We start from the raw sequence: 70,626 nt of genomic DNA, 5'->3' as shown, positions 1-70,626 counted from the left end.
ATGTGTGATTTACGTTCTGATCAAAGATCAGGGTGAGGTAGGAAATCAATTGCAATAGACAAAATCTATCAAACCTCAAAAATCCAGTCTTATGATTCCCGAAGAGTAGCCTAGACTATTGTTCATCTCACAAGTCGAAACTTGTGAAATCAAAAAGTCTGAGACGAAGAAACTTTGTGATTTCTATATATCTTATTTGAGTGACTAGCTCAACAATCAATAAAAGATCAATTTACACAAACTATTAAGATAACGATAGATGGACCTGGCTTCATGAATCCCCAGGTGAAGTCTTTTTTGTCACTAAACCCTAGAAGGGTTTTAAAGAGAGGACGACTCTAGTTTACAACTAGGACACACAAGAGTAGTGTCAGGGATTCAAAAATTCAGTTGTTAGAGTTACTCCTTTTATAAACTTCTAAGTTCAAAGTTGCTTTAGGTTTAATCTTAGATAGCTTTGGAACCAAGCAATCAATAATCGCCGCTAGATGAAAAACTTGACTTTGACATTAACATAGTATAATATACACTCTGGTTAGGATGAACCGTAACCAAACCGTGTACAATGACATGTTCGTGAAGGTTAATTAGCCGAAACTAGACAATTGGACAATAAACTTAACCATTTTCATATAACACTTTAAGATTTTTCTTGAATCACACATATGATAAAAAAAAATGTCTAGATAGTGTTTTTAGAGAGTTGTTCAAATGTAGATTATCTCATTGAAATAATTCTAATGCATCTGAAAATATTCGACAGGGTAAGTACGTCTGGTACGTGTACTATACCCGTTCGTGAAAGTTCTTGTCATAGTACGTGTACCGGGTATGGATACCCTTAAGACAAAAACGAGTTCAGGAACTCACAGATCTTTTATGGTATGCGTACTTGATTTGGTTTTGAAACCAACATATCTTTTCCGGTTTTCATATTAAGTATGCGTACATTTCCTGGTTCACGGTCAACAGACTTTTTATGGTATGAATACCGAGTATGTGTACCATAAGTCGTTGCCGAACTATAGCTACACCGGTACGTGTACTGGGTACATTTACTGCGGCTCTGGACTTATAATAGTTCTCCCAGTATGTAAACTTGTATGCATACTGTCCTGTATCCAGATTAACAGCAGTTATATATCTCTATAATAATCAATTCGAAACATTCCCGAATAACATCAATGACACATATCACTGTTCCAGGATATTTTCAAATGATTAAATCTTGAATCATAATTAGGTTATAAACAATAAACTGTTCTGAACCAAATTCATCAAGTATGAACAAATGTTCTTAAGCTTAATGTCATATTTTGAGAAGATAACTCGAAATTTCTATTATGCATGTACTGTCTAATTTAGTCATGCGACAATGTCTCAAAGATAGAAAGGTGAAAACTTGAGATATAGGTGGTTAAGTATTCACTTACCTTTTGATGTTGAAGTTCTCGAAATCTCATGTTGATCTTTGCCTTCAAAAGATAGAACGCAGTGATATCTGATCTCAACTACACACTTTTATCCTAATCCGAGACTGACTAAGTGTAGAATAAAACTCAAGATATAGTTTTGATAATTAAATTTGACAAAAAGCTTGAGATAGCAACACTTGTGAGTGACCAAGCAATGCTCTAACAATCTCCCCCTTTGTCAATTTTAATGACAAAACTATCAATACATATGGATTAAAAAATAAAGCTTCAAAACTTCAGAATCCACCATGCTTGATTTCCTTGAATTCTTCGTTACTTCAAGTTGCAATGATTCTGAACGTGTTCTACTCGCATCGTTGTTGTTGAAGATCCGTAATGATAAAAACTTTGAAAAGAAATCCAATCGTCGTTATACAGAATCATAGTATTATATATTCTCCAAAGTTCAATTGTATCACAACTTCGAAGTAATACTACGGTGATATGTTTGTCCCCCTTAATTAATACTTACATGTTTTGCATAATAGGTGAAACCTATATATTTTGATTCACTCCCCCTTACATAATGATCCGTAAACCATATGTATGTAGTGCAAAACTACTAATTAATTCTCCCACTTTTTGTCAATAAAAATTGGCAAAGGTAGGGATCGTAATGAATTCAATTAAAAGATACTTCAATACTTACATATCAACTTTTATTTAGATGATATCACAAAGTATAAAATACTTAGCGCTCATCTGGGAGATTTAAGATATAAGCATCCCCTGTAAATTTCATATCCACTCTCCCCACAAAGATATAGCAATTAAGCACAAGTTCAATTAAGAACTCTCCCCAATTTGGTGTCATTCCCAAGAGAACAACATGAGTGACCTTACTTTAATACAAAAGAATGATTTTGTTGGACATTAACAAATCACATGGATTTGTATCCTGAACATCGACATAAATTAATCTCAACGCCAGTTACGAATAAAGAGATAATTTTAATCAGTATGACTCAACATAAGAAAACCTTACGGAGTAGTAGTGTAGTAATTACACAGAAGTGTGACCACGAGTAAATCAATACTGCGAAAAAGTCCCACAAAGTTTGTTCTATTTTTAGTTTATAAAACATAATAGATTTAACTTTTGAGCATATATGAGATATCAATCAAATTCACATAAAGTAAAGGACACATATATCTCATAAGACTTTGCAAGACATTAAACCAATAATGATTAAATTGATACATGTGTATCTTTCTCTCTCCGGGAACTAGTGATCCTCAAGCCGGATTGAGGAAAGATTTGTACTTTGGGAAGGAATACTGATTTTTAGGCAGTATTCTAAGATAAGGAAATATTCTTAGACAAGGTAATATTCCTAGATAAGGAATTATACCTAGAAAATGAATATTTCCTAGATAAGGTAATATTCCTAGATAAGGAACACATACCTAGACATGGAATTATTTCTAGAAAAGGAATTATTTCTAGATAAAAAAATATACCTAGACAGGGAATTCTTTCTAGAAAAGGAATTATTCCTAGATAAAGAAATATACCTAGAAAAGGAATTAGTCCTAAAAAGGGAAATAGTTCCTAGAAGGTTTGAGAAACCAAACAAAAAGGTATAAATAGAAATGTTTAGCTCATAGCTAAGACAATCTAGAGTGTGGTTTGTGATACATAAACACTTAAATCAAAGAGAAGTTTGTGAGGCAATATTAATTATTGTAAAAGCAAGCTTAGCAAAACAGTTTAAGGTTAATCCACTGTTTAGAGAGGTTGTGAGCGTAACAAACAGAGAATTGTAATCGTTTTCTTGTTCATAATCTAGAGAAGATATTTTCTTCGAATTACTACTTGTGTTCTTGTTTTCTAAGTTTCTCGTCTATTATTATTCTGAATTCCGCCTTTATAGTAATAGCTACCAAGGTACAGAGATCATACATATCAAGTTGGTATCAGAGCAAGTTTGTTCTTTTAGGGAAGATTTCTGTGGTTTATGGTCTTCACTAGAACTCTCTACAAACAGCTTGGTGAGTTACTTGAGAAGCAAGAAAACGTTTAAAGAACAAGAGAATCAAAGATGGGAAAGTCAGTTGATGATCCTAAGCATAGCGAACCACAAACTATGGAAGAAAAGGTGGTTGAGATACAAACAAATACGCAGTCGGTTCAAGTTACCCTTAAGGAATCGACTGAAGGTATTCATTCTCATACACCCAAGCGGAAGGCGAAGCAAAAGACTACGTCTCCATCTGGTGTTTTTGAAGAAAAAGAAAAAGAACCGCTGAAAGAATATTGCATCATGGAATAAAGACTGACTAAGACAAGACGCGGAGATATGGATGCTTTTCAAATTAGACGTCAAGGTCAAGTTTCCAGCAAAGAGAAATGGTTCAGCAGGGTGAAAGGAACTCTCGGGTTCCCTAATTTCCAAATATAACTTTCACAGGAGTTCAAGTTCTTGAGTGGGGCCGCATGATACATGTGTATCTTTATCTCTCCGGGAACTAGTGATCCTCAAGCCGGATTGAGGAAAGATTTCTACTTTGGGAAGGAATACTGATTTTTAGGCAGTATTCTTAGATAAGGAAATATTCTTAGATAAGGAAATATTCTTAGACAAGGTAATATTCCTAGATAAGGAATTATACCTAGAAAATGAATATTTCCTAGATAAGCTAATATTCCTAGATAAGAAAATATACCTAGACAGGGAATTCTTTCTAGAAAAGGAATTATTCCTAGATAAAGAAATATACCTAGAAAAGGAATTAGTCCTAAAAAGGGAAATAGTTCCTAGAAAGTTTGAGAAACCAAACAAAAAGCTATAATAGAAATGTTTAGCTCATTGCTAAGACATATCTAGAGAGTGTAGTTTGACACCTAGAAAAGGAGTTTTAACACACATACCTAGAGAGAAGTTTGTGAGGCAATTGATTATTGCAAAAGCAAGCTTAACAAACAGTTTAAGGTTGATCCACTGTTTAGAGAGATTGTGAGCATAACAAAGAGAGAATTGTAATAGTTTTCTTGTTCATAATCTAGAGAAGATATTTTTCTTCGAATTACTTTCTTGTGTCTCTGTTTTTCTAAGTCTTTTCGTCTATTATTATTCTGAATTCCGCCTCTATAATAATAGTCGTCAAGGTACATAGATCAATACGTATCATAAATACTGCAAGTTCATCTTCCAAAAACTCGAGAATTTAATAAATAAATCTAAAAACATGCAAGATGAAAATTGTTGGAAATAGCTTGTTTGATCACAATATTTTCTATACCAAACCCTAGTTATCCTTCTTGAATATAAAAATAAATTCTCATAAGAAATTTCCTAGTACATAAACGAAAACAAGATAAGTTAGATTTTTCATACTCTTCATTGCTATTGATACCTTTGAATTTGTCATCAATTGTATCAACGAGCTCTTCTGAGAAAATAATATCCAAAGATCAATATCCAAGAATCAATCAAGTCGTATCCAACAAACAAGGATGGATGTATCTACTTTGATTGATTAACTACAACCTGTGATGTTTCGATTATAAAGATAAACAATATAATGCGGAAAAGAAATAACATAGACACCATAAATTTTGTTAACGAGGAAACCACAAATGTAGAAAAACCCCGGGACCTAGTCCAGACTTGAACGTCAAACCGTATTAAGTCGCTACAAACACTATCATACTATCAGAACTTCAGACTGGAATGTACTTGAGACCGAACCACAACAATTCAATTACAATCGCGCTCCTTACGCCTCTTGAATTCCAACGGGACTCTGGGCAAATGATTCCCTTAGATGACGTCCTTTACAACCTAAGAGTTGCTTCAACTCAATTGAAGACTTTAAACCAATCTGCCTCCCACATATAAGCCTGTATGTGTGATTTCCATTTGAATCAAAGATCAAGGTGAGGTAGGAAATTGATTGCAATAGACAAAGTCGGTCAAACCTCAAAATCCAGTCTTATGACTCTCGAAGAGCATCCTAGATTATTATTTACCTTACAAGTCAAAACTTGTGGAATCACAAAGTCTGAAACGAATTTTTTTTTTGTGATTACTATCTATCTTGTTTGAGTGAGTATCTCAACAATCAAAATAAGATCAGGATACACAAACTATCAAGATAACGGTAGACCTGGCTTCATAAATCCCCGGTGAAGTCTTTTTTTTGTCTCTAAACCCTAGAAGGGTTTTAAGAAGAGGACGACTCTAGTTTATAACTAGGACACACAAGAAAATTTTGAGGGATTCAAAAATCCCAGACGTTAGAGGTTCTCCATTTATAGAATTTCAAGGTCAAGGTTGCTTTAGGTTTAAGATAAGATAGCTTTGGAACAAAAAAATCCATAATTACCGTTAGATAAAAAACTTGACTTTAAGATTAACATGGTTGGAATATACACTATGGTTAGGATGAACCATAACCGAACCGTATACACTGACATGTTCGCGAAGGTTAGCCGAAACTAGCCAATTTGACGATAAACTTAACCATTTTTGTATAACACTTTAAGACTTTTCTTGAATCACACGTATGATCAAAAATATCTAGCTGATGTTTTTAGATAGTTGTTCAAATGCCGATTATCTAATAGAAATAATTCAGATGCATCTAAATATATTCAACAGGGTAAGTACATGTACCGGGTACATGTCTTATACTTGTTCGTGAATTTTTTTTCCATAGTACGTGTACCGGGTATGGATACCCTTAAGACAAAAACGAGTTCAGGAACTCACAGATCTTTTATGGTATGCGTACTTGATTTGGCTTTGAAACCAACAGATCTTTCCGGTCTGCATACTAACTCCTATAAGGAGTTATTTCTGGCAATTACGGGGTTCGAACCCCTACCTCCGCAGTGTGAGGGAGCATACCAACCATCAGACCACTTGATGGTTGGCGAAATAATTTTGTGAATAATTTGAAGTAGTTATTTGAAATAATTTTGAGAATAAATCAGTCAAAATGGATGACGGATTAGATACGAATGACATAGACGGATTGAATGCCGATGAGACCAAACCTAATCACATCCGCGACTCACCCAAAATTCTATGGGCCGCACGAAATGGATGGTTATGACTTATAATGTGCTTTTGCTAATGCCCGCCCAAAATTATGGCTACATTACAGATGTATTATGTATCTACAAAACAGAATGGGTTTTTGAGCTTAGACGGTCGGATAACATTTTGAGAGACAAACGTTGCATCCGACATCTCAGTCTCATCCCAGCGAAAGACATCCGACGGTCGTCGTTTCTGTAACCCCTCCCATTATGAATCAAAATTTATTAATCTTTAATTATTGCACCACCTCATAACTCAAGATATTCAAAGAAACATTAAATAAAATCATAATATATCATACATGCATTAATTGGATTTAGTGGTGGCATGATGAACCTAATGGGAAACGAGATTTATTTGTTTATTTTTATTCATAACTCATAAATGAAATATGCATACACATTATTATTTAAATGATTTTGTGTTCGTTTTTGGGTAATGTATATGAATAATTTACAATGTACTTATAGACATTATTTTCGTTTAAAACAAGATAGATAACTATCTTGCAAAGGAACACGATTTAATTTAAAGTCCGGAAAAAAAAAAGAAAAATTACACCAGTCAGATATCATATTAAAGCAGTGTTGTTACGGCACGAGCTATCTCTAGATATTTATTAGAACTCTTTGTTAACCTCATGCCGTGCCGTTACGGCACGGGTTATTTCTAGTATGGTACATAACCTGATGAACGAACCGAACCGTGATCCAAATTCTCGAACAAGTCCTAATAAACAAACACAAAAGAGAATCAAATCGTCACAATTTGGATTTGGAACATCGCAATCCGGTTGGTGGCACATTGCATTTGATGATATAGACTTCTGCTAGTATCACAATTTCTCGATCACCTAAACAAATCAGTCTCAACTCACATTATGAATATTGAATTACACTCTTTGGTAGTCAATCAATCCTATTTATACTTCCAGCAATTGCTTCAAATTAACAGGGTAAACATACTTCTCTGTGCCCATAAAGAATTCATTCATAATTATTTTAGTAGCAGCTTCAGTTGGATGGTATAGATCCCAGAATACATGGTCTCTCCTATTCTTACAGTACACTGCAATAGGTAGGCATGGGACTTTTGCTCTGAATTTCCCCGCCCCGCAGCAAGCGGATTTTATCTCACTGAATCCTGTCATGGATTAAAAACATTTCCAAGTATTAGGATTTGTGCTCCATATATAAGTTTGACTTGACGAAAAATGAAATAAATTTGCATTACCATAAAGTGCTGGTTGTTGCAAGAAATTGGCCATGATATCGTAAGTGTTTATTAAGGAATAGTGAATGTCCGTAAGCTCTTCTTTGAGTTCTTGCAAGAGCGATGTAACGGCTTTGTTGTACTTAACAGACCAGTAATTTGCTTGCTCATTGCATTCACCCGTAGGATTTTTTCTTCTCAGTTTCGGACAACACCCTATCATACCGAGTCCAACCACGGCAAATTTGCGTGCACCAAGATTGTAAATAGTCTGATACGTCGCGATGAAAACAAAAATCAAGACTTCGAATTTCATGCAAATAAATGAGAACTAAGTAAGTAAAGATAGAACTTAGAAGTTTTATATACGTACCTTTAACTTGCTTTTCAGTATAACCATCAGAGAGTTTATGAACTGGTCACCTGAAGATTCAGTTTGCAGACTCGAACTCACACCTTTAAATTTGTCAAGAATGTCGTTGCTGCCAATTGCAATAAGAAACACAGATTTTTCCATGTGCGTTTGTGCTTGAACGGTTCCTAACTGTTGATTGAGCACTCCATGCACTGTTGCAAAATATGTTATCTGCTCGCTGAGTGAGATGGCTTGTTTCTGCTCCAAGAATGTATGCAAAAATCTGAAATTAGTACTAGCGCACGGGGTTCACCAACATTTTTTCTAAGCAAAAATACACACATATGATCCTGTACATATATGCCTAGAGCAAGAGATGATGATAAGAATGTATATTCTTCGTTGCTTACAAATAGTTTGTTTGTTTCATTTAAGATTCCGGCTCCTCCTGATGCAAAATTAATTCCACCCTGATCAAGCAACACATTGACCTTGTTTGAAGCTGATTTAATGGAGAGATACGGTGGCGATGCCGCTAATCCTAAATTCTCAGCTGTCCAGATTAAATAGCAAAAATTTCGTATTGAGGGACACAAATAAATTTTCTTTTGAAGTGACTAAAATAAATTTTGGTCAGTACTTACAGAAGAAATCAGCAGCATTCTTTCCATTGCTATATCTTCCAGTTGCTTTCTTATTCGGATAATCGATCCCGTTATGAGGAAAATTAGATTTAAGAATGGAAAGCTTCAAGTGATTATTGTTACCCACATCAACAAGTGAGTCTCCAAATACAATAACAGCTGGAACATGGCCAATAACTTCTGTAATATTTGTATTGATGTTGAATACGAAGAACAAAATACAGTAATAGAGAAGCGAGTTGTAATAAGCCATTTTTCAATCAACTATCGAAGCTTAATTAAAACTCCCAATCTCTCTCGGACTCTCACAATCTTCTTCTATCTGTGCTTTGTGATTGCACATATGCATCCATATATATAAACACATTTGGTGCACGAGAATATTGGCATGGAGTGATTCATTATACAGCTAAGAATTTGAGTGTATGTGAATGCGGGAATATTTGGCAACTACTAATAGATAAGCCAATAATGAATTATGAGAGAAGTGTGAACTCCAGTTGCTATGATTAGTTTAGAATCTTATTTTGTTTAGTGTCACCGTTCCCATTAATGTTGACAACAAGAGCACAGATTTTTTTTGTTCGACATTATCCATCTCTGATAAGGTCAACCCATGTCCCCATTGTATCGATCAACTTACGGAGCTGGTTTGATTGAATCCCACTTGTTAACCCCAAATATGTGTCACCAACATAAATCGGGTAATTAAGCTGCATACAGTAGATTTTTCTTGTAATCTCTCTGCCTGCCAAGATAAGATTGCCAAACTGTCGACCTCTTTTCTGTGGTTGTGAGTGTCCAAAGACTAGTTAAATACTAACAGTTGAGGAGAGTAAACTACAAAGACTGGTTAAATATCTGACTACAGCACCTCCTGGATCTAGATCTAGATCTAGATCTCTCGTATAATCGCGTAATGTTGCCATTTCATCCATGTTAAAATTGGTTACTAGCTACTAACATGACATCGCCAAATAAAAAAACAGAGACATTATGTGGGGTAGACTAACTGAGACATAAACATCGTCCATTCACTCTAGGATAATAACAACAAGATATAAGATAAAAACCTGGAAGCAACTACAAAAAATAATATACGTTCTCTGCACCTACCTACAGTATTTTTCTTTTCTCCGGGTGATTGATTGAACCTGCCAGAAATTATTCGACTGTATTATTCGACCATCCATATTACTAGGCTATTTTTGAGGGAAAAAGATATATTGTAATGAAATGAGGATATATTGAACTTATAAAGTTTAATATTGATATTCTACCAAAAAGAAACGACGAGTGCAACAAAAGACAGAAGGGAATTTATAAATTCGTTAAGCCAGTTAGAGTTCACTCACCACCGACCTAATCAGGTGTTCTCGTACTCTAGGTACTAGCTACAAACGTCTATGCTACTGTAGTCTGTCCTCCGGAGAGTTCCTATAGTGAAGTACCCTTCAATAATCTCCTACTTGTAAAAGTTAGTACTGAAAAAGAAAAAAGAAAAAAACAGAAACTTTCCTGAATGTTTTATGATGACAAATTGATCGCACAGTCCGTAGAGCCTTTTGGAAACATCAGTATCCTTTCCATAACATCGTCCTTCATGGTATTCAGCATCCTTTGCCTAAATTCGTCCTTCATGACTTGCGGCCAAGTTGAATAATCCTTCCAGCTTTCTGGAAAAGCTGGAGAATTCTTCCATCCTTGCGGCAAAGTTGAAAAATCCTTCCAGCTTAGCGGGAAAGTCGAAGAAAATACTATATCCATTGTCTGCAAAACCAGCGACTCTTTTAAAAAGAAATTTATTGCATTCAGCTCCCTTTCCGTCTGTAGTCGCAGGAAAACTTACAACCACACCCTAATATATCTAAACAATAACCTAAGTAATCATAATGAATTCTTTTATTAATTATCAAGGTTTTAATTGGATACAAAGGATTACAATGACTTTACTTGATCTCCAAATAAACTTTCTCTCTCCTAGTTTTCTTGTCCAATACACACTAAAAGATCTCTCTCTATGTGATGACTTCTTTCCTTTATATCATGATTCCTCATAGTGGATGACAGCTAAGAGACCTGTTATTTTCGGAATCACTGTGCGTTACATTCGCTCATGTATACTCACTCATTCTCGCACAAACTATATTTCGCATAGAACATCATACTTTACTCGTGACTTTGCTGACGTTAACCCTCGGTTATGTTAGATAATCTTCGCTTTGCATACTTATTGATATGTGCGATATTTCATTCCTACATTTTGCCTCTTCTCATTTCGCTTATTTTATAGAGTGAGTGGTATGAGAAACCTCTATCCTATAATATCGCATAAGCTTGTCTTTTCATATTTTATCTTGCCGACGATTTTCCGGAATTCAAGTTTATCTATTCACACGTGTCGATCCTTCTCCTTTTTACCGGCTCAAACCGTTTATAACCGGTCGTCTCTCCCATCTATTTATTGATTTCTTTCAGGAAGAATAACCTTTTTTTTTCTTCTCTTCTTCACTAAAATTTCTCTTTCTTCTTCTGTTTGTTGCCGTTGTTTGCTTCATTCATGTTGCTGCTGTTCTTCTGCTACTATTGCCATGGATAAAAATGCAAAGTTTGTTTTCCTCTTTCAAGATTTATCCTTTTATTATTCTTCTGATAATCATGATTCTTGATTATAACTGTTATCTTTTTGATTAACCTAATTCTCATACTATTTTAGGAAAAATTCTTCTTTAAGCGCCCTCAGGATAACTGTTCAAAACCCTAATTCTTCTTCAAACGATATGAATAAGGAATCCCAGAAGAGGAAAGCTTCGCACAACAAAGAATTAAGAAACATCCAATTTTTACTAAACAATATTGTTGCCTATATTTCTTATCTACTTTGTTTTCGCAGGTTTCCGATTGTGAGATGGGTGGTGGTAAGAAACCAAAGACTAAGAAAGCTCGCAAACCTACAGTTTTTAAGTCAAATATTTCTATTCTTGATTTTGATGTCGCAGACGTCACCCCTTTAACAACAATTCAAACTTCTGATACTAATGCCTCTATCACCCCAATTCAAACTTCTGATGTGAATATTTCTGTCACCTTTGAAGAAATTCTTCCTGGTGGAAAGGAAACTGTTGTTGATCAAGAGAAGAAAGATGCCCCTATTATTGTCTCTGCAAATTCATTGGGTGCGAATCAGACTTCTTCTTCATCCATCCATATCAATTCTTAACCAAATTCTGCTAATGTATCTGTCCCTACAGATTTCACTGTTCCTTCTCCTCTTATATCCATCGCTTCTTCTTCATCTTTTTCTCTTTTATTAAATTCCCTTTTTCTTAGCAAAAAAGCTTGAGATAGTGTGAATTTCGCTTCTAAAACTCTGTCCGACATCATCAACTCTGCCCAATCCTCTACTAGTGATCCTTGCAAACTTCGCATTTTCTCTGCTTTGAGTAAATTTATGTGCGAATTTCCCTCTGATAGAGCTACAAGAGATGAGATCCATTCTCAAATTGATCCAAGCTTCCATACTGTTCTAGATGTCTTGGTAAGTGCCTTTTTTCATGTTTTTGCTTAACTTTAACATCTTAACCTCTTATCCTTATCTTCTTTCTTCTTTAGGATTCTCATCGTCGAATGATTCTTGCCGAACGGCGTTTTGAATCTAGCTGCTCTCAATTGGAACTTTCGCAACAAAATGTTTCCTTGGAGAAGGAAGTCAATAGATTAAAAGTGGAACTTCAAGAGGTCCAGAAGCTGAAGGGAGAACTTCAAGTTGCAAATCTTGATGCTGAAAACCTTCGTAACCGAAACAAATAACTTAGAGGTAATTTTTCCTCCTTTACTTACTAAACCCCTATGATATATTTCTTCGCTTACCAACATTCCTTAAATTTCTTCATGCATTTATTAAGATTTAAACCAACAGCGAGTTTTGGAGAGATATACTTTTCAATTTCTTGCTGAGGATACTCAAGCGAATAACGAGAAGTTGCAGACTCAGTTAAACCAACTAAACAATCAACATTCATATTCACTTGATCATATTAATAATCTAACCCATGAAAATAACCATCTCATTCAAGAAATTGAAGTATTAAATAGTCAAATATCCCACTTTTCTAAATTGTCACGTAATGCTGATCTAATACATGAAACATTGTCAGAAGAAAATCACACCTTTTCTAGGGAGAAGCATTCTTTCTTAAGCAAAGAAGCAATGTTTTCGCACCAATACTCAATTCTTCAAAAAATAAACGAAGATCAAGCGCGATCTCTTCGTTCACTTGAAGTACATCATGAGACATTGCTTAAGGACTTAAAGACCCAGAATGAAAAAATCATTCAAAGTAAAATAAGTTTGACCGAGAAGAAGAATCAGCTTCAAGAACAATATAATCAATTAAGGCACTCTCATGATGCTCTTAAGAAAAAGAATAAGTCTCTCTCTGCTGATGAAAAGAAGATTCGCTCCCGTCTTAATGGTTCAGTTGATGATGATATTGATAAAGCTATGGAAAGTATGAAGAATAACACCCTTCTCCTTTCTAAATTCTGTGAAGGTAGTCATCTTGAATTGACTGCCTTATTACTGTTTAACTATTTCTTTGAACTTCATTAGTGCGAGCTTTATTTCCAATTTTGATAGTTTATCATTCTTCGCAGATTCTGAAAGGTCGCACCAATCTACTATTGCTCAGTTGATATCTGATTTAAACAAAAGTTCGCAAAGAGCGTATGAACCTGGAAGCATCTCATGCGAACCTTGAGCTTTCTCTTTCCGCTTCTCGAGACAGAGCGCGAAGAAGACTCGCACATCAACAATCTTTTTTAGAGATCAATGCTAGAAACCTTGAAAGGGGAGCTATTCGCAAGGATCATGCTAGTGCTCAATCTGTAGTTAATGGAATCCTTCTAAGCAACTCTCTCCCTGCAGTAAAGATTCCTCCTCTTAATGTAAGCGAAGATGAAGAGGACCCTGAACCGGATAGAGACTATGAATTTGTGAGCGATGATGAGAAGGATCAAGAGGATGAAGATGATCAAATTGAGAAGGACAAGTCTGTTGATGAGACTAATGCTGAAATTGAGAATCCTGGACCCAATACTGATGCTGAAAAGTCTTTGGTCGAACAAGATGTAGCTGTTGAACATGTTTAATTTTCTTTTCATCCAGTATTTCCCTTCTTTGTTTTGATACACTTTAAACTTGTTTGTTACAAGGAAGATATTATTTTATTATTTCAATTCCCATACTTGCCTCTTATTATATTTCTTGTATAAAACAAGTGTGCAATTTAATGAATTTTGAATTTTTCTGCAAAACAATCATTAGTTTGTATATGTTCTTTCTCATGAGGTCTTATTTTGCCTTCCTATGTAAAGGTCTTATCTTGCCTTATTTCCGTGCGATGAGATCGCAGGCGGTCTTTACACTGTAGTGTATCGACCCATTGATCTTATCTTATCTTTTTCTTGTATTATTTCCTCTTCAGGTTTTATCGCATAAATATGATAAGTCTTAATACTCCCTTGAGTAAAAAGTCTTATGACATTTACGTCTTTTGACACAATTCAGCTCCCTAATGGAGAGTGTCGTCCTTATCTTCCATAACTCAAGTTCCAGGGTCGGTATAACTTTCCCTTGAGTCATGTTTTTTAGGTTTTCCGACTATGACGTGCGATAGGTCTTATTTTTTGCCTCTTGCATGTATGCGAACTAGGTTGCATGCCACATTCGAATTCCTAGTCTATCTGATTAAAATCATTTCTGGTGCCTTTTATTAAGGTCTTATTTTGAGGTCTTACGTTTGCCTTTTTCTTAAAAAGAATTTCTTAAATATGAGCGAAATTTTCAAACTTGTTTATTGAATCAAATACTATATCCATGTTCAAAGATGAAGATTCAAATTCTTAACTTTGCACATGTGTTGACTTGTGCGATGAATCTCGCAAACTCCTATGGATAATATTTCTTCAAAAATTGTCTATTTCAAGGGCGGTCTAATCTTCGACCTGTATCTCTCCCTTCTGGATCCATTAACTCATAAGCTCCATTTCCAACTATCCTTTTTATTATATAAGGTCCATCCCATTTCTTTTCCAATTTCCCATCTCCCCCTCTCTGATAAACTGGGATTTCTCGCAACACCAATTCTCCTGGTTGAAATTCTCTTATCTTAACACGTTTGTTGTATTCTCGAGCTAGTCTTTTTTGATAATTTTCCATATGTTGCAAAGCGACCTCTCTTGCTTCTTTTAAGTCATCAAGTTTTGTTAGAATTAGATCTGCACTTAGATTCTTCTTTCAAGCTTCTTTCTTTGTTGTTGGAATGATAACTTCGGTTGGTAACACTGCCTCTACCCCATATGGCAAACAGAAAGGTGACATTCCTGTTGCTTCCCTCCTTGTTGTCCTGTAAGCCCATACTACATTATGTACTTGTTCGCACCATCCTTTGTTGTGTCCTTTTAACTTTTTCTTCAAGTTGTCTGCGATCGTTTTATTTGTTGCTTCTACTTGTCCATTACTTTGTGGATATAAAGGAGTAGATTTTTCGCTTTGAATTTTGAACGCATTAAGTAACATTTCTATATTCTCACCCTCAAGCTGCTTTCCATTATCAGATACCAACTGTGCAGGAATACCAAATCTGCATATAATATTTTCAAAGATGAATGTGAATATGTCCTTATCACGAATGTGCTGAACTGCTTTTACTTCTGCCCATTTTGTAAAATAGTCTGTTGCGACAATTAAATATCTCTTTTGTCTCGTTCCTGGTATAAATGGTCCAACAATGTCGATTCCCCCATTTTCCAAAGAGCCACGCATTTGTTGATGAATTTAGCATCGTTCCGGGTGCATGTATCTTTTTGCCATGACGTTGACATTCTTCACATCTTCTTGAGACTTGTTTCGCATCCTCATGCATGTATGGCCAATAGTAGCCTTGTATCTTTGCTCTATATGCGAGTGACCTTCCTCGGCTATGATTACCAGCATCTCCATAATGTAATGCCTTTAAAAATTTTATTCCTTCTTTTCGTGTAAGACATCTGAGCGAAGGTCTAAGTAATGATCTTCTATAAAGAATGCCCCCTCCCTCAATTCATAATTCGTCGCACGAATTTTTAATTTTTGTGCCTCTAACCTTTTTCTTGGTATTTCTCCCTTCTCTAGGTATAAATCTATTTCAGTTCTCCAGTCTTTGTCTTCGCTCACACTTTCTTCTTCCATATATTCTATTGTCATCACATCTGTTTGTGTTGCTTCTCCCTTTCTCTATAGATGGTAAAAAGAGTGTTTGTATTTTTATGTCCCTTGAAACTGGATCTATTAACATGGAGGGTATGAAGGCCAATGCATCTGCGAGTCTATTGTCCTTTCTGCCTATGTGTCTCCAACTTATTTTTGGAATTCGCGCTGCTAAATCCATAACCAACTGTTTGTATTTTTGCAAAGATGGTTCATTTGTACTATATGTACCTTCTACTTGGCGAATTACCAGTTGTGAATCACTAGTTATTCTTGCATCTTCTATCTTCATTTCAATTGCTAGCCTTAGCGCATGTAAAACTTCCTCATACTCAGTCTCATTATTTGTGGATGCGAAATCCAATCTGAACGAGTAAGCCATTCGCGCTCCTGTTGGTGAAATGAATACAATACCAATATCATTTCCTTCTCCATTAGATGACCCATCAACTAATATTTCCCATCTATCTAAATTTCGATCAGTTAATAAGTCTCAAGGATTCCCGTGATCTTCATACACATCAATTATTTCTTCTACATATTCATCTTCTTCTAACGGAAACTCTGCGAGGAACTCTGCGATAACTTGAGACTTTGGTGATGATAAAATCTCATAACCAATTTCATGATTTCCTAATTGTGCATTCCACCTTTCAACTCTGATCTTTTTGAGTTCTTCATTGTCGGTTCATTTAGTACCTTTGTTAATACCTTAATCTTATGAGCTTGAAAGTAAATGCGAAGATTTAATGACGCATACACCAGTGCGAGAATTAGATTTTCAATCTTTGAATACTTTTTCTCTACTGAGTTGTATGTTTTACTTATGTAGTATATTGGTGTTTCTATCCCTTCATCCGAGCATAACAATACTGCACTTAATGCATGCGATGTTGATGCTAAATAGAGTAGAAATTCTTCTTCCGGCTTGGCCTTTTGCATAATGGATAAATTCACCAAATAATTTTTTATGCTTTGCAATGCTTTATCACATTTTTCCGTCCACTCAAATTTGGTCCCCTTCTTTAATATGTTAAAAAAGTGTTTAACCTTATCCGAAGATCGTGAGATAAACCTTCCCAACGAGGCTATCAATCCATTTAGCTTTTGAACATCTTTCACTATTGCAGGGGCCGGCATATCTCTAACTGCTTGTACTTTCGCTGGATCAACTTCTATTCCCTTTTTGGACACTATGTAACCCAAGAATTTCCCTAATGATACACCGAAGACGCATTTTTCTGGATTCACCTTGATATTGAATTTTCGCATCTGCACAAATATTTCTCGCAAATCATCAACATGATCCTTCGCCTCTTTACTCTTAATTAACATGTCATCGATATAGACTTCTAATGTTTTATGTATCCACTTTTCAAATACTTTTTCCACCATTCTTTGATATGTCGCACACGCATTCTTCAATCCAAATGGCATTTTCGTATCACAATATAATCCTCTTGGTGCAAAAAAAGAAGTATGTTCTTGATCTTCTTCATCTAAAGGAATTTGATTATAACCTTTATATCCATCCAACATTGAGACTCTATCATTTCCTGATGCCGATTCTACCATTTGAGGGATATCGGGTAGAGGAAAACTATCTTTCGGACACGCTTTATTTAAATCAGTGAAATCTATGCAGATCCGTATCCCGTTGTTCTTTTTTGGTACTACCACCATATTTGATATCCATTCCGGATATTTCGCTTCCCTTATAATCCCTGCATCCAGCATCTTTTGCAACTCCGCTTCTATTTGTGGATGATAATCAATTGCGAACTTCCTTATTCTTTGTTTAAATGGCTTTACATTCTTTTTAATGTTCAATTTATGACATGCAACAGATGGATCTATCCCTGGCATTTCCTCCATACTCCATGCGAAGATATCATTATATTCTCGCAAGATATTTACCGTTTTTTCTTCTTCTTCTTTGTCCATTTTGGTTCCTATTTTTAATATTTTTGGCTCTTCTTCGGATCCAACATTTATTTCTGTCGTTGGTTCTACTGCGGTAAAATTTTCTTTTGGTTCTCCCATTGGTGTTGGTTCTTTAATCTTCTTAATCTGTTCACCTTCCTTCGCTGGTGCTTCACCTGGTATTCCTTTTCCCTCTTTCGCTCTGATCATGTATATCTGAAACTCGTCCTCCTTTTTTAGTTCTTTTGCTTTTCTCCAGCGATCCTTTCGCTTCTTTGCTCTCCCTTCATAATTTCTTACATCTATCTGATTGCAAATCTTCGCACTCGTTACATCTCCTTTGATTTCACCTATACCACTTGGGATTGGGAATCTGATGCACTGATGTAGTGTTGATGCTACAGCTTTTATCGCGTGCACCCATGGTCTCCCTAACAACATGTTGTATGGTGATTCTATATCGATCACACACAGTTTGATCTTTGTTACTACTTCTCCCAGTAATATTCGCATTACGAGTTCTCCTTTTGGTTTTGTGGTTGCTTTATTGAATCCATGAACATTGTAAGTTGGATGTGTCATCTCTGCATCTTCATATCCCATTGCTTTGAATGTGCGATAAAATAAGACATCAACTCCACTTCCTGTATCTATCAGTGTTCTATCAACCTCCCATGTTTCTGATTTCTTCTTCATTACAATGTTTTCTCCTCGCTCAGCTGTGACTGTACTTACCAACGGATCTGTCCTCTTTAAATTTTCTTACGGAATTTCTTCTGCTGCAAATGTAATCTTCACTTTTTCCCATTCTTTCAATGAAGATTATTTTTCCATCGTTTCCACCTTCCTTCCTTCATAATTTCGCTTGTGAATTCTACCTGTTATTCCTTCTTGAAAATCCGCATCAAAGATTGATGTTTTAGTTATAGAATTACATTGTATATCTCTACCTCTTCCTTGTATCGTTACGATTCTAGATTTCTCCATAGATTCTTTATTATTCTTCTGTATTTTCCCCAAAATTTTCAGATCTATCTTTTGAAGATTTTGTAATTTATTAACAAGATTTATCACCCAAACCTGTTTCTGGCGCCAAAAATGTAGTCGCTGGAAAACCTACAACCACACCCCAATGTATCTAAACAATAACCTAAGTAATCATAATGAATTATTTTATTAATTATCAAGGTTTTAATTGGATACAAAGGATTACAATGACTTTACTTGCTCTCCAAATAACTTTCTCTCTCCTAGTTTCTTGTCTAACACACACTAAAAGATCTCTCTCTGTGTGTGATGACTTCTTTCCTTTATATAGGATTCCTCATAGTGGATGACAGCTAAGAGACTCGTTATTTTCGAAATCACTGTGCGCCACATTCACTCATATATACTCACTCATTCTCGCACAAACTATATTTCGCATAGAACATCATACTTTACTCGTGACTTTGCTGACATTATCCAGTACGTCACCTCAACTTCACTGTGTGCGATAGCCCTCGCTTATGTTAGATAATCTTCACTTCGCATACTTATTGATATGTGCGATATTTCATTCCTACACCGTCCCATAAAATCCCCGCAATTCGACTGCTTTCAACTGTAGCAACAAACACTCTGACACCTTTCGCCTCCCAAACTCATCCACTTGATTGAATACGGAAAAACCCTATACCCAAACTTAAAGATTTAGATACTTTCCAGAAACAATAATTATAAATTTATGCATTCATCAAAACCAAGAACCCTCCATTTTGTTCCTTTCCATTAATCCCCGTCATCTTTTGCAACACCTGGTTACAACTTGCAGATTTTGATTCAGGTGGGAATTCACCGGAGATTATTTGACTACACATGATAAGAGGATCCGATTATGACATAACACACGATATGTTTAAGGGTCACAAAGTCCATAATTAATAAACTGATAAACCCACCTTGAATTGATGTTGAGATAGCTAGTTCTTTCTTTAGGTTAAGAGTATGACTCACTCCAAAAAAAGTGGGTTATATCAGGCAAATTGTAGGCTGAATGTTCGCTATAAGTATCAAATTTATAAGGTAAATAATAATAGCCAAACAAAAGATGAATACTCAAACCAAATACTTGAGAGAGCTAGAGGACTTGCCTGAGCAATGACAATCGATTCCAGATTAGGCAAGGCCGAAAGAAGATAAACCAACGCTGTAATAGCCACAAACGACATCTTCGAACTTACTTCTAATCGTCTCAAGTTGTGAAACGTAAAATTGTGAAAGGTAGGCGATCGTGAAGTGAAGAAACCTTCACATAAGAGAGACTAGCAAGCAGGTATACAACAACATATGTCAGTACCTACAACACAAACAATTATTGAAGACAAATCTCAGCTAAGCAGGGAAAAGTGAAATAAAAACATGTATACCTCAAGGGTGCTGTCAGAAATTTTTAGAAGCTTTGCATTTGATATCCCTCCTAGAAGGTTTTTTAGACCACATTGGTATGCCTGTCTTCCTTTTGATCTTAAACTTAGAAATTGAACAGCAATGTTAATATCTGCATCGACTAGGGATGAAAAGCTATGATCCATCAGAACATAATCCCTTGGTATGCCAATGTATGTCAAAGACTGCAGATTCGGTGAATATATCTTGATCTTAAAACTAAATTTCTCGGAGTTGGTAATGAATAACCGCATCAAAGAAGCAACTGAAATCTGCAAAACCTTCTTTTTCATCATGTAACAATGAGATAACAACAATTCTTCAAGGACAGGGCAACTCGAAAATAGTTGCGCATTCAAGCTCTCATCCACAAATACCATATGCTTAAGGTGAAGAATCTTAAGCCTTGGAAAAGAAATTGCTCGAGGAAAACCAAGAGTCCCTGTCTTTTTAATTTTCGTCGAAAGATCCCCAGCCATCTCTATCTCCAACATGGTCAAGGTTTCACTAGTAAACAAACATGGCGGTAACAGGAAGTTTTTTGTTAAACAGAGACTAAGTTCTTCCACTTTGCGCATTATTAGAGTAGAAATCCATCCACAAATTCTATCATTATTGAAGAACCTATTATTCTCATGTTCATCAAAAGCACGAAACTTGAGATAAAATTTCTTAATAGTAGGCAAAATATCATTAGGAACTGCAGAAGTAGGAAAAAGCAGCATTCTATCCAGAGAATTACCCAGTCCATCAGTCTCTTCACATCGAACATCCTCGAGCATTCTCTTCTCATCTTCAGTTTTAACTTTCTGACTCCATTTGCAAATATTAATAACAGGAGCAGAGATCCATAAATCCTTCCATCTTTTAGATAAAACACTTGTAGCAATTACACATTTAATTGGAAGGAATGAGAAAATATGGTGAATCAGTGGGTCGTACAACTCACTGATCCTATCCTCCGCCACACCCATGTTACTTATTCTGAAATCCCCCTTCACTCCAGTAGCTCCAAAACCCTGACCAAGATTTAATAGTAAAAGTTAGAAATCAATAGCTTGCTGTTGAATTTTCGGCCCAATCCATAAAACCCTTCAAATATTTCCAAACAAACTACCATTTAGGGGGAGGGGTTTTCTATATATTAGGGTTTTACAAAACTGTGATGAAGATTTATTGTTAGAGTGACTAATGAACATAATATAGTGCAGAACATATCTCATGCTCAAACAACAAAATGGAAGTCCTAACATCTTCTTTAAATCATCATATTTAAGAATTAAAGAGAGGGGTAAAAATATATTTTTCAAGATTACCTTAAGATGATGAAGATGATTTCTTGATACCCAGATGAATTCTGAAACAGTTTATTACTTCATTTTTAGCAAACCCGGAATCAAAAGCCAAACCTCTCCGGCTTCCCACCACCAAAAAAATTACAGAAGAAGAAGTAAAAATGATTTCTGAAAAGTTAGTACTACTTCCCTTCCCTCCTTTCAATAAAATAGAGGTTTACTGGGTGAACGCCACGTGGCAACTTTAGAACCGCTGGAAGCGTCATTGTGTAACCGAGTTGCAAGCATGGGTTGCCGGATCGACATCTAAGGAACCAAACTTATGCTCCAGGGTCCATTAGTGGGAATGTTGAATTAGAAATTGAAAATTAACAGCCTTTTTTTGTAAAATGAACTGGTTTAGTTGTTCAACTTCTGAATGGTGTCATTTGCTCCCCAAGTTCTCTTAGATAACAGAATTGCTCAATTCAATTTCTACACAGTCTTGCTGAGTTTTGTAAATTGGTAAAGAGTGTAGAAAAAACTTAAACAACTATGAGTTGGCAACAAAATGCGTCTACAATTATCAGTTTACAAAAAACCATCAAGAAGTTGTAGTGTTGGAGACAACAGTAACAAGTAACAACCCTAAGTTGTTGATGCTAATTCAAAATAAGGAAAGAAGAAAAACGCCACAAAGTTTCTTGTATTGGCTCTCGGAAACATCTGTACCGTCTTCATAAATCTGTCCTTCCGGCCTTGCCTTGAAGTTGGGCAGAACACAAGTGTCATAGTCTCCAGAACAAGTGAGTTCGCCAGAAAGAATTTTATAATATTGAGTTCCACCTGCTGGCAAAAAAGACTCCGAAATTCCACAGCTTTCAACTTCAGCAACACACACTCTGGCGCCCTTATTCTCTGAAAATCACAGTGATCTGGTTTTGGATGAAAACCCTATTAACCATAATCAAAAGTTAAAACAAGTTGTGAAAAAAGAAAGTAAAAATTAGAGCACTGATGAGTAATGCAGGCCCAAGAACTCATCCATATTTCCCACTCTCTTCCGTCCTTTCATCTAATATTCAGAGGATGGATACAAGAAGCACCTGCTTACAAGTCTGTATATTTTATATTAAAATAGAAATTCATTTTAAGGACAGTTTAACTATCAATTACAGGGGCGTAAAGTTCTTGCACCAAAAAAAAAATGATGAAAACAACCCGCCTTGAATTTATGTTAAAAGTGGGGCTAGTTGAGTTCTTCAGGATCAGAATTTGGATAAATTCAACTTATTCAAGAAATTGAGTATAAGGCATAACTGCATGCACGTCGGTGTTTGGCATAGGCACTAAACTCTCTAGATAGACAACAAGTCAAGAATATTTCGACAAAAGATGAATTTCAAACCAAGTAATTGTGCAAGGTTAGGGGACTTACTGGAGTACTGACAAGTAATTCCAAATTAGGCAAGCTATGGAGAAGATCAAAAAATGCCCAAGCATTTGCTCGGTTAGACTTCGAATTCACTTCCAGTCGTCTCAAATTATGAAAGCTAGGCAATTCAGTTAAGCAATGTTCCAAGTAGAGAGACTAGCAACCAGGCACATTCAAAAAATTATATTAGTACCAAAAAACCAGAGAATTTGTTGAAGAGCAATCATAGATTCATAGTAACAAGAAACACACATACCTTGAGGGTGTCACCAGAAATTGTCAGAAACTCTACATTTGAAACCCCTCCAATAAGGTTTTTTAGACCACATTGCCTTGTTTTCCTTCGTTGAAGTTCATAAGCGATGTTAAAGTCTGCATTGACTAGGGATGAAAACCCATGTTCCATTTCAACATAATCATCCGGTATGCCACTGTGTGTTAGAGACTGTAGATTTGGACAATGTATGTTGAGCTTACAACTATATGTCCTGGAGTTGGTAATGAATAACCGCTTCAATGAAGCAACTGAAATACATAAAACCTTCTTTTTCACCATGTAGCAATGGGTTAACCCCAATTCCTCCAGGACAGGGCAGTTCGAAAATAGTTGTGCACTCAAATCCTCATCCACAAACACCATGCGCATAAGGTGAAGGATCTTGAGCCTTGGAAGTGAAAATGATTGAGGAAAATCAAAAGTCCCTGTTTTCTTAATTTTCGACGAAAGATCCCCACCCATTTTAATATCCAACATAGTCAAGGTTTCACAAGTGAATAAACATGTAGGCAAAATGTAGCCTTTTCCTACAGAGAGAGTGACTTCTTCAACTTTACGCATTACTACATTAGAGATCCATTTATAAATCCAACTAATACTGAACAATCTACCCTCAAATTCACAATAAGCATGATACTTGAGATGAAATTTCTTAATAGTTGTCATATTACTAGGAACCGCTGAAGTAGAAGGTATTAGCATTCTATTCAGAATAATGACCAGTCCACAAGTCTCTTCACACCTCATACCAGTGAGTAATCTGAGTGTTCTCTCATCATAAGTTAAACTTAAATCTGACTTACGGCAAGTGTGTATGTTAAGAATAGGAGTAGAGATCCACAAGTTATTCCATCTTTTAGATAAAACAGTTGTAGCAACTACATTTTTAATTGGAAGAAATGAGAAAATATGATGAATAATTGGATCGTTCAAGTCACTGATCCTATCCTCCAGTACCACATCCATGTTTCTTGTTCCAATATCTCCCTTCACACTCTAGTAGCTTCAAAATCCTAATCAAATTTTACCAGTAAAAGTTAATTAGCACAGACAAAAACTATTTAGCTCAAAACCCTAACCCAAATCAAATCAAAACAAGCAAAAGTTAAAGAGACAGGGGTAAAAGTATATTTTAGGATTACCTTAAGAAAATGATGATGATTTCCTTGATACCCAGATGAACTGAAATAGATTATTTCTTCATTTTCTTTGCAGACTCTTAGTGGAATCAAAAATTCAAAACCCAAACCTCTCCAACATCCAACAACCAAAATTTACAGTAAAAAATGATCTATAAAAGTTAAGTAATCTTTCTCTCCTTTCAAAAAATAAATCTTGCCAGTTGATATGTCGTCAATCAACTAAAAAAGCATTAGTCGTGCATTGAATGCCAGTCTCCTCGTATACGACCGTTCAGTAGAGGTTAATTTTTTCCTTTAATCCCTGGCCCTTAGATAGACATGGAGTTACTATTCATAACAAGTTTAGTAAGGCAATCTGACGGTTGCATGGTACCAAGGCATGGCGCATATTTTATCTCGTGGATGAAATGGAACTAGACTAGGAGGTAGGATCTGTGTTTTCTTTAGACATTTTTGAATAATTTACTTCATTCTCTTTCTTATTAGTATCTTGTTTCTTTTTATTTTGTTCTTTTGGCTTTTGATGTCGTCGAACAATTGCTTGCCCTTGCAGCTTGAGGCAAGGCATGTTACCTACACCATCTCTCGCTCACATAAACCGACGCATTAGGCATAAACCGCATAACAGCATATTTGCAAGTACGTTTTCTTTATCAGAGTACAAGGAATGGAAAATCAGAGGAGCATTAGGATTTTCTTAGGGACTATATAACAATATAACATCAGTGGAGTTACCCAAATAACTTGGTTTGTGCATAACTCCAGTTCCAAGTTAATTGACAAGACTACTATTGTTCCTCAAGTTCACTTGATAAATCTCCTGCATCATGTTAAATAGTACCACAAATTATAGAACTAAGAATTTCAAACATTTATTAATGAGTGAGTTTGGAACTAAAGAGTATCAACAAAAAGGTGTTTAAAGCTATCATTAAACAAACAAAAGATCACCACAAAGTTGAAGACGGTACTGACAAGTCTAAGCTATTGATGATAATTCAAATAGGAAAAAAATGAAAGAAACAGTACTTAATTAGCACTGTGATGAAGATTTATTAGGGTTTTACAAAACTGTGATGAAGATTTATTGTTAGAGTGACTAATGAACATAATATAGTGCAGAACATATCTCATGCTCAAACAGCAAAATGGAAGTCCTAACATCTTCTTTAAATCATCATATTTAAGAATTAAAGAGAGGGGTAAAAATATATTTTTCAAGATTACCTTAAGATGATGAAGATGATTTCTTGATACCCAGATGAATTCTGAAACAGTTTATTACTTCATTTTTAGCAAACCCGGAATCAAAAGCCAAACCTCTCCGGCTTCCCACCACCAAAAAAATTACAGAAGAAGAAGTAAAAATGATTTCTGAAAAGTTAGTACTACTTCCCTTCCCTCCTTTCAATAAAATAGAGGTTTACTGGGTGAACGCCACGTGGCAACTTTAGAACCGCTGGAAGCGTCATTGTGTAACCGAGTTGCAAGCATGGGTTGCCGGATCGACATCTAAGGAACCAAACTTATGCTCCAGGGTCCATTAGTGGGAATGTTGAATTAGAAATTGAAAATTAACAGCCTTTTTTTGTAAAATGAACTGGTTTAGTTGTTCAACTTCTGAATGGTGTCATTTGCTCCCCAAGTTCTCTTAGATAACAGAATTGCTCAATTCAATTTCTACACAGTCTTGCTGAGTTTTGTAAATTGGTAAAGAGTGTAGAAAAAACTTAAACAACTATGAGTTGGCAACAAAATGCGTCTACAATTATCAGTTTACAAAAAACCATCAAGAAGTTGTAGTGTTGGAGACAACAGTAACAAGTAACAACCCTAAGTTGTTGATGCTAATTCAAAATAAGGAAAGAAGAAAAACGCCACAAAGTTTCTTGTATTGGCTCTCGGAAACATCTGTACCGTCTTCATAAATCTGTCCTTCCGGCCTTGCCTTGAAGTTGGGCAGAACACAAGTGTCATAGTCTCCAGAACAAGTGAGTTCGCCAGAAAGAATTTTATAATATTGAGTTCCACCTGCTGGCAAAAAAGACTCCGAAATTCCACAGCTTTCAACTTCAGCAACACACACTCTGGCGCCCTTATTCTCTGAAAATCACAGTGATCTGGTTTTGGATGAAAACCCTATTAACCATAATCAAAAGTTAAAACAAGTTGTGAAAAAAGAAAGTAAAAATTAGAGCACTGATGAGTAATGCAGGCCCAAGAACTCATCCATATTTCCCACTCTCTTCCGTCCTTTCATCTAATATTCAGAGGATGGATACAAGAAGCACCTGCTTACAAGTCTGTATATTTTATATTAAAATAGAAATTCATTTTAAGGACAGTTTAACTATCAATTACAGGGGCGTAAAGTTCTTGCACCAAAAAAAAAATGATGAAAACAACCCGCCTTGAATTTATGTTAAAAGTGGGGCTAGTTGAGTTCTTCAGGATCAGAATTTGGATAAATTCAACTTATTCAAGAAATTGAGTATAAGGCATAACTGCATGCACGTCGGTGTTTGGCATAGGCACTAAACTCTCTAGATAGACAACAAGTCAAGAATATTTCGACAAAAGATGAATTTCAAACCAAGTAATTGTGCAAGGTTAGGGGACTTACTGGAGTACTGACAAGTAATTCCAAATTAGGCAAGCTATGGAGAAGATCAAAAAATGCCCAAGCATTTGCTCGGTTAGACTTCGAATTCACTTCCAGTCGTCTCAAATTATGAAAGCTAGGCAATTCAGTTAAGCAATGTTCCAAGTAGAGAGACTAGCAACCAGGCACATTCAAAAAATTATATTAGTACCAAAAAACCAGAGAATTTGTTGAAGAGCAATCATAGATTCATAGTAACAAGAAACACACATACCTTGAGGGTGTCACCAGAAATTGTCAGAAACTCTACATTTGAAACCCCTCCAATAAGGTTTTTTAGACCACATTGCCTTGTTTTCCTTCGTTGAAGTTCATAAGCGATGTTAAAGTCTGCATTGACTAGGGATGAAAACCCATGTTCCATTTCAACATAATCATCCGGTATGCCACTGTGTGTTAGAGACTGTAGATTTGGACAATGTATGTTGAGCTTACAACTATATGTCCTGGAGTTGGTAATGAATAACCGCTTCAATGAAGCAACTGAAATACATAAAACCTTCTTTTTCACCATGTAGCAATGGGTTAACCCCAATTCCTCCAGGACAGGGCAGTTCGAAAATAGTTGTGCACTCAAATCCTCATCCACAAACACCATGCGCATAAGGTGAAGGATCTTGAGCCTTGGAAGTGAAAATGATTGAGGAAAATCAAAAGTCCCTGTTTTCTTAATTTTCGACGAAAGATCCCCACCCATTTTAATATCCAACATAGTCAAGGTTTCACAAGTGAATAAACATGTAGGCAAAATGTAGCCTTTTCCTACAGAGAGAGTGACTTCTTCAACTTTACGCATTACTACATTAGAGATCCATTTATAAATCCAACTAATACTGAACAATCTACCCTCAAATTCACAATAAGCATGATACTTGAGATGAAATTTCTTAATAGTTGTCATATTACTAGGAACCGCTGAAGTAGAAGGTATTAGCATTCTATTCAGAATAATGACCAGTCCACAAGTCTCTTCACACCTCATACCAGTGAGTAATCTGAGTGTTCTCTCATCATAAGTTAAACTTAAATCTGACTTACGGCAAGTGTGTATGTTAAGAATAGGAGTAGAGATCCACAAGTTATTCCATCTTTTAGATAAAACAGTTGTAGCAACTACATTTTTAATTGGAAGAAATGAGAAAATATGATGAATAATTGGATCGTTCAAGTCACTGATCCTATCCTCCAGTACCACATCCATGTTTCTTGTTCCAATATCTCCCTTCACACTCTAGTAGCTTCAAAATCCTAATCAAATTTTACCAGTAAAAGTTAATTAGCACAGACAAAAACTATTTAGCTCAAAACCCTAACCCAAATCAAATCAAAACAAGCAAAAGTTAAAGAGACAGGGGTAAAAGTATATTTTAGGATTACCTTAAGAAAATGATGATGATTTCCTTGATACCCAGATGAACTGAAATAGATTATTTCTTCATTTTCTTTGCAGACTCTTAGTGGAATCAAAAATTCAAAACCCAAACCTCTCCAACATCCAACAACCAAAATTTACAGTAAAAAATGATCTATAAAAGTTAAGTAATCTTTCTCTCCTTTCAAAAAATAAATCTTGCCAGTTGATATGTCGTCAATCAACTAAAAAAGCATTAGTCGTGCATTGAATGCCAGTCTCCTCGTATACGACCGTTCAGTAGAGGTTAATTTTTTCCTTTAATCCCTGGCCCTTAGATAGACATGGAGTTACTATTCATAACAAGTTTAGTAAGGCAATCTGACGGTTGCATGGTACCAAGGCATGGCGCATATTTTATCTCGTGGATGAAATGGAACTAGACTAGGAGGTAGGATCTGTGTTTTCTTTAGACATTTTTGAATAATTTACTTCATTCTCTTTCTTATTAGTATCTTGTTTCTTTTTATTTTGTTCTTTTGGCTTTTGATGTCGTCGAACAATTGCTTGCCCTTGCAGCTTGAGGCAAGGCATGTTACCTACACCATCTCTCGCTCACATAAACCGACGCATTAGGCATAAACCGCATAACAGCATATTTGCAAGTACGTTTTCTTTATCAGAGTACAAGGAATGGAAAATCAGAGGAGCATTAGGATTTTCTTAGGGACTATATAACAATATAACATCAGTGGAGTTACCCAAATAACTTGGTTTGTGCATAACTCCAGTTCCAAGTTAATTGACAAGACTACTATTGTTCCTCAAGTTCACTTGATAAATCTCCTGCATCATGTTAAATAGTACCACAAATTATAGAACTAAGAATTTCAAACATTTATTAATGAGTGAGTTTGGAACTAAAGAGTATCAACAAAAAGGTGTTTAAAGCTATCATTAAACAAACAAAAGATCACCACAAAGTTGAAGACGGTACTGACAAGTCTAAGCTATTGATGATAATTCAAATAGGAAAAAAATGAAAGAAACAGTACTTAATTAGCAAATAAAACAAAGAAAAATCTTGAATGTCTTACGACAGGAAATCAATCACACTATATGTAGAGTCTTTTGTGAACGTCAGTATCTCCTTCATAAGGCTGTCCTGTAAGTGTTGCGATGTGCTCGAAGCGAATGCGACTTTCATGGTCTGCAGCACAAGTGAGTTCTTCAAAAAGTAACGTATAAAATCAAGGATTTCTTGGTCTCCAGAAAACTCCTGAACTTCAACTACTTTCAGCTGTCCCAACAAACACTCTGGCACAATTTGTCTATCTGAAGTAAGATAGTTTTGAAATTCAGAAAACCCCTGTAACCATTAAAAAAAATAGACAAATTTCAAAACAGTGCCACAAAATATAGATGTGAACAGCAAGGTAAACGGTAAACCAAGACCCCTTTCCCTCTATTTTCCATAGCATTTTAGTTGATGCTGTATTCATATTCCAGGGTACATTCAAGCAATACCTTGTTACAATTTTGTAGTTATTATTGTGTCTCGGTCCAAAAAATTGGGTGATATCAGGCAAATTGTCATAATAGTTCAACAAAATATGAGTATACAAATCAAGGACTTGAGAGATGTGAGGCACTTGCCTGATTAATGACAACCGATTCCAGATTAGGCGATACCAAGAGGAGCCGAATGAATCCTATAGACATCGTACGAGAAAGGTTTGTACTCACCTCCAATCGTCTCAGATCATGGAAAAAAGGCTCCTCAATAAAGATTCTTTCGTAGTAAAAAGCCTAGCAACCAGTCATAGAACAAATTATATCAGTAATGCATACAAATAAAACAAGAAAGTTTGTTAAAGACATCCATTTTGAAACCTTGTTTTTATTAAAGAGTTTACCCTCAAAATCATAACAGCAATACTTGAGATGAAATTCTCTGATAGTCATATTTTCAGAAACTTCAGATTCAGAAAGTATAAGAAGCATTCTATCCAGAAAATCCACTAGTCTTAAAGTGTCTTCATACCTGAGTGTTGGGTTATAGTTAGGTATTGTACGACGCAATTTGCGAATATCAACAACAGGGGTAAAGATCCACAAACCTTTCCATCTTTTAGATAAACCACTTGTAGCAACTACAGATTTTATGGGAAGGAATGACAAGATATGATGAATCAGTGGGTCGTACAACTCACTGATCCTATCCTCCGCCACTCCCATGATTTCTTGACACCCAGAAACAAATTATTTCTTCACTTTTGGCAAACCATTTGAGTTTAAAATTCAGATCTGGTTTCTTTGGAATCTTCCTTCAGCTGTTGATTTACCGAAGAATATTATATTCAACTTTGAGTGGCCGAGAATTTCTTAACAAATTCTGAAACCCCATGATTCTCGGCGAAAGAATATGGTTTGGAAATTTTCTGCGACTGAAAGGGTAAGAGCTTCTCCAACGGTGGTTGCGTGTGCTTACTAGGCGGTAACCCAAACAAGACATTTCATTCCAACGGTGGTTGCGTGTGCTTACTATGGTTTGGAAATTTTTCCTTAAATTTAGGGGGAAAAAACATTTCATCTCCAACGGTGTTGTAAGTGATTTTTTATGAATTAAATGCATTCTTTGTTTTTAGTAAATTTTAGATTTTATTACACCTAAAGAGGGTTATTTAATATATTGGAATTAATTTTAGGAAGTAAAAGCTTACTTGGATAGCTTGACATTGTCAAGGTGAATGTCAAATTTTAGACATTCATCTTGACAATGTCTAACAAAAACTAAGCCATGTCATCTTCACATTGATTTAAAAAGTTGGGTTGGAAAAGATTTTTAGGAAAAATGAATGTCTATCCTATGTGGACCTAGACATTTATCTTCACGTACATTCCATTGGAGAAATTCTAAGTCTAGTTCTGATCGATATTTCAAATTTGAACTTTACCTCCGATTTAAATGGGAAGAAAGAGACGGATCCGGATTTGGGACCTCTACTTCTAATTCGGAAGTGGACTCTACTTTGGGCTTGGACGACAACAAGTGGATAATTTATATTTGGATTCGAATGTATATAGTCGTGAACCAAGACTTTGTCAACGACATAACGTATCTGAAGATTTTTTTTTGCAAGGCAAAGATTATGATGTTTTACTGATAAATATAAAAGAGTATTACAAAGATTAAAGTATCCTGATACCGTTTATATTCAGTTACATTTTTCCTTGTAGGATAACCTTCCAGTGGGTAATAAGTTGACTGAATTGTATAAATCTAAACCAATTTGAGGTTGAAACCCATAAGAAGATTGTGCTTTTGATCTCATCAATGGCCACTGATGCATCTCGTCCCCTTTTTCTTGCCATCACCCTTTGATTTCTTTCTTTCCAGATCACCCATATAATGGCAAAAATTATGAGTGGCCATATCTTTCTCCCTCTGTTTCTTCCTCTTCTTTGTTTCCATGCCAACAATTGTTGTTCCATATCTTTGCCTTGTACCCAATTCTGATTGTAGCCTTTTATGTAATAATTCCATATTTCCGTTGCATAAGAACAATGTAAAAAGATATGTTCTGTGGACTCCTCTTCTGTGTTACAAAAGCTGCATCTGGTGTTAGAAATCGGACTTCCCCGTTTGTTTAGATTGTCAATAGTGGCAATTGCATTTTGAAGAACCATCTACATAAAAAGTTGTACATTAGGAGGCACAAATTTTATCCAAATACTTTTATAAGAGACTTGAGATACCTGCAACATTGGTGCTGAATTTTCTTGAGAGCTTAGGGTTTCATAGCAATCTTTGGTAGAGAATTTCACTCCAAATCTGCAGACAACTTCATCTGGAATGTTGGATTGAGTGCTTGGACTGCCAATAGAAGAAAAAAATTGCATCGCGGCGGTAAGTTGCTATCGCGAAATTCAGAGGACTAAGGATGATGCCCGTGCTTCCGTTGATGCTAATCCTATCATGTCCATACCAGAATCACATTAGAAAGGATCCGATGACTAGAGTCACACAAGAAAGAACCCGGTAAATAAAAATCGTAATTGAAGTGGAATTTTACTTGCTTTTCTCAACTCAGGTTTTTTCCAATTCCGGACATTAGAGAAATCTTATGGGTTGTGTGACTCCTTCAAAATGAAGGAGAGACTACCCATCAGAGCTAATTTGTTCCTATTATGGGGTCTTCCAACACTCTATTATATGCCTAAATAGGATTTTGGGTAAAGAAGAGAGGAAAGAGAAGAGGATCCATTCTCTATTGTCAAAACAAAACAAATTATATTCTCAAACATTACAACAACGAGAGTCAAATTGTTACTCCCTCCGTCCTAATTTGGATCCCTAAATAGGATTTTGCACAAAATTAAAAAATATAATGAGAGTAATTTTATTTCCACAATTATCCTAGGCTAGTATGCATGACACCTAACTTTTTAATGTCTATCTTTTTGTTTTTACATTGACCAATACAAAACATAAAATAAAACTCAAGAGAGAAGACAATATAGAGGAGTATTTGAAATTGGTTTAGAAAAAAAAAACTACACAATTCTCCATTCTAGGACCTGATTCCAACATAAGGTTAGATTAGGATAAAAAGTGACAAAATATGAATTTTAGCAAGTAATTTAGGACAAAAAGAATCCTCAATTTAAGCATTTAAAATAGGACGGAGGGAATATAATTTTGGAACGTGCAGTTTAGACTTTCGGTAATCAGTTGATGTTTCATTTTAATATATGCTTTTGTATCACAATTATCGATCACTTATAAATCAGTTTCAAGTCTCATAACATAACATATAAATAAATTAATTCTGTCTCTATATAATTTTTCTTTTTTATTTAAAATTTGGACAGCGCAGGAATCAAACCTTTAACCTGTAACTTGAGAGCTCGACCCCACATTGGCCAACGGGGCTATTCCCGGTTGGTTCTCCATATAAATTTTATTGTTTCTTTTCATAACATGTAAAATGATCACATTTTTTTTGTTTTTTTTTATAATCAACCATTAGTATTTCATTCCATTAAGAAACGTTTACATGATGGTTTTCAAGAACAATGAGTACATCATAAACATGAAACAAATACAATAAAAGATGCAAAACGTAAATGAATCGCAAATAGAAAGAGCGATCCACAACGGTAGCACTCAAATCTTGTACGGAGAGATTAGAGAAGGAATGATACTTGAAATCACGATTCGACCATTTTGATTGATTTTCTTCTTGGAAAAGAGATACTCCTATTAGAGAGGAGTGATTTGCCCAAAAACTCATGTTTAGCGAGAAGCCCAGAACTGTAGATCTATTATTCTGTTGAACAAGAACTTGATCTTGCCTCCGTCAAATCGCCCAATGTACTTGTATCTAAAAACCCAAATCACGAACAAACCTATAGAAAGAAACACTATAAAAGTGTAGATAAAATCGCTCTATTAACGAAGAAAATAATCGCCCTAATAGCGAAGAAAATAATCGTCCTTATAGCGAAGAAAATTATTCAAAACGTAAAATAAAACTAAAAACAAAAAATCTTTGCTCAGATCTAGCCCTAAAGGACCTGATCTGAACAAAGGAGGAAGAAGATGATAAGTTTTCTTCAAAGTTTTTGAGAAAGGAGAGAAAAGAGAGGAATTCCAGTGAGTACATTGAATTACATTTTTTTTAGTAGTCAATTCCATTTATATCTCCAGTAATTGCTTCACATTCACAGGGTAGACATACTTTTCAGTACCCAAAAAGAATTCATTCATAATTATTTTAGCAGCCGCTTCAGTTGGATGATATAGATCCCAAAATATATGGCCTCTTCTATTCTTACAGTACTCTGTTATTGGTAGGCATGGAACTTGTGCTCTAAGTTTCCCCCCTCCACAACAAGCGGATTTTACCTCACTGAACCCTGTTATGGATTGAAAACATTATCAAGTATTAGGATTGTGGCTCATAACTGAATATATGAACTATATATTTAAGCTTGATTTGGCGAAAAATATATAGAATGAGATTACCATAATGAGCTGGTTGTTGTAAGAAATCAACCATGATATCGTAAGTGTTTATTAAGGAATAGTGAATATCTGTAAGCTCTTCTTTGAGTTCTTGCAAGAGTGATTTAACAGCTTTGTTGTACTGAACAGACCAGTAATTTGCTCGCTCATTGCACTCCCCCTTAGGGTTATCGCTTCTTAGTTTTGGACAACAACCTATCAGACCGAGTCCAACCACGGCAAATTTGCGTGCACCGAGATTATAAATTGTCTGTATAGATAGATGCACAAAAAAAAAGTTATTTGAGATCAAAGATGAACACAGAGAAAGAAAAGAAAAGAACTGAGCAAGGAAAGCTGGAAGTCTTGATATACGTACCTTCAACTTGCTTTTCAGTATAACCATCAACGAGTTTATGAACTGATGATCACCAAGTTGGAATTTGTCAAGAATGTCGTTGCTACCAATTACGATAAGAAACACAGATTTTGCCAAGTATGTTTGTGCTTGCACAGTTCCTAATTGTTGCATGAGCTCTCCGTGCACTGTTCTAAAATTTGCTATCTGTTCATTGAGTGAGATGGATTGTTTCTGCTCCAACGATAAAAATCTGAAGTTAGTGCTAGCGCGAGATACAGTAACATTTTTCTAAGCAAAAAAATGTACACATATGATCCTGTAACATGTGCCTAAAGAATAATGATACTGTGTTGCTTACAAAAAGTTTGTTTAATGTTTCATTGAAGATTCCGGCTCCGCCTGATGCAAAATTGATTCCACCCTGATCGAGCAACACCTTGACCTTGTTCGAAGCGGATTTAATGGAGAGATACGGTGGCGCTGTCGCTAATCCTAAATTCTCAGCTGTCCAAATTAAGAAGCCAAAATTTTATTAATGACACACATATAAACTTCATTTTAGCTTTTCAAACAGTGACTAATGTATTTGTATCAAACGTGACTACTTTTATTTATTTTTTCGTCAGTTTTACTTACCAAAGAAATCAGCAGCATTCTTTCCATTACTAAACCTTCCAGTTGCTTTCCGATTTGGATAATCAACACCGTTGCGAGGATAGTTAGCTTTAACAATGGAAAGCTCCAAGTGATTATTGTTACCCACGTCAACAAGCGAGTCTCCAAATACAATAACAGCTGGAGCATGGCCAATTCCTTCAGTAACAATCGTATTGAAGTTGAATATGAAGAAGATAATACAGAACGAGAGAAGAGAGTTGTAATAAGCCATTTCTCAATCAGTTCTTGAACCCTCACTCTCTTCTATCTGTGTTTCGTTATTGCATGTATGCGCATCTCTTTATATAGACGCATCCGTGGAAGTTGAATTATGTGAATGGAGTGACCTGCTGAAGCTAAGAATCTGAGTGTATGTGAACGCCGAATGTCTGGCAAAGATAAGTCAACAATTATGAGAGAATAAGTTTGATAAGTCAAAGATAAGAATGATCGACATTCTGTAGTTTAAAGGTTATTTAAATTTTGTGTACTGGCATTTGGTTCTTAAATCTTAACACTAACAGTTGACCCTAGTAAACTACAAAGACCGTTTAAAATCTCTCTTTGGGTCTCAACACCACTCTCGATGGATATCAGCAAAAATTTAACGTTGGAAACGGATGAAATAAACTCCAGCACTTCCACATTTTGTTGCTCGCAAGTGGGGCATGGCGAATTCTGGACTCTCTGATAGGACACTCACCCTAACTTGCCAACACCAATGATGGGATGTTAAAGTAGCTGCCGGTACGACATTTTTTTTGTAACTTAAAGTAAGCCGTTGAATTTTATCTTCTTTTGCTTGAGATAGAATGTACACACAGAAACAGAGACATATCGTCCATCCATTCAATGGCTCAAATAGCAGTCTCCTATTAAGTTCAGTGGGTCCCAGATGTATGTACTTCATTCTTGTGTGATGAGACTATATGGCTTCGGCCTACATTTGACTTCAGAGAGTGGACATTAGAAAAATGTCAAGATAAAGTTCAAAACTTGGAAGCAACTACGACAAGACTAAACAAGTTACAAGACAATCATCGTTTGTCCATATATGTCCTCTACACGGTTTGAACGTCGATGCAAGTTTGAATTCCGATCGATTCCTACTCCTAGCCCTAGCTAGGTGTTAGATATAATATAAAAATGATTCTCCCAGAACGTTGATTGTCTTCCTGATTATAAAATCCAATCACGTTTCTTGTTAGGCGCGCGACAACAGATGCGGAGACTTCAAACTGTGTTGTTCGTCTAGTCCATATTACTAGCAAATTTTCAAGGGATTTCAAGTCCAAGAAATTTCAAATCCAAGAAGAGCTTAGTTTTAATATTCCACCAAGAAAACCAATGAGTGCAACAAAAGTCAGAAGGGAGAGGCCAACAGTCCAAAACGCCCGCTCTAAATTTAAAAAATGGTCGATCCTGGTTGGTATGAGAGAAAATAAAACTTCAAATCAACAACTCAGATTTGCTTATAATCATGAGCTATTTGTTTATAGGCTTACAAATAGAAGTCTCCTTCCTAATTTTGACCTTGTTCTTCACTATTTACCCCTCCCATCCCTTATCGAAAAATTTGACCATTGAGTCTTAGAGTTTTTCCACTACCACTACGACCGAGTTAAACTAAACCACTAAATAATCTGTTTTTTTTATCGGTAAAGAAAAGTTTTATTGATCAAAAAAAAAATATAAAGGCAATACCATCCTAAGCAAGAACAAAGAAAGAAAAGGAGCCAAAAGTTGATAACAAACTACCAACTTAAGCAAGAGAAAAATAAATGTTACACCAGTCTCTCATGACATTAAAAGGACAAACATCACTGTAATTCTTAATAGCTAGAGCCCAACAAAAAAGACAGTAAATAGCTTTGTTAGCAACTTCCTTAGCATCGTTTTTTGTAACTGTGAAGACCCTTGCATTTCTCTCCTTCCAAATGGACCAAATAATTGCCACATGAATCAAATTTCAGACTGCAGTACTAGCAGCATCATGCTGAGTAAGGTGCCAAGCTTGCAAAGAAGTTATAATGTCACCAGGCATCCAAAAGAACCATTTTAACCACTAAATTATCTCTTTTAATTAACAACGCCATTGCAAACAACAATTTAGAATGGTTAGATTATCACCACCATTATCAAGATTTATTCCTTTTGAAAAGAGAGTAGATATGTTTTTTTTTGTTGTTTCTTCTGTGTCTTTGATGTTAGAATTGGTTTTGTTGTGTCTTCGGTGAGGAAGTGTGAGATAGATCGGAGAAGAAACCCCATGATACTCAATGACATTATCAAAACTAGAGAATCCTTACTACTGTTGAAAATAATCCCAAAAAGATAATACAAAGCTTTAAAAAAAAAATTTTGCTCACGCATTACTTAAGCATATTTTGAGCAGCATCACAACTAATCATTAGAAAATATAAACGATACTTAACTCATTCATTTAATCTATACAATTGTACTACTTATTAAGTGCTTTTAGCAAATATCATCACAATCATCCATATGTCCATTGGTTAATTGTGATGCTGATAGATCAAAAATGTTCAAGCAGTACACGAGCAAAATCTTTCCCATTAAAAACAACCAACTTATCTAAAACAAAAGACTAACCTTACAAGAGTAGGAAATCAATAGAGAAGACTTATAGAGGCGCGGGAAATGAACCTATCTTACTTAAATCTGCTGCGACGGAGTAAATCTAAGCTGAAAACGAGTTAAGCAACTAGGGTCTGCAACATGGTTTTTAAAAACGTACGCTTCGCTTCAATTTTTTCAGAAACGCACCGACTTGTATCTATAAAGTGTTTGGAATGAGAAGCGTGTAGTCAATGATTTTAACCAAAGTCAGAAGCGCAAAATGGTCAAATGGAGTAAATCTAAGCTGAAAACGAGTTAGGCAACTATGATCTGCAGCATGGTTTTTAAAAGTGTACGCTTCACTTCAAAAAATTTCAGAAACGCTCTGACTCATACCTATAAAGCGTTTAAAATGAGAAGAGCACAGTCAATGATTTTGAGCAAAGTCAGAAGCGCAAAATGATCAAATTTCAAGAAATAATGCTTTTAAAAATTAAAAGAGGATAATGGGATCCTAACCTACCACCTTGTGTGCATTATGTGAGTGCTCAACCATTGTTCTACGATTATGATAATATGTGACTGTATTTTATATTTATAAATGTTTGCTTACCATTTTATAACATTTCAAATCTTATATTTTACATTTCATCGCCAAAATTGAATCCATAATTCACAATTCAACCTACCATCGCTTCTCGGAAATAGAAAACAAGCCACGCTGCGCTTCACACAGGGGCGGAGCCAGCCCATTGCAAGAGTGTGCTCTTGCACCCCCTGCCCAGCTGGCTCCAAAGCCTAATTTAAGGCCCAATTGAAAAAATTTGGGTATCTACAAGCCTAATTTTGCTTTTTGCACCCCTTAAATTTTTTGTTTGCAACCCTAAAGTAATTTTTGCACCCCTATTAGAGGAATCTTGGCTCCGCTCACGCTTCCAATACCTTGGTTTGCTGTTTCCCTTCTATATGTAGAAGAGAGAAAAAGTTGGGCCCAAAGTTATCCGGGTTGAAGATGATAAATATCAAGGCATAGAGAAGAAAGAAAGAGAGCAGAGGAAAGAGGAGGATCTATTATTCTGCGTTGTCAAACAAAACCATCCGAACCAAAATATGTTCCCAAACATTACAACAATGAGAGTCAAACTGTCACTAATTTGGAACGTGTGACAACAGCTTAGGCTTTCGTTAATCAGTTGATATTTCGTCGTAGTATACGCTTTTGTATCACAATTATCGATCACCTATAAATCACTCTCAAGTCCCATAACACAACACATAAATAAATTCTTTCTGTCTCCATATAAATTTTATTCTTTCTTTTCATCAACATGTAAAATGATCACATTGAGTATATTGAATTACATCTTTTCAGTAGTCAAGTCCATTTATAATTCCAGTAATTGCTTTAAATTAACAGGGTACACATAAAGAATTCATTCATGATTATCTTAGCAGCAGCCTCAGTTGGATGATATAGATCCCAAAATATATGGTCTCTTCTATTCTTACAGTACACTGCTATTGGTGCTAGGCATGGAACTTGTGCTCTAAATTTCCCCCCTCCACAACAAGCTGATTTTACCTCATTGAACCCTGTTATGGATTGAAAAACATTTCCAAGTATTATGATTTGTGCCCCATACTGAATATATGAACTATTTGGCGAAAAATAAATAGAATGACATTACCATAATGAGCTGGTTGTTGTAAGAAATCAACCATGATATCGTAAGTGTTTATTAAGGAATAGTGAATATCTGTAAGCTCTTCTTTGAGTTCTTGCAAGAGTGATTTAACAGCTTTGTTGTACTGAACAGACTAGTAATTTGCTCGCTCATTGCACTCCCCCTTAGGATTATCGCTCCTTAGTTTTGGACAGCAACCTATCAAACCGAGTCCAACCACGGCAAATTTGCGTGCACCAAGGTTGTAAATTATCTGCGTATGCGCAAAAACAAAAGTGATTTGGGATTAAAACTGAACACAGAAAAGGAAAAGGTAAGAACTGAGCAAGGAAAGCTGGAAGTCTTTATATACATACCTTCAACTTGCTTTTCAGTATAACCATCAAAGAGTTTATGAACTGCTGATCACCAGCTGGTTCTTTTCCCAAGATCGAATCAACAAGTAGGAATTTGTCAAGAATGTCGTTGCTTTTGCCAAGTATGTTTGTGCTTGAACGGTTCCTAACTGTTGCATCAGCTCTCCATGCACTGTTCTAAAAATTTGCTATCTGTTCATTGAGTGTGATGGATTGTTTCTGCTCCAACAATGTATTTTAAATCTGAAATTAGTGCTAGCGTGTGTTTCTTACAAATAGTTTGTTTAATGTTTCATTGAAGATTCCGGCTCCGCCTGATGCAAAATTGATTCCACCCTGATCGAGCAACACCTTGACCTTGTTCGAAGCTGATTTAATGGAGAGATACGGTGGCGATGTTGCTAATCCTAAATTCTCAGCTGTCCACATTAAGAAGCCAAAAATTATTTTTTTTTGACAAGGAAGAAGCCAAAATTTTATTAATGACACACATATAACCCAAACTTCATTTTAGCTTTTCAAACAGTGACTACTTTTATTATTTTTCGTCAGTTGTACTTACCAAAGAAATCAGCGGCATTCTTTCCATTGCTATACCTTCCAGTTGCTTTTCGATTTGGATAATCGACACCATTGTAAGCATAGTTAGATTTAAGAATGGAAAACTCTAAGTGATTATTGTTACCCACATCAACAAGCGAGTCTCCAAATACAATAACAGCTGGGACATGGCCAATTCCTTCTGTAAGAATTGTATTGAAATTGAATATGGAGAAGAAAATACAGAAATAGAGAAGAGAGTTGTAATAAGCCATTTCTCAATCAAGTATTGAAGCTTAATTATAACTCTCTATCTCTTTGAGACTCTCGCTCTCTTCCATCTGTGTGCTTAATGATTGCATATATGCACCTAGGCTATATATATACATTGCATCCATGGGAGACTGAATTATTATGGGCATAGAGTAATTAGCTGAAGCTAAGAATTCGAGTGTATGTGAAAGCCGAATATCTGGCAACTACAGGTATTAAGATAAGTCAACAATTATGAGAGAACAAGTGTGAACTCTAGTTGCATTGGCGAGTGGTGATTAATTGAGAATCTTGTTTTGATTAGTCTTTCCTTCCCTATTAATGGTGACTTCAGAGAGTGGAAATCAGAACAATATCAAGATAAAGTTCGAAACTTGGAAGCAACTACGAGCAGAGTAACAAGTTACAAGACTTGATTAGTCTTTGCTTATAATCTTGTTCTTTTGGGTTAGGGAGGGAGTGTTTTCAGAAGGTACAGCATATGCCCAAGCCCAGCCAAAATGGACTAAAATGAGATCCTAACTGTTGTATGTTTATCAATCGCAAGACAGGGAAGATTCTTCATATTAATTTGATTAAGGATTGAACAATAGTTGGTTCGCTAATTAAGACCAACTTTATAATTTTTCGAACCAAATATTGGACATTTTTGTTTCGCACCATCATGGCACCCCCATCGCCCACCGCCACCACCATGTGCAAGTGCCAAATGTGTCTATGAAAGTATCCTAAATGCTCATTCGCCCACGTACTTCCCGACCGACTACTTTATTTTAATTTCACAAGATGGAGAATTTTCTGGTTTGGTTTTATTTCTTCTGTATTCTTATTTTTCTGAAGACATGCATGGCGGTAAATTTGTAATTAATAATCACATTTAAACCGTCAGATTTGTTATCGTAGGGATTATTACGCAGAGTCGATACAACAACTCCTCAACTAAGCACAAATTTCCCTTACGTTCTTCTACTTACTAAAATACAGAAAATGGTGCATCTCATGCGCATGTACTAGAAAAATGTATTTTATTTCCATCCCTAGCGCGACTGTAAATTTGTGTAAAACATAGATGCAAGATACAAAACCATACCCAATAAATTCACATTGCAAGTGTTAGATAAATCACGCTAGAACTTAAGCATATGTCTGGTCTTTGTATTGTTCCAAATTTAACGGATGACTCCGAACGGACAATTCATGTTATTATCTCTGATACATGCAATACTCTTATTATGGAGTGGCAGTTGGTTCAGCGACTTCAACTAATTGGTTTACATTGATCGGGAAAACATATTTGCCATCTGTGCCACTGAAAAACCTATCTATTACTTTTCTGGCAGCTGCCTCGGTTGGATGGTACAAATCCCAGAACAGATGACTGCCTCTCTTGTCACATAACTTCGCAACCGGTATGCACGGAACATCAGCACGAAACTCGCCCACTCCACAGCAAGCTCTTCGAACCTCAGTAAATCCTGCAAAAAGCAGTTTTCCTAATTATAGCTATCAGGGAAAATTTCGTTAACTAAAATGTTTTAAGCATGTCAAACATTGATATTGTATAGAGTATGATCAGTTTACCGTGTTGAGCTGGCTGCGAAATGAAATCGTCAACGAGATTGTAAGACAAAAAGATGGAGTAGTTGATCCCTAATTCTGTCTTGAGTTCTTGCAACAGTGATGCAACGCCGTCGTTAAACAACAAAGACAAGGAATTTGCTCCCTCATTGCGACCAGTTTTCCTCCTCAGTGATGGGCAACATCCTGTCTTTGCAGCTCCAAGAATGGCAAATTTGCGTGCACCTAGATCGAACATCCGCTGGTAAGATAGAAAAAACAAGAGAAGAAAAATCATGAAAAAGGAAGAAAGGAAAAAGGTGATGCTCGATACTGAAAAATAAGGAAATATCAAATATGAAAGAACCCACCTTTAACTGGCCTCGGAATGTAGTCCTTAAGGTATCAACGTAGTTCTGGGGACTACCGTATTTACCGGGCAAGTCCGAATCGGGTTTGGAGTAACCAATAATATCGTTGCCACCAATGGAGATGAGAAATATGGACTTTGCCAAGTAAGATGCTGCCCTAGGCTTTCCTAGTTGTTGCTCCAGCTCTCCATGTACACTTGAGAAGAATTCTGTTTGTTCGTCTAATGAAATGGACTGTACCTGCATATGGCTCAACCCAAACAATGCCAAGCTACATTTAACAACACCTGAGGAAGATTTGGTTCCTATATCGATTCAAAATTAAATTAGATTTTCTTAAGACACTCTTACAAATATTTTGTCTGTTTCATTTAAGATCACAGGCCTGTGACCATTATTAATCACGCTCTGATCGTGCGGTCCTGGTTCATCAACCAGACTGAGGTTCTCAGTCTCCTTAGAACTCAAGGAGAGAAAGGTACTAGCCTATAGAACAGATCCTGTTCAAGTAAGGTCGTGTCCAGTTTGCCAATTTCACTCTATATACACTAAAGTCTATTTCCCAGTAGAGTCGGTGTGGGACTAAGAAATGAAATGAGGGACTAGGTATTTCTGAATCCCCTTGGGAGAGAGATCATATAATTTCCTTTAGAAGGTCGCAGGTTCGAGACTTGCATAGTCACTGAAATATAATTTTTAGCCAAACACTAAAAGGTAAACATCAGACACAAACACACCAGTGTAAGAGCACCAAGATGTAACTAGTGACCTTGGTTTGAAAAATTGAAGAGCAATTAAAAAACGCAAGTATCTCCTGTAATGCGGATCCAGCTCTTGAATTTCCTGCACCCAGCAGCATTCAGAATAAAAAAGTGGTCATATACACTTATGAGCAGAAGGAAATAACATGTCGCCAGGGTTATGCTGCTGGAATTAGTGAATTTTTATCTTGTCACTTGAATAAGACTGGCGCATAGAGGGTCCCTCAGTTCTGACACAAGGTACTGTAATTCCCTTCGATTATTACTACTACATGCCATCCAACTCACATGAAAAGCTTCAATAGATTATTTACTGTATGCAGCAATGATGGGAAGAAATATGAAAAGTACAGTGATGTTTATGTGACTCTTTGACCAGAACTGATTTTCTGAAATTTGGTATTATGTCGAAAAGGAACAAAAGCATGATTTGCAAAAGGGCAAGAATGTAAGCCACAAGATTAAACAACCGAGCCTGTCACAGAAAGAAGGGAACCTCTTTTGACCAAAATTGATTCCAAATGATCAGTTAGGAGTACCTTGGTCCTTGGTAGCACTTGTCCTTGCCCGCGCCAATCGTCAACAACGGTTTCTAGTTTCTCAATGTGGAAGAAAGATATCAGCATAAAAATCCTAAAAATGATAATTGCTGTAGGTGTAGATAATCCACAGGGTTAGGTGGCGAGATCTTAAGTTATGATACACCAAAGAGAAAAGAGCGGTGAAGCACAGGATAGAACCAAATAGCGCAAAGAGCAAGGTGTCACGTGGGTCGGACGTGACGTCCCTATAGTTTCCGGATGGGACGTGATCCTTATCCTCTGACAAGTCGGACGGACGATTAGAAAGCACTCGGTCAAACAAAGGGAGCTGGTCAAACAATGGGACGATAAGAAAGAAGGGCGACATCGTGTCAACCAGACGATCATGACTCGGCCTCGGGTGAAGAACTATCAAAGACCAAGACTCTATCTCCCATACTAGAAAGATGGGCGAGCGCCAACACAGGCCCGATAGGGAACATCTAAACTGATGTAATGTGACCAACATTGTAATTTTGTTGTATGTCGACCTTGGCCTATAAATACAAGGGCTGGTCGAGAGAGAGAGAGGAGAGGTTGAAAGAGAGAGAAACAAGACACTACATTTGAGAGTTTGAGAGTTACACCATTTGAGAAGGAGAGAACACCTTGTAATCAAAGAAAAGAAATAATAACATTCATCCTTTCACCTCGTGGACGTAGGTAATCATACCGAACCACGTATATCTTTGTGCCTATGTTTATTGAACATCTTTACTTAGTTTTACTTCATATTTTATACCATTGGATGTAGTGTGTGGTTTTATGCAGCTACATTCTGGCGCCGACTAAGGGGAACGTCTAAGTTCTCCGGATACCTTGGCTGCGTGTGCCAACAGAGACGATCCAAAAGCTCCTAAGAACACCTTGTGTGTTAGTTGATGCTATGGGATGAACTCTGTTTGGTGAGGTCTGTTTATGTTTTTTTAGTTTTGAAGTTTTTTGATATGGTTGAGTTTTCATTGTTGAAGTCGTGTCGTTAGCAAGTATTTTCAGTTGGGTCAATTCCGAGCAGTCGGGTTGATAGGGAATCCTTCAAGAGCTCCCAAATAACGTTGTTAGCGTTTGATAACAGATCGACTAGCCATGCTCGGAGGCGAGTCTGTTTTCATGTTTCAATCTTCGTTTTCGTATTAGTTTTCGCACTTATCTCCATATTTCAATCTTAGTTTTCGTCATACGAGTTCAACAACGGAATACCTCTAAAACTCCCAAATAACATCTTCGATGTGTGGTTGAAGTTGCTTGAGGTTCCATGTTGGCTTGTGAAATTGCCAAAACAATAGCACGACGAGATTATCAGTCGCCGGCGAAGGAACCCAAGGAATTCAGAGAAGAAATCCCTGTGTAGTTCCAAGGAAGTTCATAAGTTTTGATCCAAATTTCAATGTGGTGTGCTGACCTCATAAAAAGTACGAATTTGGATCTTTTACTCGCAAAGAACTAGGAGTTAATGATTTGGAGTCTAGGGAATGTAGGACAAATTGTAGTTAATGCAGAGTCATGGTACTGAAAGCGACGTCGTGCAACCTTGAAAGCGACGTCGTGCAACCTTGAAAGCGATGTAGCATGATACCCGTCTAAAAGAAACACTTAGAGTCAAAACTGGGCAGACTGGCGAGGTCAGCATGATAGAGTAGAGGGAATCGTACTTGTGAAACTTAGTTTTGGTGTCAGTCACCTTTTTCCTTTAAAATCGTACGTACTAGAGAAACTTTTCAAAAACAAGTCAAAGTAAGGTGTTGTCTGTTTCTGCTGATGTAGGTAGGAACGACTCTCGGACTTACATCATACTGTGTCCGATGGCTAGTACGTCAGGGATGGGGAGAACTCTGAGGAACCGCACGATCACCGGCAGTAGCATGCAAGGAGGAGTAAGGGGGACGAGGCAGGGAAGTGATGGGAATCCACCACCTGAGGAATCACGAGCAGCTGTAAGGGGTATGCCGACTGTGGATGAGGAAATCGATCTGGGACGAGACGATGACCCCTCGCCTATGGAGCGAATTGTCTCAACTCAGAGGAGGGATGATCAAATAGATGGACTCACCGCATCAGACACAGAAGATGATGAGGAGGCGCTAATCCTGCATGCCCAGAGACGAAACACCAGGTGACAAATTGAGTATCAATAAGCACTCGGACGAGAGAAATAATGACTTAGGCGAGTACAGTTAGGACGAGAAACAACTATCGGAGTCGATCCAGCGGCATCGACCCAGATACCCCCTACAGTACCACCTCCGCTACCCATGATGACGGCGCCACCCCCTGCTCATTTAGGCCATCCAAATGGTCACTCTAGCCATGAGAGTACAGATCCAACGCTACTCGCAATTCTAGAAAGTCAGAGAAGGCAATATGCCACTTTAAGGGATCTTCAGCAGAGGAACCTAGCTTTAGAGTTTGAGAACTATCAGCTACGAAACTTGAGATCGAGGTCGAGAGGGTCTTCCATCCGAGGGATATCGGGTTACCAAGGCCGATCAGGACAACCCCCGACACCACATATCCGAGGGTACGGTCCACCCGAGGATTCATCAACAAAAGACGAAGGGCGCGAGAGGAATCATCAACAGAGAGGCACAAGGGCCGACAATGCAACCGAAGCCAAGCTAAGGGAGTTAGAAGAAAAGATAAGGAAGTTGTCAGGAAGCGGAGAAGAAGATAAGCTAGCCGAGGTTATAAGCGAGGCCGAGAGGACCCCTTTCACCCAAGAGATAGAACTAAGAGCCTTCCCACCCAAGTGCACGCTCCCCACATTTCCATCTAGGTTCGACGGTACGGGAGACGCGGACGAGCATTTGAAGATGTACACTATGTCCCTAATCCAATGGAAGAACCATGAGGTGGTAATGTGTAAATTCTTCCCGGCAAGCCTGGAAGGCGAGGCAAGGAAGTGGTTCTACAATCTCCCACCAGGAATAGTCGACAGTTATGAGACTCTAGTCGAAGCCTTCCTCGAAACTTACATGCACAACAGCAGACCTCGGCCCAGGCAAACAGGTAAACATACTTGTCATTCATTTCTTTAAAACCGCGAGGGGTAGTAAATTTGACATGAGTGACTAATGGTCATTCGTACTCTGGGCAAAGCCAGTGAGGAAGTGTCGTGGTGACATACACTCGAATGGTCATTCGTACTCGGGGCAAAGCCAGTGAGGAAGTTCCGAGGTGACTTACACTCGAATGGTCATTCGTACTCGGGGCAAATTCAGTGTGGAAGTGCCGAGGTGACTTACAGTCGACTGGCTATTCGATACTCGGGGCAGTGGCAGTGTGCAAGTGTCGAGGTAGCCTAAGAGTACTGGTGGTTGGAAGCCAGATACTAAAGGTTGTTAAGATACGATTTCTTCTCATCTAGGTAACCTACTTATATCTGAAAGGTTACCCCCATCGCAGGTGGCCGTGACCACTTGCCCGAGTTGGTTGGTCGAAAACCACTCGGGATTATCGGGCCTAGAACTAGGACGACTAAAACCCTTCCACTGAATCTAAAAGATAGTGATGAGATACCTCGGCTGGGACATGGCATCGGACCCGATGACCCTCCTTGTTGAGTGTGTTCGGCTTAAAATGCACTAATACTAAGGCATGTGACATCAAATGCAGGTATGAAGCACAAGCAGCAAGATAGCAACCATAAAATTAAACAGCGTCAACACAATGATAAAGGCGGAAATTGTCAAGGAAAAGAAAAAAGAAAAACAAGCTTGGCGACGCAGCACCCCATTCAAAGAAGTTGTTCAAAGAAGCATGGGTCAAGTGTTCAAACGAATTACAAACCGCGACAAAGGGCAAATTAGTGGCGCAACACTACAAAAGACATGATCAACTCCGGGGTGGAACAGCACCGGCTCCCCCCTTTCTCTGAGCAACCTCGCGGCGCTTTTGCGCGATGTACTCGTTCACACCGGCCTTGATCGCCTCAGCAAGCTCGCTCCGATAAGCATTTCTCTTGTCCACAATCTGCTGAGAAAGCTGCTCGGACCTCGCCTCGGCGGCATGGAGCTTAACCTTCACCTCACCTTCGGCCTTCTTCCACTGCTCCACCTCCTGCCCAAGATTTTGCACATCTCTCTCCAGAACCTTGACACGACCCTGCTCGGCTGCAACAAAACAGCATAAGCATATCAAACACGGAGCATAGCAGAATACGGAGTAAAAACAACAAACTAACTAGGTATTAAGGTCACCCCAACATGCACTCTAGAGACCTGACAGAATTGGCAATACAGATTCTAACGAATCCACGGACTTGGCCAACTCTTCTTCAGCCTTAGAAAGCTTCAAGGTTAACTCATTATAGTATTGTTCATTGAACTCATTCGAAGGGAAATATTTCTTGTGATCACTCCACTCGGCCCTCTGACGGTTATAGGAAACTTGTAGCATCGATAACTGGGCTTGGGTCCACTCTAGGTCACTCGACAGCTTATCGAAACCCTTGGTCCTTTCAAGAAGATCTCGGTTGGACTGCTCGGCCACAACTTTTGCCCTCAAAATTCGTCGCCGATCTTCATGAAGATCTCGATTTTGAAGCCTAAGGGAATCATTTTGACTCTCCAGATTATCTCTCCGGGGACATACTCAAACAGGCGATATCCGTCCAATTCCTCTTGAAGTTGCTGGATCTCAGCCTCCTGTCGGCCTATCTTCCCATCCTTATTGGAAATTCGTTGTCGAAGATTCTCTACAAGATCTTTCTCGATATCCCACTTTCTCTTCATAAGCCTATACTCCGAAGAAGCGTCTAGATCTATACTAGAAATTTCGGCTAGAAGAATAATAATTGACTCAGGACATCGGTACGAAGAACTCAATCAACACAACTATTGCAAACAATATACCTTGCACATCGGAGAGTTTGATCTCCAGATCGCGAGATTGTTCCTTCTCCTGCTGAAGAGCAGCCTCCAACTTCCTAATCTCCTGTCGACGGAGAGCAGCCTCCAACCTTGACCGATTCAACGCCTACAAATTCCATCCCAAGACGAGATTAGTGGGGCCCGATAACATCCAAAGGAAAAGTGTAACCAAATCACTTACCAAATTATCAAAAACCGGCGCGATATCACGATACAGGTGCATGGAAGCAATCATTTGTTCATCAGTATAGGAGCCGAACTCCTCAGAATGCAATGCGCAGTGATCCACATAATACTTTAGGTTCCAAATTTTTACATGTGTATCATTAAGAAAATGAAGATCATCTCCTGGATAAGGTGAATCTATATTGGCTTCATTGACATAACCCATGTAAATAGCATGGTAAAATGAAATTAATCAATCAATAAAGAGTGGTGAAGTACTCGAAAAACATATTGTTAGAACATGATTCCAGGTTTTCAACAGAGATGTTTATTTTTGAAACGAGAGGATGCATCGTGCGTTTAGCTATATAAGAATGATTCTGTGAAATTTCAATATCATATATCATACAAATTTTGTGACAAAGAAATGATAATTGGATGTTTGTGAGCGTCAACAAATTAACATGTTGACAACCTCTATATAAAATCTCTATCAATATGTAACAACTAGGTAGGGTAAGTGTATTTTATGTGTTTGAATTTTTATGTAAAGAAAAGAGGTCCAAAAAACAGAAGAGTATTACGAGAAAAAAGTTGTCAATGCATAATTAGATGTTTGGAGACTTTAAAACAAACAAACTAACATCTGAGGTGTTGGAAAAATTGATAATAAAATCAAAAACAATTGTCCGCCCCCATGAAGGAAGAGATATGTGTGGCTAATGAAGAAAGAAATGTATGTACCATAATTTGGCTAATCCATGAAAGTTAACTCGTAGTAAAATCTACAGTGTTTTTTTTACCTTTTTGTAGAGTCGTAAACATTAAATTCCTCACGTCCTAAACGAACAACAGTGATCGGATATTTGTTACAACAATTCTTAATACTACACCAGTTATATATTTAAAGAAAATCAAAATTTACTACAAAGAATTATTGTAATCATATTACGTCACTTCTATCAAGGTTCTAAAATATATTGATTTTATATGTTGTGTGCTACCTGATGAGCTAATATTATGAGGGCCAATGACGTTTTGTACCACAATAGAAGTTAACGAAACACAAAATACCACAACTTAACATAATAGCATTCCATTTTTTTGTTGACTAATTTGCCCCCAACAAAACATAGACTTTGGGTCGCACATACATTTTTTTTGTTTACTAATAAGAACGATGCATATGATTTTGCATATCACCAACATGACTATGTAGTAATTTATTATTTTAAGAATTGAAATAACTATTAGAAACTCATGGAACCACTTTACTGAGTATCAATAAGTTTAATAAAGAATAATTTACCAGTTATGAAGCTTTTACCAGTGCCGAAAGCCCAAAACCCTGGACACAATAATCGCAAAAGTTAGGAAAATACCCAAATTCACTGAAATCGTTCGAGTTACGGTGAAGGTAGGGATTGAATTTATCTCACGTTTAATGAATTTGATGGCGAAAGCACTAGTGTGTGTATATTTTGCACCAAATGAACTAGGGTTTGAAGGCGACGAAGGGAGATACTCGCTGCATATCTCAAGAGAAAGAAATGGTATGGTATCCGGATTATACTTTTCCTATTTATATGGCCCATAAAAACGCGACATCAGTACGAAAATTTTTGGGATATATCCGGAATTTGCTAATTAGATAGTATCCGGCTCGGATATATTGGAAAGATCGTGGTAAATTGTGGTAACTATTTGGAAGCCGTGGTACTGGACATAAATATACCTCCGTATGTGCCTTCCAAACATAATTTAACCAATATTATTAAGCTTGTTTAAAAACTTATAGTTCTTTTTTACTGTTTTTTGCTTAATTGATGTTTATCATAGCCAAAAAAACAGGCAAAAAAGATTATGAAAGAGCAAAATAAGTGCAACCAGAATAAAAAAATGAAAATCGACAAACAAAAAGGAACCTCAAAGAAGCGCACCTCCACCATGGATACCCCTGAACAAAAAGATTATTAAAAAAAAAAAAAAGCCAAAACTTAACAGAATCTACATTACCGTGTTGGTTTAGAGACTCTTAGGCCATGTTTGATAACAGTGAAAGGAAACAATTCGATAGAAAGTGTATTTCCATGGAATCACCATTGTAAGGAGGAAAAAAAAAACTTTCCATAGAATTCTATGGAATGAAGTTTTAAAACATACTTTAGACCACATTTTTTTGTAGATGGACCTACAATTTTATAGAAATATATTTGTAATCAAACAACAAAAAAGACGTTATTTCCATAGAAAGATGGTTAATTCCACGAAATTAACTCCTATCAAACACAACCTTAAAGTTATCTAGGAGTGCAGGTTTGGTATTATACATAGTTGTTAATTACACCCCTCATCAAACTACTGCCTCTTTTCAGAAGTTTATCTGCAGAGAAATTGAGTTCACTGAAACTACGCACAAACTTCATACTAGTCAAATCATCTCTGATCAAGTTTCATCTTGCTAAACAAAACGAAAGGACTTTACCAGTAGCAAAAGTACTAAGAACTGACTTAGAATCAGAAAGAAAGACCACGAACATGTTAAGTACATAACATGTTAAAATGGTTGCACCGAATGAGTACAGACATTGTCTCCAACAATTGGCAGCATCGGTAGTGGCATACTAGTTTTGCTACATACTCAAAATGATTATGCCGAACGTTTGAAAATGCTTTGTACAAACGGCGGCTCCAATTTTTAGTATATACTGTCAATACATTAAACAGATTCCTTATAGCCCGTTCACCAGCTCAAAGCACAACCATAATTTCTGAGTACTACTTTCCATTAACCTCTTGGAAGCACTTGATTGTTGAGGTATTATACAGTTTCTAACAAACTTCCCTATTATCCCCAACCAACAAGGCCAATTACAATTGCAACGGATCCAGTACAGACTCAAGTTACAGTTCCAAGTGCGCTAGTCCCAATTACAATTGCAACGGTTTCTTATTAAATGGTGATTAGGATGTCCAGATATTGATGTACATTGATATATATATACAACAGAGAGTAATTTTTTTGGTGGTTAAGATATCCAATGTAAACGTGTACACTGGAACTCTACCCAGTTTCATTTATGGTAATTGATGTAACCATCCATTCACAGTTGTTGCAAATAATACCAACAAACTTGATAAAATTAACTTGTCGACTGCATTCCAAATTAAAAATGCAGTTCAGTCATCATTTAAATAGATTGTTATTTTGTGCTTAAAAATATTAGTGCATTTTTTTTCAAAATTCAAAAAGTTGATCTGAGGTGGGAACTCTTCTTTCATATCCTTAAAAAGTGTTATATCTACATTAATTTTTGGAACCGCTAATTGTTTTCAAAAATGAATATTGACTGTGTACTTGTATCAATGTATAATTAGGAATATAAAAAAGGGTCCAGATTAATTCACAATTTTACCTAAGACAATGAGTTAGATTTTTAATGAGAATTTATTTGGGAGTTATTCCTCTCATTTAATGTCAAACCGCTACTTTTATTATAAATTAAACGCCCATTAACTTAACTCTTAATTTAATCTTCATTTAATGTCAAACCGTTACTTTTTTTCCTCACTATGTATAAATAATTTAAGATGACCTTCTAAGATAATAAATAATACTCACTTTGTAAACCATCAAAAGGTTATAAATATGAAGAGACGTAATTTCAAGGTTTATATGATACAAAGAATTAAAAAAATAACAAATATAATCAAGAAACTTCAATCCATTTGATACAGACATGTACACTACTCTAATCCAACTACAAGTATGAAAAGTTAAAAATGTTATTTACCGACCAAAGTTAAGGGCATAACAATGAAACCGTCGTTTTCTTCGTCATTTATTTTCACTCCATGTAAATCCTATGATTTTTGCCTGAAGAAATCAAAGTCTAATTGGACAATTCTCTATCCAGAGAAAAATAAAAAATTTGTGTAAAAAAATAGAAATTAAATGGTATGTTATTAAAAAGAAACCTACCATAAGAATGAAAATAAATACATAGCAATCATATTTGATCAATATCTTTTGACTGCAAATGTAAAACAAAATTGAGATAACAAAACACATTATTAATCAAAAGAATCAAAGAGAAATTAAACTGATCAAATGGTATGGTATTAATAAAAGCCTTACATAAGAATGAAAATGAATAGATAACAATCATATTTGATCAATATTTGACTGCAAATGAAAAAGAAAAATTGAAATAACAAAATACAATATTGATGAAAGAATCAAACAGAAATTAAACTGATCAAATACATATTTGATCAGTATCTTTTGACTGCATAAATGACATATATAAAAATTAGGCGTGAGGCACCATGAATCCATTGATATTAAACAAAAACTTAAAGAGAAAAACTAACAACAATTATCTCAATCAACCAAAACAACAATTAATATTTAAGTTAATGAGAGGAGTTAATGGGAGGAATAAAAGTAACGGTTTGACATTAAATGAGAGGAATAACTCCCAAATAAATGCACATTAAAAATCCAATTCATTGTCTTAGGTAAAGCAATATGTGAATTAATTTGTAGCTCAATCTACAAATGGGAGGAATGACTCCCATTCTTTATATGCTAGAAATGTAACTGAAATACGTGCCTCAATTTGGACCGTCATTTATTTGTCCAAACTGTGGATCACCGTCTAACAGGAAAAACACCATTGTCCCTTATAATATAGATATATAAAGAAACAAATCTAATTAATTTTTTTCCATAAAATCTCTCCAATTAAGATTAGATCATACAAAACTTTTTAAATCATCCATGGCTAACCAAAAATAAGATTGATAATATAAAAAAATTAGTGGGAAGATATTATTTTTATCTTCTTTTAAAAGTTTCCGAAAATAATAAAGTTACCAGATATATGTTTTTTATATATTACACATGTTAATTTTAAGACTTTTGTTAAAACGAGAGCAAAAAGTAATCTAAGAAGAACGAAAATCATAGTCGACTAGCTAACTAGGCCGACTTGCATAGTGATTCGAATATTGTTATTTCTCATACCAAAATATCTGTCGATTTCCTCCATCCTCATCGCACCTAGTAACCCAACCCGACCTATCTAATTCAATCCAGGGTCTAGTTATCAGAAGGAAAAACAAGGAAATAATGTCGAAGTTATATGTCTTCGTGATCATCAATGAAAATCACCATTAAAATCTAAGTGTTGTTTATGAATCGTCAATTGTAACATCACCATGATTTCGACACTTCTCCCCTAAGATTCGCCCAGAATGGTTGGCTATGAATATTCATATTTTGGAAGTAATCTCTAAGGTTTAGAAGATAATATTCAACCCGTAACACTTCCTTTTCCCTTTTCAAAGCAGTTAATTTAATTTACTATCATAGGGAAAAAACTACATATGATCATGGCTTTGGATGTTGGTTTTAACTCACGTTAACAAATAATTGATGAAAACACAGTGAATAATTGGTTTCACCTCTATTCATATATACACGAACGTGAACCATCAAAAACTTGTGTGTACTTTGTTTCCAGTTCTCGTTTAGATTTGTTGTATCTAAATATATATTTAGATGACACAAAGTAGGGTTTGGTTTTTAAAAAAAGAAGAACGAATTCTAAATCTTATGATTCTAAAAATTTGACATAGGTTAGGTTAGGTTCGCTAACATGTAAGGGCAGTGTTGTCCGAGTCAGCATTTAATATCTAAACAACCTATTTAGTGAGTCGAACACTATTTTCGCTCTCCCTGGATTCACTTTTTGCTCCCCTTTAATAAAAATCAATTTTATTTTATTAATAATCTAGCCATCATTTAATAAACATAGTCGTAACATTTTCTCTGTTCTCCTTGATATATTTACTTTGTCAAAGAGGACAGATAAAAAAATGCGGAGGGAGTAATATATAATTTTTTCATAATTTAACTGCTTTGAGAATATATTGGTGCCAAATACAAACCTAATTAAAGGCAATGAAATATTGAGTTAGCCTTGCTATTGGTGCCAATGCTTCTATTTAGGAGTGTATTTCTTTTCAAATGTTTCAAACTTCCAATCACTATTGGTTCATACCGTTGAAAAATAGTGTACCAGAGATGAAAACAAAAAACAAAAAAGAATGTCGTAACATTGAACTTCAAAGTCTTGCGATTCTTTTCAGCAAATATTTCGACCCTTCCCAAATAATTGGCGAGTACAATTGGTTAATGAAATAATGCTTTCAGGATACGATGAAGCACTAACATCGTTGTTGGATTCAAGAGTTATACTCCCTTGATCCAACCAAGAACACGCAGTATGAGATTCTGATGATGCTTAATGAGAAAATGAAACAGAGATTTTGATGTTGTTTCAGATGATTTCAAAGGAAAACAATCACTATTTGTAGGGTACTTGCATCTTTTCAAGATGTATGTTCATCACTAAAGGATACCTCAATCAGTATCAATGGTGGTCTTTGGGAGAAAACGCTTCTGTTAGAATTCAAATCAAGTCCAGTCGTTTTATAAAAGAAACCGCCGGGTAAGAAGGTCCGTCTTTTTCATAACAGAAACTGGCGGGTAAGAAGGTCTGGTCATTTTATAAAACAAACGTCTGGGTAACTTATTGATATTATAGAAAATATCCAACATTCTCCTCCTATTTTCAAAAAAATAAATAAAAACTTTTAAAACAGAGTGGTTGCATCGTAAAGTGACTGCCTACGTACCCGAGTGGGATCAAGCCAAATTAGTTCACGCTCAGTTGGGAAATAAACATCATCGTAGAAATCAATAGATAAATGATGGGTATGTTTCGGATTTGAATCCTCACTTAGTGTAAGAAAAACAAAGCTTTATCGGGGTTCAGTGGTGAAACCAGTCTTGAACCAAGTACCCCATGCCATAAAACCGACATGTCAACACATACTAATTTCAGAGATTGTGTGTTCTAAATCCCAGCACGTTAATGGCCATGTGCTTATCCTGGATTCATGAGTCTTCTTCAAAGAACTGTCTTTTTCTCTTAGGAATACATCCTGATCTTCATAGGTATGTAGTTAAGTCTCTAACGTACTTCTGTGATACACCTGTGAACAATTAATCAAGACAGTTCGAGTTGGCTTCTTCCAAAACGAGATCTCATCAAGTAAGTTTCTAAACCATTGTGCCTCCTTACATGCATCTGTAAGCACTATCAATTCTGACAATATTGAAGAATCAGAAATACAGGTTTGCTTCTTGGAACTCCAAGACACAACAACACCTCCTAATGTAAATATCCATCCACTAGTTGACTTGGACTTGGATTTTACATTATTCCAGTTAGCATCATTGTATCCTTCTAATACAGTGGGATAGCCTTGATAGTGCAACCCATAATCAATGGTTCCCTTCAAGTAAGCTAACACTCTTGAAACGCTCTCCAGTGTTCAACTTCTGGATTACTTGAGAAACGACATAACACTTCCACGACTTGGGCTATGAGCATACATAAGACTTCCAATAACACTGGAATACTCAAGTTTCTTATGAGCGCGACCATTATACTTCATTAACTTTACATTAGGGTCCAAAGAAGTGATGGACGGAATTTCATCAAAAAGAATATACTTCTTGAGAAATTTCTCAATGTAATGAGATTGGGAAGCCAATTCATCTCACTTTATTAGGATTTTAATTTGTAAGATCACATCAGCGTCTCCTAAATCCTTCATGTCAAAGTTAGAACTAAGAAACTTTTTTGTTTCTTCTTCACCAGATATGTCAGATCCAAAAATAAGCATATCATCAACATACAAGTAGAGAATTACACATCCAGAACTATCATGCTTACCACATCATTAACAACAAAACCATATGACAAAACTACTTTTTCAAACTTCTCATGTCATTTCATGGGAGCTTACTTCAATCCATAGAGAGATTTAACCATTTGATGAATAATTAACTTGTGAACAGATGCAAGTGCAGTTAAACAACGAATAGATGAGATGCGAGCAACAGGAGCATATGTATCAAAGTAATCCATTCCATGTAATTGCTTATAACCCTTATCAACTAATTTGGCTTTGAACTTATCAATGGAACCATCTGCACTCAACTTTATTTTGAATATCCAACATGATTTATGCCTAGAGGTAAATCACAATATATCCAAGTACCTTTAGACAAAAGTGAATTCTTTTCATCATTGATAGACTCTTTCCAAAAACTAGCATATCTGGAACTCATGGTCTCAACATAAGTTTTAGGATCATCATCAACATGCATAACATACTTACTAACACTAAAAATTACATTCTTACCTTCTATAAAATATATTTTAAAATCTAAATCAAAGCTTCTCTCTATTCTTGCTCTCTTAGGGAAATTCCTATGGTAATGGTCAGATGAAAACTTTTGTTGAGCCAGGTGGATGACCAAACAGGTTTTTCCACAATGGTAAATCATTGGGCGGTTGATCATTAAGCGCCAGAGCTTACGACACACGCTATCTTTCGAAGAAAATGCGCCGGCGTTGGAAGAACAAGCGCCAGCGCTTAAAGCACAAACGCGGCGATTGAATTTAGAACATTGGCGTTTGTAGCAAAAACACCAACGGGTAGTTTTTTTAAAATTCAAAATTCACTTTTTACCTTACCTCTATAAATTACCATCATTTTCAAACAACTCACTCACACCAAAATTCACTTCTCTTGAATTTTCTCTTCTAAAATCTATTTCAATTTTTGAGTTTATTGTTGGTGAAATGGCTGAAAAGGCGATCACACTTTTTTGCCATGCAAAACTTGAAGCTGTTGTTTCTAAGATATGTGGGAGTTTTAAAATGATTGAAAATTAAAAGAGGGAAGTGCAAGTTTTTGAATTTGCTCCAAGAAAATGTTTCGCTAAAAGGCAAAGAAGAGCTCCAGTTTTGAAAGTTAACAACAAAAATTCAAAAACAAAGGCGAAACTTTCAAAGAGCGCGTTGAATGGAAGATATGTCAAATGAAGATAAACATGAGGCCAAAACTTGTACTTGATTTTTATTGAAGTTGTTTAGTACTTTTTATTATCGTCTAAGTTTATATCTTGTAAAAGAATTGGCAGTAATATCAATGAATGAAAATATTTAGATTTTAAAATAGATTTCCACTTCAGATTAAGCGAAATTTATTACAATTTAAATTTGCAAATAACATCAAACTACATTTTAATAAACTACAACAAAAACATCAAACTACATCAAATCCAACGACATTCTCTTTGTAGAGTTCATAACATTCAAAATGCTTAAACTCTCTTCCGATTTGTTCAGCAAATTTGGTCTGAGCGATGGTTTTCTATAAAACAGATAAACAACAAGTTCAGATATTTATGATGCAGTTGATTAGTGAGGACAAAGGTAAGATACTCACCAGTTCTTCGTTGGATAATCCAGAATAGCTACAGTGAACCATCCACAAAACTTCCGTATAATGTTTGACTTCCTTAGTGATGAATGAAATTATTGGTTCTAGGCTTACTATTTATAATGGTTTCGTTCCGCGATGCTGCAAAATGTCCCAATACTCTTTCCCAGAAATAGTCATTGTTCATTGGTCTCATCATACGATATAAAAAACATCGAACAAGAGTAACATCTTCTTCCATTGTAAAGACCGGGAGCGGCATTTGAGTGCAGTACAAATGTGCTTGAGATGGACCATCTTTTAGAATTCTAAAACACGCTTCGTAATGAAAAGGTTTTCCGTGAGCTTCCTCCCAATTATCAAGAGCTGTTTGGATCACTTCATCTTCAGTTACACCGATGAACTTTTCTCGATCAATTTCCATTACCAGAGAAAGAAATGGCTTGACTGCAAGCCTAATAGATTGAAAGCGAGCACGCAATCGACGAGCATCTCGGTTTCCTGGGTTTCCCGTCAGTCAGAAGAACATTGAAAAGACGTTCTCCCAAAAATAAGCGTCTTGAAAGCCCATAGCAGTGATTACCCCATGGAAAAAATATGCTATGCATATAGTTATATCCTCTTCTTCAGTAAACTTGGGACCACGATTTCTAACAGATTTCTAGAGAGTGAGAGAGATTAAGAGTTTTAGAAAAAAAGAAGAAGAAGAAGATGTGATTTTGGAGATGATAAGAATGGAATTTATAGGTCGAGAAAGAAAATCAAGTCGTTGGAAATTTAGTCGTTGGCGTTTGTAGTATAACTGCGTGGCTTTCCTTTAAGCGCCCGTTTGAATTACCATATGAGTTGGCGTTTGTAGTAAAACCGCGCGACTTTACTAAAACCGCGCGACTTTACTAAAACCGCTCGTTTGAATTATCATCGCGTATTTTTTTTGTTATAAATACAACACTAGGGGTGGCCTCTCAACCAAACTAACAGATTTCTTTCTCAACATCCACCATGTTTTCTAAAGGCAAAGCGAAGCAAATATTATGTGTCGAAGCAAAATAGGTTTGTCTATTATGTTTCATGGATAACCACAGTCTTATGTAATGACCTTGGATGTATTTCAAAGTGTCCACGGGAAGGTTCTTCACCATCAAAATGGTAACTGAATCACAACCGGAAAAGCTCAGGTATTTGCAATGTCAAGATCCCAGCTGTCTAGAAGAACCACATATGCTAGATGATGCTATGAAGATTAAAAAAGAAGAAGAAGAAGAAGAAGAAATTGCAACACTCTACAAAAACTTCAAACTTAAAGAAAAATTGAAGAATGAGTTATTACACTGCAAGCATTGTGGATATGGAGATCACGAATACAAACATTGTCCACAGAGAATCAGTGGATGCTCAAAGCCCGATTGCAAGACTTTTATGCATTTGCGGACTTCTTATGAAGAGGAAACATATGGAAGACATTTATGGGAATGTCCTAAGTGTTTTTTTGTGGAGTGGGTTGATTGAAGTTGAAGGAAAAATCGATTCATTTTGGTATTATGTTATTTAGTTTGTTGTTTATTTTGTGTTATTACAATTATCTAAAACCAAACATGTGGATGTCTTCATATTTGCATCATCAATATCATAAGTAATTTAAATTTTTCCTGGATTAAACATTGCACCATCAATCTCATAAATAAAAACATATTGCATTGAACAACCACATCATACATGAGAATAAAATAAATACATTAGATTAAAACAACTACTACATAGGTGTCAATTCTTGGCGGGTGGTGGAATTCTTAGGGCGATGTAAGGATCGTATTTGATGAGCACCCTAAGAATGTTGAAACAAGCATGGAAGTCGAAAGGACAACCGCGGTGAGATGATGGCCACATCGCTAGAGTCCTGGGTTCCACTTCATGTTCGGTTTCACCGATGAGCTTATTTTTGTGATTCTCCACTAGTTGAGCGACGAACTCCAATACATTACAACTAATTACACTAAAACGATGCGCCAATCCGTGACAATCACGCCCATTAATGTTCATCATTTCAGCGGCGAATATTTCATAAACTTTCTCCCAGAACGTCGATTGGGATACATTCATACCGATATCGGCAACATTTTGTGTGTGAAAAACATAGGCTTTGCAAATAGCTAAATCCTCTTGTTGAGTGTATCTAATACCACGAACTCTGGGAGCCATTTTTGTAGATGATTTGAGAGTGAAGAATGTTTAGAATGTGTGAATTTAGAGTTGAAATGAGGAGTATTTATAGAACTCAAAAAGTATAGCCATTAGATCACAAGAGTTTTCAGCCGTCCAGATTCAGCCGTTGGCGCTTCTATGAAAAACGCGGCGCTTTCAGGAAAGACGTTGGTGCTTTAAGCAAGAGCGCGCATTGGAAATACAAGCGCCAGCATTTTTGGCTCAAACGCCAGCGCTGGTGCGAAGCTCGCCCGACCTTTCATCAAGTGCGCGCAACATGTTTCAAATCAATAAACAAACCAACAAATTTGTTGGTTTGAACATCCATTTTTCATGTTTGTTGAGTCCATAGTGGGAGCAAAATGAAAAAACTTGAAGCTTGTTCATTCCATAGGAACTACTCTTACTCCTTCTAGATTCGATATCTTCAATAGGTTCTGAAATATCTACCATGTCTCGAGTAGGAGCAGAATGTTCATCATTGTCATTAGTATCCACTGGGTTGTATTTGGGAACTATTCTTATTTAAATTCTCAGAAAATTCTATAATCTCAAAAATGTTAAGCATTAAAAATCTGTAAGTGTTATTGTTAAGACAGTAACCTACAAAAGCACATTTATAAGCCATATTTCCTAACTTAGGTCTTTTAGACAGGCTTCCTAACATACGTTAAACAACCCCAGACCTTAAGTATTCTCAAATTTGGTTTTCTGCTAAACCACGATTCATAAGGAGAAACATTCTTCTTTTCCAAAGGAGCTCTATTCAAAATATAGCATGCAGATAACATAGCTTCACCCCACAAAGAATTAGGCAAATTAGAAATAATAAGCATAGCATTAACCATCTCAACCAAAGTTCTATTTTTCCTTTCAGCAATACCATTTTGTTGAGGTGTATAAGGTACAGTAAATTCATTAATTAAACCATGCTCTTGACAAAAGAATTTAAATTCGTTAGGAAAGTATTCACCACCATGATCAGAACGTAAAATCTTAATATTTTGTCATAATTGTGTCTCTACTACTACTTTGTATATATTAAACATATCAAAGACATCATCCTTAGATTTCATCAAGTAAGTATAATCATACGTAGTACAATCATCAACAAAAGTGACATTGAAAAAGCGGGGGTCTAACAACACCACCCAATATTTCGGTTAGCAATCTGTATGGAAAAACTCCAATATACTTTTTATGAGAATCAACGAGACAGTTAGACTCAATCAATAAAAAGATATATCAAAGAGTTTATATCTCAATCTCTCGATTTGATCTTTACTCAAGCAAATGGAAATCTGCGAGTCTTTATCAAAGAGAGATAACTTGGACGGTACCAAAGACCAATGTCCAAGGATCAATCAATATCAATCAACAACCAAAGGTTGGATTTCCAATCGATGATCTTTAACGCACAACCTATATTATTTCAATTATATAAAAAATATAATGCGGAAAAGAAATAAAACAAACTCCAGAAGTTTTGTTAACGAGGAAACCGCAAATGCAGAAAAACCCCGGGACCTAGTCCAGATTGAATACACATTGTATTAAGCCGCTACAGACACTAGCCTACTACAAGCTAACTTCGGACTGGACTATAGTTGAACCCCAATCAGTCTCCCACCGATCCAAGGTACAGTTGTACTCCTACGCCTCTGATCCCAGCAGGATACTGCGCACTTGATTCCCTTTGATGATATCACCCACAAATAAGAGTTGTTGCAACCCAAAATCGCAGACTTGATAATAAACAAATCTGTCTCACACAGAAAAGTCTATCAAAGGATAAATTTGTCTCCCACAGAAAAACCCTAGGTTTTTGTTCCATCTTAAGATATAAAATCAAGGTGAACAGGAACCAATTTATAATCCGGTCTTATATTCCCTAAGAACAGCCTAGATTAATCAATCACCTCTCAACAATCCTTCTTGACTACACAAGCGGTTTGTCGAGGAATCACAAACAGTGAGACGAAGATGTTTGTGACTTCTTTATCTTGCCTATCTGAGAACTCTCACGATCTCAAGTCAATCAAATATTGTACTCGTACGATATAAGATGCAAGATCAGATCACACAACTACGATAAAAGTAGTATCGGTATGGCTTCACAATCCCAATGAAGTCTTTAAGTCGTTAACCTGTTTTTAGAGAAGAAAACCAAATGTTAAAGGAGAATCGACTCTAGCGAGCGCACTAGTATCACACAGACATGTGGGGATTAGTTTTGCACAATGCTAGATGTCTCCTTTATATAGCCTTCAAATCAGGGTTTTCCCTTAGGTACAAAGCAATCCTTATTCACCGTTAGATGAAAACCTGATTTAGATTCAAGCTAATATTTCTCAACCGTTAGATCGAAAACTTAGCTTGTCACACACACTTGACACAATTAGAGAGTTGTTCAATTGCTACGAGATCTTATGTAACTACACAAGACACAATTGAAACAAAGATGACTCGATTCGATGAATCGTCCCATGAACTTTATAGCCACGGTTTGCATAAAGCATTCCTTAGTAATTTAAGTTTCATGTTCAGAGCACATCTTTAGATCATAACCACTTAAGCTCACAAACAAGTTCGCGTACTTAAGGCAACCGGCAGTGTTTTCCAAACTCAACAGAAAATCTCGGCAAAGAGACTTCCGCCAGTTCGCGGACTAAACACGCAAACGAGTTTTTGGAAAATCCCAGCAGAAATTCTCGGTAAGAGAACTTCCGTCAGTTCGTGGACTGAGTTCGCGGACTTGGCAAAGCCAATTCCTCCGGTTTCTCTCAATCAACAAAGTTCGAAAAACTTCAGATTAAGGAATACATGGTTATGTAATCTAAACTCTCATTCCAATCATTGAGACATTTTCAGAGGACGTTATATAGCCGTTTATCACAGACCGTTTCACGTCAGAGAAATTCTCAAAGTAATTGAAACTTTTCATGACTTTCGTCACTAGGTGAAGATAAACTTGATCAAAGCGAAACGCTTTACCAACACACGATTTCGAGAAAAAGATAAGTAGTGAATACTCGGCTCGAAATGTCAAATGTGTATGATCCAGTCTATATAGTATACGACTTTTTTTCTCATAAGAAGTATGAGATATAATAGATAGACTTTTGAGTGATAGATAAGTTTAAGTTCAAGTCTCCACATATCTTTTTATTGATGAAGTTCCACGGTTCCTTGTGTAGATCTTCGTCGTTGTATGATGAATCGCCATGAAGTCCTTGAGCTCAACTACACTTTTCTATCCTAGTCCGAGACTTGGATATAATAGACTAGAAATCAAGACTCATAGTTTTGATCACTAACATTGACAAACATGCTTGATATAGCAACGCATGCGAGGTCGACCGAGCTATGCTCTAACAATCTCCCCCTTTATCACTTTTAGTGACAAAACTATTAATACATATGGAATACAAAAAAGATAAACTTTACTGGCTCCTATTCCATTGTCTAATCTTCAACGTTCCTTGAAATCTTCGTCCTTCCAAGTACTCCAATGATCCCAAAGGTTGTAAGTTTAGCACCACCGTTGTTGAAGATCCGTAGCTATAACAATGAGAGAAATCGAGATTCTCGATCATTATTATATAGTGTCATAGTATCATTATGTAACATCAAAGTCCAATTGCATCACGACTTTAACAACAATACTACGGTGATATGTATCACTCCCCCTTAGTCAATACTCCATCTCGATCATGGAAACCACTCCCCCTTACACAATGATCCGAAAACCATATGTATTTGTAGTGTGAACTACATTATTTCTCCCCTTTTTTGTCAATAAAATTGGCAAAGGTAAAAGAACGGGATCATAATGAAATTTCCACAAGAGACATTCATAGACTAAAAGAAAAATACATACCGACTTAATTTAGATGCAATCATAAAGCCGAAGCTAAATGCATTCATGAAGGAGTTTTAAGATACAAGATAACCCCTATAAAATTCCACAGCCGCACACCCCGCAAGATATTACCATTAAGCACAAGTTCAAAAGAACTCTCTCCCATTTGATGTCATTCCCGAGAGAACAACAAGAGTGGTGGGCCCGGAGATATGTATAAAATTAAGCGCAATAAAAACGCGGGCCTACAGTAATACCGCAAGTGCACGGTCGTCAGTTGTAGCTCGTGCAAGTACGGGTCGATCCACAGAGATCGGGTGTGTTTGGAATGTTTATAGCTATTTGGGCTCTAAATTGCTATTGTTGGGCTTTGGGTACCAATGTATTTTGGTAACCAATGGGTTATGATTGTGCTTAGGGCCTTTGAATGATGAACTGAGAACTTGGGCTTTGGTCTCTGAATTAGGCTTTTGATTAAGCCCACAGTTGACTGAATTGGGCTTTGAGCCTTAACCTAAACTGTGGCTGGGCCTTAATGAAATGGGCTTTAGTTTGTACAAACAATGGACAGTGGGCTTAGCAGCACAACAGCAGCAGCAGGGGAAAGAAAAGGCAGCTGCAGCAGCAAAGAAAAGAAAGCAGCAGCAACAGGGAAAAGGCAGCAGTGCTGCACAAGCAATGCAAGGCAAGTGCACAGCAGCAACAGCAAGGAAGAAAATGCACAGCAGGAGAAAATAGCAAACAAAAGCAACACAGGGCAACACAAGGCAATGATGAACAAAGGCAGTTAACAGGAAATACAATGGAGAAAATTTACAAGACAATGACTAAACAAGAAGAGAACAATGCAAATGAACCAAGGCCTAAGCCAAGGGCAAGGATGATAGTGAAACTGAAATGAAGCAGAACTAAGGCACTCTTCTAGAGTGGGAAGAGAACTAGCTTGCTCATTGTCACTAGTGAGCACTAGTTTCTCCCCACTACTCATTCAACACAATGCATCAAAGTTTTAATCTAACATTCCATTATTTCACAGTGAGCAACAACTAACAGATACATTAACATTGAACTAACATGGAATTGAACCTAAACAGGATACTAACAGGATATTGCACATTCAACAGGAACATTAACAAGATATGAAAGTCTAACAGAACTTTAACAAAATTGAACTAACAGGATACATACATTAACAAAATTGAACTGAACATGGAAATTAACAGAACTTGAAAGTCTAACAGAACTAAGTTCTGGACACTGGCTAGTCCAGCATAAAGTTTTTACAACATCCCAAAGTTCCTATTTATACCCACAGACACAATTAGGGTTCTCACCCATTTTCCCAAAATTCCAAAATAAAACAGTACAATTAGGTTTACTGTTTTTCTAATGTCATGGGTCTAATTGAGCCCATTCCCCTACTCTAATCCTCTCCTGGTACGGTCCCAACATGAATTAGGGTTTCTAGAAAAAACCCCCAAATTACAGAGAAATTAGGGCTTGAAATTAAACTCACCTAACATGTGATTTGACGAGTCTTCTTTCGACCCATTCTCCTCCTCAGTCTCCTGCTCCATTCCCATGCTTCAATTACGTCTTATAGCCTCACCTAGTTTATTGATTTATCACCTAGGGTTTCAGTGGTGAAAAATCAATAAGTTAGATGGCTATAGAGGTAGGGGAGGTAGCTACGGCGTGTAGGTGGTGTTTGGTGGTGATTTGGTGGAGGTTAGGTGGTAGAGATGGTGGTGACAGAGGTGGAGAAGGTGGTGGTGTACGGTGGAAGGGGAAGGCTCTGCAAACAGGGAGGTGATGGAGGAGAGGGGCTCGACTGTTTTGGGAAGAAGGGGGGTGTTTGGTTAGGTGGTAAGGTTCGGTTGCTAGGGTGTTAGGCGGCTTCATCAAATTGGATGAACAGCGAGGATGAGCCGTGGGATGTGGAGCTGGTAGGTAGATCGGACGGTGATGCGGAGGAAAGCGAGGAGCGACCGTCGGATGAAGGGATACAACGAAACGAACGGTACTTGATGGAGTTAGGTACTGTAGTGTAAGGCGGAGATATCAAACTTCGATGCACAGCAAGGGAGCAACCGTTGGATTCAACTACCATCTAATCTGAAGGCTTGGAATTTCATCGCTGTGGTGCTTGGCAGAGACTTCAGATTTTGATGCTCTATGAAGGAGCGACCATCGGATGCTTCTGAGAACTGATCTGATGGCTGAGAACGGAGGCGTTTTTGTGTGTAGAAAATGAGGTTGTGCGCACCATTCTTCGCGGCTTCCTTGCGTGATTTCTCCCGGCTTTTCACTACTTTTCTGCTCTTTTTGCTCCGCAAGTCATCCAGACTTTATTTATCACCTAAAAATGCAAAATTAATTAATAAAAATATTTATTCTTGAAAACAATGAAAATACAGAATATGGGATAAAATGTAGAATTAATGCACAAAAGATGAGTTAAATGCCAACAAAAAGGGATAAATATATACAATATTTGGCACTCATCAAATACCCCCAAACCTGAATTTTACTTGTCCTCAAGTAAAACAAAACTAAGGAAATCCTAACTATACCACTGTCGCTGGTCTCTCGAATGCATTTAGCGTATGCACTAAGCCTTTTAAACCACTAAGTGTCCCTAGTGGACGAGTTGAAGTCTCGTGAAGGTTTGCTTAGAACGTACCTACAAAGTTCTAGGTCAAAATATAAGCTCAGATTCCATCAAATGTGACATGTGCAAAATAGTTAAGCTCACAGCAAAATGGAGATGTCAATCTAGCTATCAAAGGCACAATCCTAGCACTGATAACAAATAAAGACATGTGATAAGAGTGTAAAGTGTATCTACACATGTGTAAAGAAAGATCTGAAGTTATGACTACTAATCACCAAGAGATAGTTTCTCAGGCTAAGAACTGAGGTCGAAATCTAGCTAGCTGTCCGGACTTTACGAGAATTGTGAATGAGTTGGAGGTATTTCACAATTACTCGCGTTGTACATCAATGGCATACACCCTCCTTGCTTATTACAAAGAAACAACAAAATGACTATTTACATGACTCTTATTTACATTGACTATTCTCTTTTTATTTTTGGAACAAGAGATGATGGAATTGATAAATACTTGATTTTTTTGTATTTTTCTGATTTTTCTGATTTTTTTTTTTTTTTTTTTTGAATAAGGAAACACTTTTGATACATAACAAGAAGAAACAAAAAATTACATGACACTTTGCAAGAGGTAGCCCTTTTTGATGCACCCAGTTAAATTCGATGGTTGTTTTTCTTAATGTAACCTCCACCTTCTATCCCAACCAACCAAAGAACAAGCTAGTCAAGTTTCGTTCAGTATTCTAAAGTGATTGGTAATCGTAACTTCCTATCAAACACCTTGAAGATCGAGGCCATACATGTATTGGTAGATCGTGCGCGTGCAAATTTCTTATCACTATGTGAATTGTGCTAGAATCAGGGTGCCTAAATATCTAGACTAAGACTCCTAATAATTACATATTTGCACAAGAGTCAACATTTCAAGGTAAACGAGCTCCATTTTTATGTTTTTATCATTTTTCTAATTTTTTTTGGAATTTTTCAATTTTTTCAAAAAGATGGAGTTTTGTTTTCAATTATGGCATATTATCGTGGTATCTACTCTATCGTGTTTTCTATACCCCCAAACCTGAACTAAACATTGTCCTCAATGTTTAAAAATATGGAAAGAATTAGAATGCAACATATGGAAAGGGACATGCTGAGTAGAGTAAAAGGAGAGAGAATACCCGATTTCGGCGAAAGCAGAATTAAAACTCCGTTATCCAAGGCAAAACTCCAACATATTCGGAGTCACAATGGATGAGCACAAAATATATACAAAAGGAATTTTAACTAACACATTATCTACAAGAAAATTTGGTTTTTAATGGGATTGGACTTTTTGGGAAAAATTTGGTTTTGTCGGGAGACATTTGGCTTTGATGGGAAAAAGAAAAATTTTGGTTTTTTAGGGAAACATTTGGAAAACTTTGGTTTTTATGGGAGAAATTTTTGGTTTTTGAAATTGGGAGCAAGCCCACTGTTGGTCCTCTAATGGAATGGGAGGAAGGCTGCGGCCCACGAAACACTAAGTTTTAATTTTGAAAGTTTAATTTGGCCCAGTTGGTTAAGGCCCGACGTTTGTTTTAAAACTTTGGTTTCGAGGTCCACTCTTGAGTGGAAACAAGCCCACAATCGGTTACAAGCTCAGCTGGGTTTAAACCCAGAGTCCAAAATACAAGTCCAATGAAAGAATTTAAACAAGCCCACAAATTAAACAAACAAGCCCACAAAAATTAATTACAAACCCAACAGAAAATAAAAAGCCCAAAAATTGGCTTTAATATTACAAGCACACAATTAAAAATTGGAAGCCCACAATTCGGGTTCTCTTAAATGGGTTACCTTTTAAGCACAGCCCAGCTGCTCTGATATTGTTGCAAAAACCCAGTTGGGCTTTGGTTCTTTTCCTTGGTGGCGTCCCAGCAGAGGAAAAACAGGTTCGGAACAGCAGGTCCAACAGCAAATGAAGTGAAGCAGATGCAGATGCAAATGCTATGCAGTGAAATGCAAAAATAGCTAATAAAAAACACAGACCCAAGTCCCCGGCAGCGGCGCCAAAAACTTGGTGGGCCCGGGGATGTGTCTATTTAAAGCGCAATAAAACGCGGGCCTACATGTAATACCGCAAGTGCACGGTCGTCGGTTGTAGCTCGTGCAAGTACGGGTCGATCCACAGAGACTGGGTGTGTTTGAAGTGTTCTAGCTATTTTGGGCTCCTAAATTGTTGTTGGTTAACTTATGAAGCCTTTTTGGGTTTTGGGCTTAGGGGGTTTGTTTTGGTCTTCTGGTGAGCTCAAGTTGTGCTCTGGGCTTTTGGGCTCAATGGGATTGAGCTAACAGTGGACTGTGGGCTTTTGATTAGACCTGGGCTTTGGTTTGTAAAGGGCCAATGGTTAAAAACCCAGGCTTTGGACTTATGGGCTTCTGGCTTAGTAGCAAAAGAGGAGTGTAAACAGTGGCTCTATGCCAAATTGGAAGCAAACCAGAGAACAAAAGAATGGCAAAAACAGCAAAGATTAAACAGACTAAAAACTAAACAGCAAAAGAAAGACAGTGAGAAAAATGGTGGAAAACAGTGTGTGAAAATGTGAAGAAAAACAGTGATACTAGATCTAAACAATGGCTGTGAGCCAAAGGCAAGAGTGTGAAGACAATACAGTTATAAGATAAAACAATGATGAGAACCTAGGCATACACTAGAGTGGGAAGAGAACCAGTTTGCTCACAGTCACTAGTGAGCACTAGTTTCTCCCCACTACTCAATCAACACAATGCTTCAAAGGTTTTAACTTATCATTCCATTACTCAACAGTGAACAACAACTAACAGTGAACTAAAGAGGGATAAAATACTAACATTAACAATGAACCTAGAGAATTAACAGTCACACTAACACAATACTAACAATGACACTTAAACATGATACTAAAAATTAAACTAAATATGTATAATGTATCAAACAGGGAACAAAAATTAACAAGGAACAAACATTAACAAAACAAGAATCATTGCTAAACAGGAAACAAAAATTGAGGTAAAAAAATTAAAATTTAAAACACAACAGGGAATTAAAATTTAACATTAACAGGGAACTAAAATTTAACACTAACAGGAAATTAAAATTGAAACCCTAAATTGAAATTTAATTGAAATTTAAGAACTGAAATTAAAACTAAGGTATCCCATATTAGGGGGTATCTCGGCTAACCCAAGCACACCCCTCACACGTTCTACAAACCCATCTATTTATAGCACAACATTTCCCAAATTTCGAAACCCTAATTTTGAAATTAGGGTTTCCTCAATTTCAAAATTAACTCACCAAACTTGCGATTTGACCCTTCTTCTTTCGACC

General features: G+C 36.5%; 7 protein-coding genes and 2 pseudogenes across 8 annotated transcripts; 1 reads left to right on the top strand and 8 right to left on the bottom strand.

Moving 5' to 3' along the window:
- Window positions 1-7,241: 7,241 nt before the first annotated feature.
- On the bottom strand, window positions 7,242-9,275 carry LOC113293486 (GDSL esterase/lipase At5g55050-like). The gene is made up of 5 exons (XM_026542110.1): window positions 8,735-9,275; window positions 8,501-8,643; window positions 8,109-8,348; window positions 7,757-8,006; window positions 7,242-7,666 (listed from the first exon to the last, which is right to left on the bottom strand). Exons 1-5 carry the CDS (start codon window positions 8,985-8,987, stop codon window positions 7,446-7,448), a joined length of 1,107 nt encoding a protein of 368 aa, XP_026397895.1. The 5' UTR covers window positions 8,988-9,275; the 3' UTR covers window positions 7,242-7,445.
- A 2,367-nt stretch (window positions 9,276-11,642) lies between these two features.
- On the top strand, window positions 11,643-13,346 carry LOC113296115 (uncharacterized protein MG328 homolog). The gene is made up of 3 exons (XM_026544451.1): window positions 11,643-11,891; window positions 12,347-12,527; window positions 12,640-13,346. Exons 1-3 carry the CDS (start codon window positions 11,643-11,645, stop codon window positions 13,344-13,346), a joined length of 1,137 nt encoding a protein of 378 aa, XP_026400236.1.
- Window positions 13,347-20,139: 6,793 nt separating this feature from the next.
- On the bottom strand, window positions 20,140-21,307 carry LOC113296112 (putative F-box/LRR-repeat protein At3g59160). Its single transcript, XM_026544449.1, has 2 exons — window positions 20,315-21,307; window positions 20,140-20,244 (listed from the first exon to the last, which is right to left on the bottom strand). Exons 1-2 carry the CDS (start codon window positions 21,305-21,307, stop codon window positions 20,140-20,142), a joined length of 1,098 nt encoding a protein of 365 aa, XP_026400234.1.
- An 866-nt stretch (window positions 21,308-22,173) lies between these two features.
- On the bottom strand, window positions 22,174-25,385 carry LOC113299836 (F-box/LRR-repeat protein At2g29910-like). Its single transcript, XM_026548933.1, has 4 exons — window positions 24,462-25,385; window positions 23,299-24,332; window positions 23,046-23,198; window positions 22,174-22,561 (listed from the first exon to the last, which is right to left on the bottom strand). Exons 2-4 carry the CDS (start codon window positions 24,283-24,285, stop codon window positions 22,256-22,258), a joined length of 1,446 nt encoding a protein of 481 aa, XP_026404718.1. The 5' UTR covers window positions 24,286-24,332; window positions 24,462-25,385; the 3' UTR covers window positions 22,174-22,255.
- An 827-nt stretch (window positions 25,386-26,212) lies between these two features.
- Window positions 26,213-29,280, bottom strand: LOC113299835 (F-box/LRR-repeat protein At2g29910-like). The gene is made up of 4 exons (XM_026548932.1): window positions 28,501-29,280; window positions 27,338-28,371; window positions 27,085-27,237; window positions 26,213-26,600 (listed from the first exon to the last, which is right to left on the bottom strand). Exons 2-4 carry the CDS (start codon window positions 28,322-28,324, stop codon window positions 26,295-26,297), a joined length of 1,446 nt encoding a protein of 481 aa, XP_026404717.1. The 5' UTR covers window positions 28,325-28,371; window positions 28,501-29,280; the 3' UTR covers window positions 26,213-26,294.
- A 124-nt stretch (window positions 29,281-29,404) lies between these two features.
- Window positions 29,405-30,802, bottom strand: LOC113299837 (F-box/FBD/LRR-repeat protein At2g26030-like). 2 transcript variants are annotated; one of them, XM_026548934.1, is made up of 4 exons: window positions 30,595-30,802; window positions 30,391-30,518; window positions 30,131-30,283; window positions 29,405-29,843 (listed from the first exon to the last, which is right to left on the bottom strand). In XM_026548934.1, exons 2-4 carry the CDS (start codon window positions 30,400-30,402, stop codon window positions 29,568-29,570), a joined length of 441 nt encoding a protein of 146 aa, XP_026404719.1. In that variant the 5' UTR covers window positions 30,403-30,518; window positions 30,595-30,802; the 3' UTR covers window positions 29,405-29,567. The 2 variants fall into 2 exon arrangements, 1 of the variants encoding a protein (XP_026404719.1); XR_003335218.1 differs by lacking the exons at window positions 29,405-29,843; window positions 30,391-30,518 and having other exon boundaries at window positions 30,134-30,283; window positions 30,519-30,802.
- A 3,113-nt stretch (window positions 30,803-33,915) lies between these two features.
- Window positions 33,916-35,734, bottom strand: LOC113296111 (GDSL esterase/lipase At5g55050-like). The gene is made up of 5 exons (XM_026544448.1): window positions 35,482-35,734; window positions 35,204-35,349; window positions 34,864-35,076; window positions 34,506-34,755; window positions 33,916-34,396 (listed from the first exon to the last, which is right to left on the bottom strand). Exons 1-5 carry the CDS (start codon window positions 35,732-35,734, stop codon window positions 34,176-34,178), a joined length of 1,083 nt encoding a protein of 360 aa, XP_026400233.1. The 3' UTR covers window positions 33,916-34,175.
- A 3,753-nt stretch (window positions 35,735-39,487) lies between these two features.
- On the bottom strand, window positions 39,488-40,938 carry LOC113296110 (annotated as a pseudogene).
- A 2,285-nt stretch (window positions 40,939-43,223) lies between these two features.
- On the bottom strand, window positions 43,224-43,382 carry LOC113300925 (annotated as a pseudogene).
- Window positions 43,383-70,626: the final 27,244 nt, after the last annotated feature.

The sequence above is a fragment of the Papaver somniferum genome, chromosome 7, assembly GCF_003573695.1.
Source record: "Papaver somniferum cultivar HN1 chromosome 7, ASM357369v1, whole genome shotgun sequence".
Classification (NCBI taxonomy): domain Eukaryota; kingdom Viridiplantae; phylum Streptophyta; class Magnoliopsida; order Ranunculales; family Papaveraceae; genus Papaver; species Papaver somniferum.
The sequence above is the reverse complement of the archived record's forward strand: the minus strand, read 5'-3'. Positions and strand labels throughout refer to the sequence as shown.

What these genes read in the sequence shown, in the direction of transcription:
- LOC113293486 (XM_026542110.1), bottom strand. Translation starts at nt 8,987, where the DNA reads ATGGCTTATTACAACTCGCTTCTCTATTACTGTATTTTGTTCTTCGTA. An exon ending in GAATGCTGCTGATTTCTTCT is followed by an intron (nt 8,644 to 8,734) that starts GTAAGTACTGAC and finishes TAATCTGGACAG; the next exon opens with CTGAGAATTTAGGATTAGCG. An exon ending in GCAACAACCAGCACTTTATG is followed by an intron (nt 7,667 to 7,756) that starts GTAATGCAAATT and finishes AATCCATGACAG; the next exon opens with GATTCAGTGAGATAAAATCC.
- LOC113296115 (XM_026544451.1), top strand. Translation starts at nt 11,643, where the DNA reads ATGGGTGGTGGTAAGAAACCAAAGACTAAGAAAGCTCGCAAACCTACA. An exon ending in AGAAAGATGCCCCTATTATT is followed by an intron (nt 11,892 to 12,346) that starts GTCTCTGCAAAT and finishes TTTCTTCTTTAG; the next exon opens with GATTCTCATCGTCGAATGAT. An exon ending in TCTTGATGCTGAAAACCTTC is followed by an intron (nt 12,528 to 12,639) that starts GTAACCGAAACA and finishes GCATTTATTAAG; the next exon opens with ATTTAAACCAACAGCGAGTT.
- LOC113296112 (XM_026544449.1), bottom strand. Translation starts at nt 21,307, where the DNA reads ATGGGTGTGGCGGAGGATAGGATCAGTGAGTTGTACGACCCACTGATT. An exon ending in TTTCTGACAGCACCCTTGAG is followed by an intron (nt 20,245 to 20,314) that starts GTATACATGTTT and finishes TTTGTGTTGTAG; the next exon opens with GTACTGACATATGTTGTTGT.
- LOC113299836 (XM_026548933.1), bottom strand. Translation starts at nt 24,285, where the DNA reads ATGGATGTGGTACTGGAGGATAGGATCAGTGACTTGAACGATCCAATT. An exon ending in TTTCTGGTGACACCCTCAAG is followed by an intron (nt 23,199 to 23,298) that starts GTATGTGTGTTT and finishes CCTGGTTGCTAG; the next exon opens with TCTCTCTACTTGGAACATTG. An exon ending in AATTACTTGTCAGTACTCCA is followed by an intron (nt 22,562 to 23,045) that starts GTAAGTCCCCTA and finishes TATGGTTAATAG; the next exon opens with GGTTTTCATCCAAAACCAGA.
- LOC113299835 (XM_026548932.1), bottom strand. Translation starts at nt 28,324, where the DNA reads ATGGATGTGGTACTGGAGGATAGGATCAGTGACTTGAACGATCCAATT. An exon ending in TTTCTGGTGACACCCTCAAG is followed by an intron (nt 27,238 to 27,337) that starts GTATGTGTGTTT and finishes CCTGGTTGCTAG; the next exon opens with TCTCTCTACTTGGAACATTG. An exon ending in AATTACTTGTCAGTACTCCA is followed by an intron (nt 26,601 to 27,084) that starts GTAAGTCCCCTA and finishes TATGGTTAATAG; the next exon opens with GGTTTTCATCCAAAACCAGA.
- LOC113299837 (XM_026548934.1), bottom strand. An exon ending in AATCGGTTGTCATTAATCAG is followed by an intron (nt 29,844 to 30,130) that starts GCAAGTGCCTCA and finishes TAATGGTTACAG; the next exon opens with GGGTTTTCTGAATTTCAAAA.
- LOC113296111 (XM_026544448.1), bottom strand. Translation starts at nt 35,734, where the DNA reads ATGGCTTATTACAACTCTCTTCTCTCGTTCTGTATTATCTTCTTCATA. An exon ending in AAACATTAAACAAACTTTTT is followed by an intron (nt 35,077 to 35,203) that starts GTAAGCAACACA and finishes TCGTTGGAGCAG; the next exon opens with AAACAATCCATCTCACTCAA. An exon ending in ACAACAACCAGCTCATTATG is followed by an intron (nt 34,397 to 34,505) that starts GTAATCTCATTC and finishes AATCCATAACAG; the next exon opens with GGTTCAGTGAGGTAAAATCC.